Source organism: Magnolia sinica, chromosome 10 (assembly GCF_029962835.1).
Source record: "Magnolia sinica isolate HGM2019 chromosome 10, MsV1, whole genome shotgun sequence".
Classification (NCBI taxonomy): domain Eukaryota; kingdom Viridiplantae; phylum Streptophyta; class Magnoliopsida; order Magnoliales; family Magnoliaceae; genus Magnolia; species Magnolia sinica.
The window spans coordinates 25,621,072-25,693,160 of record NC_080582.1 but is presented as its reverse complement, the minus strand read 5'-3'; positions in this window follow the sequence as shown (position 1 = coordinate 25,693,160).

The following is a 72,089-nucleotide window of genomic DNA, read 5'->3' as shown; positions in this document are numbered from 1 at the left end:
ATAGGAACCAAATGTCATACATCATTTTGAACAAACTGATTGAGCTCTTCTTGCATAGCTATATTCCATTTTTCATCAGTAAGGACTTCTTTTACGTTAGCCGGTTCTATCTAAGATGTAAAGCACACTAATTGCACATATCTTCTAATTGTTTATGAATGCGCACACCAGTGAGAGGGTTTCCAAGGATTTGATCAGTTGGATGATCTTTAACTGATCGTAGTTCAGTGTCATTATTTTGACTGGATGAAGAGTCTGGTATATCAATTAATGAGACTTTATCATCTTCTGAACTAGTGGTAGATGTATTCAGATAATCATCTATGACAACATTAATGGATTCCTGAATTACACCAGTCCTCTTGTTAAGAACCCGATATGCTCGACTATTTAGAGTATACCCTAAAAATATCCCTTCATCACTTTCAGTGTCAAATTTACCCAGATTTTCTCGGTCACGCAAGATGTAGTACTTGCTGCCGAAAACTCGAAAGTATTTGACAATAGGCTTCTTATTAAACCATATTTCATAAGCAGTTTTACTATTTGATCTTCTAGTATAAACACGGTTAATTATATAACAAGCAGTGTTTATGGCTTCAACCCAAAGATTTTTAAGAAGCTTCATACTATTTAGTATCGCATTTGCCATTTCTTGAAGCACTCTATTTTTTTTCCACTACACCATTTTGTTGTGGTGTTTTGGGCGCAGAATATTCATGTGATATTCCCTGGTCATTGCAAAATTTCTCAAAACCGCTATTTGACTTAGAACCATGATCACTTCGGATCTTAGTGACATGTGATTCTTTTTCAGTTTAGATACGTTTTAGTACCTTTTTTACTTTGTCGAGAGTTTCTGATTTCTCTCTTAAGAAGACTACCCAAGTACACCTAGTAAAGTCATCTACAATGTCCATAATATACTTCTTGTCACCTCGACTCTCTGTTCTAGTTGGTCTAATGAGATCCATGTGGAGAAGTTCGAATAGTTTAAATGTGGCATTGGAGTTCACTTTTTTGTGAGCACTCTTGGTTTTTATCAAGCTAGCACTCGCCACATATTTTATTCACTTTCTTTGCTTTGGGTAAACCTTTTACCAATTCATTTTAACTCAATCTATACAAGTTGCGGTAGTGTACATGTCCTAGGCGCTTATGCTATAATTCGGTTTCATCAGTTTGGACCATGTAACACGATATCTTAGATGATCTTGAATCACTAACTATGTAGTAGTTTTTAGAAGTCCTGTGACCAGTTAATATTACAGAACCATTCTTATTAAAAATTTCACATCCTTGGTTGGTAAATTTTACACTATGATTTCAAAAAGGCCGTGCTAAGAGCCCAAGGGGGGGAGGGAATAGGACTATGCCAAATTAAAAAATTAATAGCGAAATTTAAACAAATAATTAGAGATAGCGGATAAAAAATTCCATTATGCTGGAATGAATAACAACCTCAAATGTACAAGTATTGAGAGGTTGATACAGAAGTTGTTCTAAGGACAACCTTACACCAAAAACCAAAGGTTTATGGTAGGACAACCTAATTCCTAGAATGATCTGTGTATCAAAAACTCAAACTGATATAGAGGAATAAAGAAATAAATAGCAAAGGAAATAACTAACCTATTACAACATTCTCACACTTGCATAAAAGAAATTACAACATTCTCCACAAATGCATAAAGAGAAATTACGACATCTACAAAATAAAATAAACAATCAATCACCACAAGAACAAAAGTTATAGTGGTTCGCTTGTGTGTACACCAATTGTTTAGAAAAATAGCCACACAACTACTCCACTACTAATATCTTAACACAGTGGATATTAACGTTCACTATGAAATAGGTTTTCCAAGGTTCACCTAAAACCCTCACAATTGTGTCTTTCAAGTGGGCTTACACAATTCACAAACCCCACACTCTGAGTTTTCTGGATCACCTCAGATAAACCAAACATAGATTTTAGTGGCACAATCTCAAAAACCAAAACAAAAATTTACAAAAAAGTAAATAAACTTATCTGGATATTCTCCTTTGATGCAGCCTGGTAGAACCAAATCGGAGTAGAAGTTCAACATAGAAGTTCAATGTCCACACTCACTTATGAAATGGTTCGAGGTTCTAAATGATTTTTAAATTAAATCAAGTTGGGCTAGCTCGATTTGATTTTGATTCCAAGAAATGGAAAATTTTCAATCCCTTCTTCAAATATGATTGGAATGTAGAAACTCAAAATCAAAAACAAAGAAAGCTAATTAAAGAGAATATGAAATGAACACTAAATAGCTTAAGAATATCACTAACTTATCTCTCAGAGTGGCATATTGATTTTGCTTAAATTGAATACCAAACTCTGAATTTCGTGCTCTATTTATAAGTGCAGAAATCACATCTTCAACTAGTCTTGAGGTCGGTTCGACTCGTCGAAGGACCAACAAACTTTTAAAACTTTTGGCGTGATAAGATAAAGTCGTTCCATGACTGGTCGAAGGGTCTTCTCGATCGGTCGAGTGGCCTCCACGACCGGTCGAAGCCTGTCATGACTAGTTGTGTGGAACTCAAATTAGTTACTGGATTTTGAGTCGAGCCTGCAGGACTAGTCGAGCACTGTTCACACGACCGGTCAAGTAGTCTCCAGGACTAGTTGAGGAAATAACAAGAATTCCTAAAAATTAGTAACAAACTTAGGACTGGTCGAGGAATTCTTGGACTGGTCGAGCCAGTGTTAGGACTAATCAAACTTAGTCTAAGATTAGTCGAAAAACTGACTATGCACTTATAAAATAACCCAATTAAATTATGTATTCAAAATGATCTATCCTATGGTCAATCTAGGGTCATTCATACCTTGTAAGCAATATATGAACATTGAATCTTCTTTTGCTTCAGTTGATAGATGTTCTTTGAAGTTCACGAAGCTTGAGATCTTGACATATGATGAAGCTTGATCTTGAGACCATTTGAAGCTTGAAATTGAAGTACTTGTCTTGTATTCCAACTTGAGTTTTGAGTACCAAAGTGAAGACTATTGTCTTACCTTTAGATAAAGCTTTGAAACCTTGAACTTTGAAGTATAAAGGAGTGAACTATGTACTTGAACTTGTATATCTTTTGATCTTGCATTTGAAGTTCTTGAGGTAAAGACCTTTGATCTTATACATGAGATACAATGTCTTGAACTTGTAGATGAGCTACACAAGACACATAATGTGAGACCTATATCCTAGTCTGTACCATTTTGTAGGCTTTTGCGGTCCTTCTGGTCGAATTCCGGCAACCCTTGACTCGTATCTGACGTTTGCGCGTGATCCTAAGACAAGTCCCACATATCAGAGTGAACTCGGCTGGAAATTTATACCCTTACAACCACACCATCGCCGTGGTTCCAATGCCACGACTCGCGCATCGATCCGATACCCGAGTTAGGAGATGTGGGCCCGCGTTCATTCCAAAGAAACGCTGCGCATTATAAATTTTGAGAGAATCTCTACAACATGTCACATCCATCAAGTTAAGTACATCCCCCATACCTCAATGCCACCTCACCCTATCCCAAGTACATGCATTCATTCCTTCTTTTCCATAAGTCAACTCTCTCTCTCTCCCTACTCATCCCTCTTTTACCAAAAATTTCAACAAAACCATACCTCTCCATCCCATTCCTCACAACACCCATCCCATATCAATCCATCACCTTTCTTTCTCTCTCATTCTCTAAGCAATTTCTCAAATTCCATTAGAGTTTCCAACGTTCAAGCTCCCCAAGCTCTCCCAAAAACAAGTGTAGCCCACTTTCCCACTCTCTCATCTCCCATCTCAACCTTCCAATCTCCATCAACCTCCATCAAAGTTAAAGGCAAGGAGCATAGGAGTCTAAGGAGCTAAAGAAGAAGGCTGATAGGTGGGTGATTCGTTGTTGATTTTTAATTTAATGGCCCACTTGTGATGAGACCCAATTTGATTTATGTATTGTAATCATATGAGGGGCCCATAGTGGCAGGGTCCCTCCACTACACTGATCTCTCTCCCTCTTTCTACTTTTGTTTTGGTGATGTTGATAATGAGTGTGTGGCCCGCTTATAATGTATATATTATATCCATACCATCCGTTTTGGGACGTATGGACCCCATCGTGATGAATGGATTAGATCCACCCATCCATTTGAGGACCATGTATAAGTAGGGCCACCTCTATACATATATGTGGTTGGTGGGTCACGAGTACATGAACCCCACCTTGATGAAGGTATTGCACCCATACCTTGGATGTCCAACAGTCTCTGCCATTGGGGAAATCACACATGCAGCCATAAAAGGGAGAAGTTAATATTTTATATATATATATATATATATATATATATATATATATATATATATACACATATATAACGTTGATGTGGGCCACACGTGTGGACCCACCATGATCTCGTGTGCTAGATTAGCACCGTCCAGAGCATCCATGGGTCTCTGGACGGTGGCTTTTTTTTACCTATGGCATGTTATAATATAATATATTATATTATATGATAATATATATATATATATACATACACCTTAATATATGGTGGTGGGCCCTACGTCGGATCCACCTGTACACAACCATCACAGCAGCTAACGCTGCATCTCATGCACCTATAGGCTGTTGTGTGTACACCATCTGAAGTGAGGCCCATCTACTATTGGACCCACCATGATGCATGTATATATCACGTCGTCCATCCATCTGGCATCCCAGCGGCCCCACACTGATGGGTGTTTTCCCATCTAACTGTCCATCCATTTGACTAGTTTCATGGCCCCACTTTGATGGATGTGATCCATCCAAACCGTCCACCTATTTGGGCCACCTCGTCTCATGTCTTGAGACAAAAAATAATAATAAATAATAATAAATAAATAAAAATAAGGTAAATCTAATATCAAGTGGACTACCCTACAGAAACAATGGTGTTGAACGCCCACCCTTGAAACTCCTTTGGGTTACAGAAGTTTTGATTCAATATAATAATTGTTTTCCTTCCTTGTTTAGGTCCTTCCGACCTTATGAACAGTATGGATGGAAAATAAATACTATGGTGGGCCCACTAAAAATTTAACTGTGGAAATCATTATCACCACTGTCATTTGTGGTATGGTCTAGATGATCCTTTGGATATGATTCATTTTTTTGTAATAATGCTCTAAAATGATCTCTAGCAACAAATGAATGGTGTGTTGGATTCAAGCCATTGAATCGGCCCATTCGATTCGGCCCATTTGATCAGCCTATTCGATTCGGCCCATTTGATCGGCCCATTTGATCAGCCCATGTAATGAGGCCCACTTAATGTATATGAGGCCTAGTATTGAGGCCCGTGCGATGAGGCCCAGGTGCAAGGCCCACCTATTATGTATTCAAGGCCCGATGTGATGTATGTTGGCCCATATGACGAGGCCGATGTGACATAAATAAGGCCCATCCTGATTATATGTGAGGCCATGGGCCCACTATATGTTTGACCCTATGTAGGCCACTCATTAGGAGCAATGTTGGTTAAATGTCCACATTGATGGGCAATGATGGTTGGATGTCCACATTGTGACCTTCCCTTAGGCCTTATTAGGCTCATTCTCATAATTCTCTTGTGGGTTAACACAGATAAGTGGGCCCCATTTGCCATAAATGGATGGTTTCGCACTATCAGATTTGATATAACCCCGGCCGAGGGCCAATCCTTATATTATGGTTGATTGGCAGTTCCTCTATAGACCCCACCTTGTTTACATGCTGATTATCGGTGCCGATTATTGATGCTGATTGTCAATGCCGATTATCGAGGCCGATTCCTATTCTGATTGTCGAGGCCAAGTCAGATTGTCGTAGTCGATTATCGAGGCCAATTTCGTTTGATAAGGCTGATTCCGTTTGTCGAGGCCAATTCCTATTCTGATTATCGAGGCTGAGTCAGATTGTCAAGGCCGATTCTGATTTCGATTATAGAGGTCGAGTCAAATTGTCGAAGCCGATTATTGAGGCCGATTCCGTTTGATGAGGCTGATTCCATTTGTCGAGGCTGATTCCGATTATTGAGGTCGATTTCGATTGTCGGAGCTGATTCCGATTATCGAGGCCGATTCCATTTGTCGAGGCCGATTCTGTTTATCGAGGCCGATCATCGAGGTCAATTCTAATTATCGAGGTAGATTCTGATTATCGAGGCCTAATGTAATGTATATAAGGCTCATGGGATGTGGCCCTTTGGGATGTATATTAGGCCCGTGTTAGAGGCCCATTGTGATGTATATGTGGCCCATGTGATGCGGCCCACTTGATGTATATGGGGCCCAATGTGACGTATTTATGGCCATCCATTGAGGCCCACCTTGATGTGATGCATAATGGACCCATGTGAGAGGCCCATTGCGATGTGCTTGGGGCCCATGGGTTGTGGCCCATTGTGATGTATTCGGGGCCCATGGGACGTGGCCCATCCGATGTATATAGGCCCATGTGATGCAACCCATGTGATGTGTATTAGGCCCATGTGACGCGGCCCATTATGATTGTATGAGGCCCATTGTAGTGCATTTGAGGGCCAGGCTATGGAGCCCATTGTGATGTATGTTAGGCCCATGTGAAAGGCCCATCGTGATGTGTATTAAGCTCTTGAGTGAGGCCCATGGTGTTGTATTTTTGGCCCTCTTGTGAGGCCATGGGTCCACTATATGTTAGGCTCTATGTGGGCCATTCCTTGGGGGCAATGTTGGTTAAATGTCCATGTTGTCGAGGTTGATTATTGATGCATGTTACTGATACCGATTATGAGTATGTGACAGCATAGCATCATGATACATGCCCATACGCATCATCTGCATGTTTGTTATGAGATGTGGTTGACCATTGCATATGACATTGGGCAGGTTGTTATGAGACTCCCAGATAGGCGGAGGTTTTCTCATATGAGCGCACGGTATGCGCAGGATTGATGCATGAATGGATTGTATGACTCATGCACTTTGCATTGTGTGTTGTGATTACTGTACGCCCTAGCGACATCAGGGTTATAGCCTCCACAGGCATATCATGGATGGCTAGATGGGACACCAAAAATCTGTTATTAGCATCGGGCTATCATAAATGGCCCTCAGTGAAAATTTCTAAACCCTCTTGGTACCAGAGGATGCCCCAACGTCGAGATCGAGTGGATACATGAACGCCCGAGTGCTAAATACTAGGAGGCCGCGTCTCCCACTGTGTCATGTTTAGTTGGGAGGGAGTGTGGGCTTACCCGCCTGAGGGAGTAGGCATAGCTAGGCTGAGCTTGACCAGCTCCTAAATAGGTTCGCTATCAATGAGCTAGGTAGGCATTGGTATACTAATGGCAAGTGGGTAGTGAGGTCTTTTCCACTCGCTGGGTTACGCGGCCTGCAGGGGCGGTAGCCAGTTTGGAGTGTAATAAACCCTGGTGATGATCCTAGAGAAGAACCGTACTTATATGTAGACTTATCGAGCAAGAGTTGCATACTCATTCATTCACTCACTATCCACTCGGGCTGATGGTGCGTAACTATTTATTACGTGTACCTTCGCAAAGGCCAGGATTTCAGTTGGAGCACGCAACTAACCTTAGATTAGGAGTTTATCACATTGAGTTTGACTATCCAAATTTAGGTATGGAACTAGTTTGGATAGAATTCCCTTGTGAAGGACCCCATAGCCTGTGATACTACGTACTATCATCCCGACTTCACTCCAGCTTAGTCATTTCATTCGCACCGCATATTGCATTGCACCTGCGACATTTAACACTTTGGGTTACTACATTTCTGCATTTATATGGCCTAGATACGGCTGACGGTATTTGTGGACTCATTAGGATTTACATATTGCATTGCATCAATGGCATATGATATTTGGCTTGCTGTCTCCACATTGCACACCTAATATACATTGCTTCATCAGTATATGATATTATTTTTATTATATTTCTGCATTGCATAGCCTGTATAAGGCTAATGGTATTTATGAGCTTGTCAGTATTTTTGCTTATTCTAATTACTTTGATATTGCTTGTCGATATTTCTCAGTAGATGACAAAGTCTTGCTATGTCTTTTCAACGCATATGCTGGATGAGATTGATGATATTTTATGAACTCACTAGTATTTATGTTTACTTTGATATTACATTCTGAGCACGCATATACTACTCACACACTTTCACCACCCTCTAAGCTTTCTATAAGCTTATGCATGATAGATGCGTGCAGGTGGCGTTATGTTGCCACAACGTCGAGCATGGAGCGTGCAGAGGTCTTTTGGAGCTTTGACTTCGATATTTGTATTTCCCTTTTAACATTGTATTCAAATATTTATATTAGTGGATATGTGATGATGATGTTGCCTTTGTGATTTGGGTATACTTGTGGTTATGCTTATTGCGAGTTAAATGTACATTGAAAAATCCTCCTTTTAGGATCCCAGGATCAAAATCTAGCGTATAGAAGTTGGGTGCTGAGAATGGGATACTATGGAGGCTGTCGGCACCGAATTTGGCGATCGAAAATTTTGTGAGCCCAGTTTCTAAGTTTGGGGCGTGAAACATACTCCAAGAGGTTTTGGCACGACAAAATTTAACAATAATAGGAGTTAGAAAACATAGCACTTACAATCTCCCCCTTTGTCAAATTTGTGACAAAACACACTTCATTTAAAATAAGCATCATATGCACAATAAAGAATCATGCATCAATTATCAATATAAACCAGTTACAACCTGGTTAAAGAATCATGCACCAGTTATTAACAGCTCAAAACAATTCGCATCTACTCCCCCAACAATACTCCCCCTTACTTACTTCCCCATACAAAAAATCGGATGGCTACCTATCCACAATCCACAATCCACATGATCCACATGCCACATATCATAAGGCATGATAAAATTCTCCCCCTTTTTGTCACAATATGACAAAGGAAGGAACCACTAAATGATAATGGAAGTAGATAAATAAGGAAGAATAAGAAGTGTAACGAGGAATAAATGAACAAGATATTCAAGATATTAAATCCATACACAAGCATAGTTCAAGCACAATCAACCATGTTCAACCTAGAAGACAAAAGAAATCTAAGTATCTTAAAAGATATTACAAACCACATAAGCAAATACTAATCAGAACCTGAAGAAGGAGCAGGTATAGTAGGATCAAGTTGATGAAGTCCCTTGGCGCCTAAGATATTTGTGCATATATTTGAATTACAAATCATGGGATACATTCATGTTTTCTACCTTCTCCTCAAGCGAGCGCAAACGCGCATCAAAGTCAGATGGCTGATAATCAGGATCATCTGTTGAATCAGATTCGATCTTATAAAAAAATATCATCCATATTAATGTCATCTGGAGGCAAAACACCTTCTTCTTCATTTGCGGCATCAGCTCCAATAACACCCACATTGACTTGGCCAGGGGCCTACTTCAAATTCATCTTGTTAATATTGGAGTTGTTGAATGGTAGGTGATGAATGAGAGATTTTCCTACAGGCATAACCACAAAACTATGTCTGGCCAACACGGTCATAAGATACGCGAAGGCAATGTCACTGTGTCCTGGATGGAGATGGAACTGAATGATGCAATGACAAATCAAGAAAGGAAGACATATAGATGTACCAGAGATGATGGAATGAAGAATACAGACCATGAACGTAGTGAGTTCGATTTTGTTACCAAAACGAGGATAAACGTTTTAAATGAATATCCTGTGAAGGAATCTGTATCTGAGTAACAAAAACTTTAAGGCAAGCGCATTTCCAGTAGTATTCCATTCCACATCTATATTGCATAAATCTCTAGTAAGCATTCGCTTCTCAATTTCAGATGGTTTTGCCACTAGAGTGCTAATGGAAATACCTTCATCATTGACAGGTAAATCCATTAATCCAGAGATAAGGTGATGGTCCACATTAATTGGACCTTCTCTGGTCGAGATAGTGAATGTCAGATTTTCAGTAGAAAAATCAGTAATGCAAGCATACATAGCTTACGCAATGGAGCAGTATGTCGGCTCTCCCCAAAGCAGTATGTTATCCCATCCTATAGACTGAAGGAGAGGAAGGATATCAAACAGAGCTAAATGATCAACACTAATAGGACGTTCAACTATAACATTGCACAACCTAATATCCCGTACATAAGAGGAATCATCTTCGGGTGACCAAAGGTGGCGCACTGTTATAGGAGTTGATCGAGAAGTAGAAGGACCACAAGATCCTTTCTTCTTGGCTCTACCTTCCATTTGCAACAAAGATATCAAGAAAAATGGAGATTGCAAAAGAAGTAGAGAGAGTTTTCACTAGATCAGATTTATAAGAAGAAAACCCCAAAAACTATTATGAATCAAGAAATAAACCACACCAAAGATGAAAAGGGAGTGCAAAGAACTTGATTCTACAAGAAAAATGAAAATCATGCACTAACGTTGAAGAAATAGGAGATGAGTTCGATCGATCGACCTAAGAGCCATTGGAGAAGACACCCAAAATGAGAAAAAAGTGATTTTCCCCCAAATAAAGCACCAAACCTGCGGTGCACGGCTGGTTGAGTATGTACTCGACTGGTCATGCACAGCCAAAAATGTGCATTTTTCATTAAATCTTGAAATTTAAACATTCAAAGTAACATATACATACATTATGATACAGAAATGCATAAATAATCAATTCAAATTGCACATACCAAGATCAAATTTCAATTTAGCAAACCTGCTTTTATCGAGTGATTTTGTGAATATGTCAGCTAGTTGATTCTCGGTCAGAATATATTCCAAAGAAATTGTCTTTTCTTCCACTAATTCACAAATGTAGTGATATCTAATGTCAATGTGCTTGGTTCATGAATGCTGGATTGGATTTTTAAATATATTAATTGCACTGAAATTATCACAATATAAAACCATAGAATCTTGTGCAATTTCGTAATCGCTTAACATTTTTTTCATCCATACAAGCTGAGTACATGCATTACCTGCCGCAATGTATTCAGCCTCAGCAGTTGAGAGCGATACGGAACTTTGTTTCTTACTTTGTTAAGAAACTAAACAGTTCTCTACATAGAAACAACCACCACTAGTTGATTTTCGGTCATCAATGTTACCAGCCCAATCAGCATCCGTGTAACCAGCTAATTGCACACTAGTATCATGTGGATACCAGAGACCAAGATTAGCTGAATTAGTGACATATCGCAAAATGCGCTTAACAACAATTAAATGTGACTCTTTAGGATCATATTGATATCTAGCACAAATTCATACGCAAAATACAATATCAGCTTAACTCGCAGTTAAATAAAGTAAACTTCCTATCATACAATGATATAGCTTAGGATCCACACTCTTACCTATAGAGTCTTTTATGAGTTTTAAAGTAGTACTTGTAGGAGTATCAAAATTTTTCTCACTTTTAAATCTAAACTTTTTAACTAAGTTCAGAGCATACTTGGTTTGAGAAATAAAGAAACCATCAGGTTACTGTTTTACTTGCAACCCGAGGAAATAATTCAATTCCCCAACCATGCTCATTTCGAACTTAGACTTCATAAGATCTGCAAACTCAACAGTCATGTTAACACAAGTAGATCCATAGATAATATCATTAACATAGATTTGCACTATTAAAATGTGATCATTATGTTTCTTTACAAAAAATGTCTTATCAACACTTCCCATTATAAAGTTATGACTTAGTAAAAACTTAGTCAACTTTTTGTACCATGCCCTGGGAGCTTATTTTAAACCGTAAAGGGCCTTTTTTAGGTGGCATACATGATCAGCATTCTTAGGGTATTCAAAACTCATTGGTTATTCAACATACACTTCTTTATATAAATCGCCATTTAAGAAAGCACTCTTTACATCCATTTGGTATATTTTGAACTTTCTAAAGCATACAATGGATATAAATAGTCTGATTGATTCAAGACGAGCTACTGGGGCAAAGTTTTATCATAATCGATGCCTTCAATTTGAGTGTACCCTTGTATAACCAGCCTAGCCTTGTTTCTAATAATATTACCAAGTTCATCAGACTTATTTTTGAAAATCTATTTTGTTCCAATAATGTGTTATCTTTTGGTCTAGAAACTAAGTAGCAAAAGTCATTTCTAACAAATTGATTAAGCTCTTCTTGCATCGCAACTATCCAGTTTTCATCAGCAAGAGCTTATTTTACGTTAGCTACTTCTATATGAGATGTAAAGCACACATAATTACACATATCTTCTAACTGTTTACAAGTGCGCACACCAGTGAGAGGGTTTCTAAGAATCTGATTAGTTGGATGGTCTTTAACAGTCCTCAGTTCAGAGTTATTTTGACTTGATGAAGTATATGGTTTATCAATTAGAAGGACTTCATCATTTTCTGAACTTGAGGCAGGTGTATTCAAGTGATCGTCAATAACCACATTAATGGACTCTTGAATTACACCGGTCCTCTTATTAAGAACCTGATATGCTCAACTATTCAGAGCATACCCTAAAAATATCCCTTTATCACTTTTGGTGTCAAACTTACCCAGATTTTCTCGGTCATGTAAAATGTAGCACTTGCTACCAAAAACTCAAAAGTATTTGATAGTAGGCTTTTTATCAAACCATATTTCATAAGCCATTTTACCATTTGATTTTCTAGTATAAACACAATTAATTATATAACAAGCAGTATTTACGGCTTCGTCCCAAAGATTTTTAGGGAGCTTCATACTATTTAACATTACATTTGTCATTTCTTGAAGCACTCTATTTTTTCTTTCTACTATACCATTTTGTTGTAAGGTTTTGGGCACAGAGAATTTATGTGATATTCCCTGATCACTGCAAAACTTCTCAAAACTACTATTCTCAAATTCTGATCCATGATCACTACGGATCTTACAGACTTGAGAACCTTTTTCTATTTGGATACATTTAAGTACCATTTTTACTTCATCGAAAGTTTCTGATTTATCCCTTAAGAAGACTACCCATGTATATCTGGTAAAGTCATCAACAATTACTAGTATGTACTTCTTGCCTCCTCAACTCCCCGTTCTAGTTGGTCCAATAAGATCCATGTGGAGAAGTTCGAGTGGTTTAGATGTGGATTGGAGTTCACCTTTTTGTAAATACTCCTGGTTTGTTTGCCAATCTGGCATTCACCACATATTTTGTCTATTTTCTGTATTTTGGGTAAGCCTCTTACTAACTCTCTTTTGCTCAATCTATACAAGTTGCGGTAGTGAACATGTCCAATGCGTTTATGCCAAAACTCGGTTTCATCGGTATGGACCATGTAGCACGATAGAATAGATGAGCTTGAATCACTCACAATGTAATAGTTTTCAGACGCTCTGCGACCAATTAATATTACAGAACTATTTTTATTTAGAATTTTGCACCCTTGGTTAGTAAATTTTACACTATGATTATTATCGCATATTTGAGAGATGCATAATAAGTTGTGTTTTAACCCTTTTACATATAAAACATTCTTAAATAAAGGAAGGTTAAAAAGTTGAACCGTACCTTAGCCAATAATTCTGCAGTTGCTACCATCACCAAATGTGACTGAACCATCAGTCATATCTTTAAGATTAGTGAACAGAATTTTGTCACCAGTCATGTGTCTGGAGCATCCACTGTTTAGGTACCACTTTGAATGGCTAGAAGTTTTGAAAGCAGTGTGGGCAACCAAGCAAGTAACCTTAAGAACCCATTTCATTACAGTCTTGGGTTTAGGAGTATAGTTGGTCTTCTTATGTTTGAAGTTGTTATAAGACCGACCCATTGAGTTAGATTTTTAGAGCTCCTTAAGTAAGTCAACAATTTTCTCAGCTAAAGGATTACGATTCTGATTTTTATAGTTAATATGATTGCTTTTAGGTTTTAAGGTTTAAAAAGTCTTAGCATTTTGAGAATAGTTTTGATTCAGACTTTTCCCTCTTGAGTTTGAAGAGACCCCTTTCACAAATTTAGGTCGAGTATTCTTATGTTTGGGAGGAATACTTTTATCGTAGCCCAATCCAGATCAATTGCCACATTTTTTGGATCCGGATAAGAGTTTTTCTAATTTTGGATCACCTTGAGCATACCTCCATGTGTCTTTTAAACTCAAAAGTAAAGAGACTTCAAGTTTTAGCTTTTCGTTTTCAAATTTTAAGTTTTCAACTTGGGAGGTTTTTCATTCTAAGTCACACTTAGTTTTTTCAAAATAGTCTGAAATATGAGATTTTTCTAAAACAAGATTATCAAAATTTTCTTTAAGTTTGAAAACTTTTCTTTATGAAGTTTTAGTTTTACAGCAATTTTACAACTTTCCTTCTATAGGGCATTATAAGCATCTTGAAGATCTTCTTCAATTTCATGATCACTATTCAGATTTTCTTCACTAGTTAAATCATCATTATCTAAAAAAGTGAACTTGGCTAAAGTCATAAGGGCTTCAACTTCATTACCTGACTCGGTTTCAGAATCTTCTTATTTAGAAGAGGCTTCAGAGCTGGAAGATTCATCCCAAGTAGCCAACATACCTTTCCTTTTAAGTTTGTCCTTTTTAGGACACTTATTTGCTAAATGCCCATATTTATGGCAGTTGTAACATTGACTGTCTTTTAAAGATTTCTAGTTTTTAGATTTAGATCTTTTTTTTTCATTAGGTTTTTATAAATCAACCCTCTTTTTACTTTTGAAAAATCTTATAAAACTTTTTAGCTAAAAGGGTCATATCATCTTCAGAATTTTCTAAATTAGAATTACTATTTTCTTGAGAAATACTTTTAGAAGATTTAATGGCGATGGATTTACCTTTAGGAGCTTTAAAGTTTAACTCATAGGTCTGTAATGAGCCAACTAATTCTTCTACCCTCCTATTATCCATATCACGAAGTTCCTAGATCGCAGTCACCTTTGAATTGAACCGTTCAGACAGTGAGCATAGTATCTTTGCACAGAATTTAATTTCTGGGATTTTATCACCGAGACCCCACATAGAGTTATCAATGTCATTTAATCCTGTATAGAAGTACATGAAAGTTTCACTTTCTTCCATACGTATTTCCTCAAATTTGGTTGTGAGGATTTTTGGTTGTGAGGATTTGGACTTTAGATTTCTTGACAATTGTTGTTCCCTCGTGTGTCATTTCTTAAATATCTTAGGCTTGCTTTACAGTATCACAAGATATAATTCTCTTGAATTCATCTAGTTATAGTGTACAAGTGATTGCATTTAGAGCCTTTGCATTGGCACTACTCTCACTTTTCTGAAGAGTGGTCCAAGAAAAATAAGGAGTGACATTCATAGATTTGGATCTGTCGATACCAGTTACTTCAGTGGTAGGAGGGGTCCAATTGGTCACTGTGGCTTGCAACACGCTTTCATCCATGGATTTTTAAAAAATCCTCATTCTGGCTTTCAAATAGGCATAATTGGAGCTATCAAATGGTTGAGGCTTAGTGACTGAAAGGCTATCAAAAATTGACATCTCAAATAACTTAAATTGATTAGCTCAGGAAATAAATCCAAAAAGAATAATTAAAAGAGAGTTATTAGGTGATACCACTTGAAAAGGCTTTGCTAAGACTCCGAGAGGGGGAGGGGGTGAATAAGACTATGCAAAATTAAAAAATTAACAACGAAATTTAAACAAATAATTAGAGATAGCGCATAAACAATTCCACAATGCTGAAATAAATAACAACCTCAAATGTACAAGTATTGAGAAGTTGATACAGAAGTTGTTCTAAGAACAACCTTACACAAAAAATCAAAGGTTTATGGTAGGAAAACCTGATTCCTAGAATGGTCTGTGTATTAAAAACTCAAACTGATATAGAAGAATAAAGAAATAAATAGCAAAGAAAATAACTAAGCTATTACAACATTCTCACACTTGCATAGAAGAAATTACAACATTCTCTACAAATGCATAAAGGGAAATTATAACATCCACAAAATGAAATAAATAATCAATCACCATAAGACCAGAAGTTATAGTGGTTCGCTTGTGTGTACACCAACTGTTTAGAAAAACAGCCACACAACTACTCCACTCCTAATATCCTCACATAGTAGATCTTAGCATTCACTATGAAATGGGATTTTCAAGGTTCACCTAAAACCCTCACAATTGTGTCTTTCAAGTGGGCCTACACAATTCAAAAACCCCACACTCTGAGTTTTCTGGATCACCTCAGATAAAGCAAATAGAGATTTTCCTGGCACAATCTCAAAAACCAAAACAGAAATTTACAGAAAAGTAAATAAACTTATCTGGATATTCTCCTTTGATGCAGCTCGGTAGAACCAAATCGGAGTAGAAGTTCAATGTCCACACTCACTTATAAAATAGTTCTAAATGATTTTTAAATTAAATTAAGTTGGGCTAGCTCGATTTGATTTTGATTCCAAGAAATGGAAAATTTTCAATCCCTTCTTCAAATATGATTGGAATGTAGAAACTCAAAATCAAATATAAAGAAAGTTAATTAAAGAGAATACGAAATGAACATTAAATAGCTTAAGAATATTACTAACTTATCTCTTAGAGTGGCATATTGATTTTACTTGAATTGAATACCAAACTCTAAATTTCGTGCCCTATTTATAAGTGCAGAAATCACATCTTCGACTGGTCCTGAGGTTGGCTCGACTGGTCGAAGGACCAACTAACTTTTAAAAATTTAGGCACGATAAGATAAGGCTGTTCCACGATTGGTCGAAGGGCCTACTCGACCGGTCGAGTGGCCTCCATGACCAGTCGAGTCCTATCCACGACTGGTCGTGTGGAACTCAAATTAGTTGTTGGACTTTGAGTCGAGCCTGTAAGACTGGTCGAGCCTGTAAGACTAGTCGAGCACTGTTCACACGACTGGTCGAGCAGTATCCAAGACTGGTCGAGGAAATAACAAGAATTTCCAAAAATCAGTAACAAACTTAGGACTGGTCGAGCTAGTGTTAGGACTAATCGAACTTCGTCTAAGACTAGTCGAAAAACAGAGTATGCACTCATAAAATGACCCAATTAAATTATGTATTCAAAATGGCCTATCCTATGGTCAATTTAGGGTCATTCATGCCTTGTAAGCAATATATGAACATTGAATCTTCTTTTGCTTCAGTTGATAGATGTTCTTTGAAGTTCACGAAGCTTGAGATCTTGACATATGATGAATCTTGATCTTGAGACCATTTGAAGCTTGAAATTGAAGTACTTGTCTTGTATTCCAAATTGAGTTTTGAGTACCAAAGTGAAGACTATTGTCTTGCCTTTAAGATAAAGCTTTGAAACCTTGAACTTTGAAGTTTGAAGGAGTGAACTATGTACTTGAACTTGTATATCTCTTGATTTTGCATTTGAAGTTCTTGAGGTAAAGACCTTTGATCTTATACATGAGATGCAATGTCTTGAACTTGTAGATGAGCTACATAAGATACAGATTCCAAGAGGTTTTGGCACTACAAAATTTGACAATAATAGGAGCTAGAAAACATAGCACTTACATGATTATTATCGCATATTTGAGAGATGCTTAATAGATTATGTTTTAAACCTTCTACATATAAAACATTTTCAAATAGAGGGAGGTTAAAGAGTTGAACCGTACCTTGGTCAACAATTTTGCAGTTGCTACCGTCACCGAATGTGACTGAACCATCAGTCATGTCTTTGAGATTGGTGAACAAATCTTTGTCACCTGTCATATGTTTAAAGCATCTACTGTCTAGGTACCACTTTGATTGACTTGAAGCCTTGAAAGCAGTGTGAGCAACCAAACAACCTTAGGAACCCATTTCATTACAGTTTTGGGTTTAGGAGCATAATTGGTCTTCTTATGTTTCCAGTTGTTATAAGTCATACCCACTAAGTTAGTTTTAGAAGCTCCTTAAGTAGATCCATAATTTTTTCAGCCAAAGAGTTATGATTCTAATTTTTATAGTTGATATGATTACTTTTTAGGTTTAGTAGTCTGAAAAGTTTTAGCAATTTGAGAATTATTTTTGATTCAGACTTTTCCCTTTTGAGTTTGAAAACTCCCCTCTAACAAATTTAGGTGGAGTATTCTTATATTTGCGATGAGTACTTTTATCATAGCCCAATTTAGATCGATCGCTACATTTTTTAGATCCGGATAAAACTTTTTCTAATTTAGGATCACCTTGGGCATACCTTCATATTTCCTTCAAACTCAAAAGTGAAAAGACTTCTAGTTTTATCTTTTCATTTTCAAATTTTAAGTTTTCAACTTGGGATGTTTTTAAATCTAAGTCGCACTTAGTTTTTTCAAAGCAATCTGAAAAGTGTGATTTTTCTAAGATTAGATTATCAAAAATCACTTTTAGTTTAGAAAAGTTTTCTTTCTGAAGTTTTAACTTTACAGCAATTTTACAACTTTCCATATATAGGGGAGCATAAACATCTTAAAGGTCTTCTTCATTTTCATGGTCACTACTCAGATTTTCTTCACTGGTTAAATCATCATTATCTGAGAAAGTGAACTTGACTAGAGTCATTAGGGCTTTAACATCATTAGCTGACTCGGTTTCAGAATCTTCTGACTCAGAAGAGACTTTAGAACAAGAAGATTAATTCGTCCCATGTAGCCAACATACCTTTCTTTTTAGACTTGTCCTTCTTAGGACATTTGTTTGCTAGATGCCCATATTCATGGCAGTTGAAGCATTGGCTGTCTTTAAGTGATTTCTAAGTTTTAGATTTACCCTTTTTCTTCTCAGAAGGTTTTTGAAAATCAACTCTCTTTTTGCTTTTGAAAATTTTATAAAACTTATTTGCTAAAAGTGTCATATCATCCTTTGAGTTTTCGTAATCAGAATTATCAGAATCATGAGAAATACTTTTAGAAGATTTTAGGGCTATGGATTTACCTTTAGGAGCCTTAAAATTTAACTCGTACGTTTGTAAAGAACCAAAAAGTTCTTCAACCTTCATATTATCCGTATCTCGAAGTTCCTGAATGGCAGTGACTTTTGAATTGAACCTTTCAGGCAATGAGTGCAGTATCTTTGTATAGACTTTACTTTCTGGGATGTTATCTCTAAGACACCACATTGAGTTGACTATGTCATTTAACTTAGTATAGAAGTCCATGAATGTTTCATTTTCTTCCATACGTATTTCCTCAAACCTAGTGGTGAGGATTTACAGTTTAGATTTCTTGACAGTAGTCGTACCCTCCTGTGTCATTTCTAAGATATCCCAAGCTTGTTTTACAGTATCACAAAATATAATCCTTTTGAATTCATCTGGTGATAGTGTGCAAGTAATTGCATTTAAAGCCTTGGCATTGGCACTGCCCTCATTTTTCTGAAGAGTGGTCCAAGTATTATAAGGTGCAACCTTAAGAGTTTTAATACCATCAATGCCTATAACTTCAATGGTAAGTGGATTCCATCTAGTTACTGTGGATTGCCACACATTTTCATCGATAGATTTCAAGAAAATTCTCATTCTGGCTTTCCAATAGGCATATTTGGAGCCATCAAATGGTGGTGGCCTAACAATTGAAAGGCTATCAAAATTTGACATGATATAAGCTCAGATTGGTTAGCTTAGGAAATAAATCCAAATAAATGAGCTATTAGTCGCTGATACCACTTTAAAAGGCTGAGCTAAAAGTCCTATAGGAGGGGGAATAGGACTATGATAAATAAAAATTTAAATGTGGAATAAAGAAAGAACTAGAACAAGATAGAACTCAACAATCTCAATTAGCAAAAATAAATAGTAACCTCAAATGCACAAGTATTGAGAGGTTGATATAGATGTTGTTCTAAGGACAACCTCACACCAAAAACGAATGGCTTATGGTAGGACAACCTGATTTCTAGAACGGTCTGTGTATCAAAATCCCAAACCGATACAAAGGAAAAAAATAATAAAACAGAAATAAATTTCTACTGTTATTACAACATTCACCACATGTGCAGAAAGAAAATTACAATCATTCACCACAAATGCACAAAAATAAACATTCACCACAACTCTCGCAATTATAGTGGTTGGTTCGCTTGTGTGTACACCAATTGTTAGAAAACAGCCACACAACTACTCCACTCCCAATATCCTCACCCACGGGATATCGACTTTCACTATGAAATAGGTTTCCCAAGGTTCACCCAAAACCTTCACAATTGTGTTTTCAAAAAGGGCTACCACAATTAAAAACCCCACACACTGAGATTTTCTGGCTATCTCTGTCAAAACCAAAATGAAAGATTTTCTAGCAATCTTACAAACCAAATACAGAAAATTGAAATGTACTTATCTGAAGATTCTCCTTCTGATGAAGCCTGGTAAAACCAATTCGATGTAGATGTTTGATGTCCAATCTCACATATGAAAGGATTCTTAGGTCTAAAATAATCCTAGGCTAGCTTGATTTGATTTTGATCTCACAAAGGGTAAAATCAATATTCCCTTTTCAAAAGAAATAAAATTGAATAGAGACCTCAAAATCAAATGCAAAAAAGCTATTAAAAGAATCTTAAATACTAACCAATTAGCTTCTAGAATGTGGGGACAAGTTTCTCAGAGTTGTGACTTGAATAGCTTTGAATGAATTGAAAAACTCTGAAAATCGTCCTCAATTTATAGGCAAAAATATTGTTCACTCGACTGGCCTAGTGGTCAGCTCGACTGGTCGAAGGACCAACAACTTTTCAAAATTTCTAGCATGATAAGATAAGATTACCACTCGACTGGTCGAGTGGCTTGCTCGACTAGCCGAGCCCTACACTCGACTGGTCGAGTAGGACTTAAAAATGTTACTGGACTTTGAGTCGAGCCTGCTCGATTGGTCGAGCACTGTTCATTCGACTGGTCAAGCAGTCTCTAGGACTGGTCGAGGGTCCAACAAAAAATTCTGAAAATTCACAACAAACCTTGGACGGGTTGACGGAATTCTTGGACTGGTCGAGCCAATGTCTGGACTAGTCGAACCATGACTAGGACTGGTCGAAAAATGGCCTATAAATTTATCAAATGACTTGTGATATTGTATGACCTATCCTAAGGTCAGTTTAAGGTCAAACAAACCTTACTTGTGAGATTGATTCATCATATATCTTTTTCTTGAAGTAGTTAAAGCTTGAAGACTTGATCTAGTACTTGAAATTCTTGTTCTTGAACTTCTTGTTCTTGAAAGTGAACTTTTTGATGTTGTACTTGTACTTCTTGATCTTGTACTTACATGATTTGATCTTGTACTTGAATGTAAACAAGATTGGCAAAGATGACATGAAGTTGATCTTACAATAACCACTAAACAAGATACTGATTCCAAGAAGTTTTGGCAAAATTTGACAAACCTAGGAACTAGATAAGATAGCATTTACAGATTCGAAGTTGTAGATTATTATTATAATAAAATACATGTATTTAATATAGAATGATAATATGTAATGACATTTCTAAATTTTACTAGAATGTTTATGGTTTTATTATATTCTGCTTGCATTATAGTGTAATGGTCTAATCATATTTTAATCATCTCTCTAAGCATAATGACAAATTCTTTCTACCATCAACACTACTTGTATAATGTTTTAGTATATTCTGCTTGCACTATAAAGTTTAATGTGTTTATTATATTGATGTTCATACACTTGTATTGACATTGTTTAAATTTATAAATTTATAGTTCGCGCAGCTTAATCATGGCACCAGGTGGGAGATCACGTCGTTCGCGCATTGGATATATCCCTTCCACCTGTGATATGGCGGAGACAGCATAGACGTCACATGCTACATCACAGGCATTTACGCCCTCGGTTGAGCATAGATCGGGCACTGTATGTAAGTGTAGACATATATTTCTTTTAGTGACTTCTGTTTATGTTTAGACTTACATATTTCTTTTGCGACAGCATCGTCGACTAGCCAACGAGGATGAAATATTTCGTAGGTAAAAGTTTAATCCACATTTTTACCTACGAAATATTTCATAAGTAAAAGTTTAATCCACATTTTTTACCTGCGAAATATTTCGTAGGTAAAAGTTTCACCCACATTTTTCACCTACGAAATATTTCGTAGGTAAACATTTTTACCTAAGAAATATTTCATCGGTATAAGCTGTGTTTACCGACAAAATATATTTTTTTCTCCTACCAAAAGTAACACCTTTTGCCGACAATTTTTTTCGTCAGTAATTGTTTTACTATTGCCGACGAAGTAATATTTTGTCGGTAAAAGCCTTTGGCCATGATGTTATCGCGACGATCTTTCCGACGACACATTTCGTCTGTAATAATTATTACCGATGAAAAATGATGAAATAACAACGAATTATATCATCGGTAAAAGTACAATTTCCTGTAGTGTGACTATATCAAATATGCCTAAAATGGAGCAGTTCCATTTTCTTTTATAACAAAGCCATTAGGCCTATCACTAGTTCATTATTTAACTTGTACACATGTACATAATTTAATGGTATGTGCCATGTTATAAAATTCCTCATTCTAGATCCCAAATTTCTCATTTAAGAATAACATTTTCATAAAGGTTAAAGAGACTATTGTATGTGTTTTTCATCATCTACTAATTGGTGGTAACTCATCTACAATGGAAAATATATACTCCAATCCATACCATTTAAACCACGAGTCCTGTTAGGAATAGAACGTCACCCAAAAATTCACTGGATTTGAATTACTGATTATTTACCTTTTAGCCGTCCATTTTATTCTTACTAATTGAATAAGCTACGATAGTTTGTTTAGTGTTTTTATGGGCTATCATCCATCCATAAAGAAAGACCTCACAATCATAATGGTGCAGATTAATATACACTCCAGCCACATGTTCGTTAGAGGATCACGATAAACACACACCTTCATTAGTCCCTTATGATTACCATATAATAAGAGAGGTGGTGCCTATTCAAAATTCATATTTTTGTTCGACCCCTTAATTTCTCCCTTATCATGGTTTTCTATCTCAAATCAATCTATGACATGCTATTATATTTGGGCTTAATCAAATCTCCAATGTTTGAATTTTACTAATCCTTAGGATTGATCTCTTTGACTTTCTCATGCCAATAGGATGTAAATCAAGATATCGTACATTTGATATTACTCTTATTATTATTATCATTATTTAATCCCCATGCCTTAAGAAGAAAATAAATAATAATAATTGATAAGCAAATATGTAATTGATTGATGTATAATTAAAATAAAATGCAGAATATAATGAAAGTGTTATTAACCTTTCGTGATTAATGAAATTGCGATTGAAACTTCTAATTGAAGTACGAAACTACGTCCAAGTGTCCTAGAGGGAGGTGAATAAGACTTTTAAAAATATTTCTATTGAAAACTTAAATTGCCAAACTTAAACTATTTACTGATCAAATTGATCAATTCAATTTAACTCTACGGCTTCCAAGCCATAGAGAGTCCAACAACATACACTATGAAGGATATGCAAATAAGCAACTATCCTATAGAGATAGTTATATGAGTGAGTGGAATGTGATTCTTATCAATCCTAAACATTCATTATAATCATGCATTATAATTAAGCATTTAAATCACATAAACATAATTAACAAATGCATAAAGATAATTCCAAATATGATCATATATAATGGTTCAACTATGTGCCTACTCTACTCCCGGCGGACACACTCAATCCATGAGTGTACCAGATTTTACTATCCAATGATTTTAAATCAGATTAACCATGAACCTTTACAACTTACATAAGGTTGAACTAAGAAACTTACACAAGGTAACCTTAGGTGCCTACACAAGACAATTTTATGCATACACAAGGCAATGCCTACATAAGGTAATATGTCCTACACAAGAACACTTTTAAGAGCCTACACAAGGCAATAGGTCATACACAAGGACACTTCTCAGAGCTTACACAAGGAAACTTATATGCCTATACAAGGCAGTAGGTCCTACACAAGGACACTACACGTATCTCTTGTTGGAGGCTTACGAAAGGTTTTAGTGAGTTTAAAAACTCAAATTCTGAATCTCAATCCTACACAACGACTCTTAGACTTACTTGTAAGTGAGTGAGCCCCGTTTCAACATATGTTGTTGAAGATCTTCCTAGTGGTGAAGAGTCTTCAGCTCCCTTGAACCGTGACCGCTTGTAGATGCTCCAATCAAGGTACCGAAGTTGTTGGGTTTAGGGTATGGTTATTCTACTCTAATTAATTATATGCATTTAAGATCTAGAGAAGATTCTTATGAGTAAAGCCTTTACAGATCCTAACACAATAATTTTCTATTAAAGAGTGTTGTTGGATGATCAATGAAGGTCGGGGTTCATTCTTTAATCCAAGCTATGAATATATCAATAAATACCTTTAAGCCATGGATTGATAAAATCTTATAGGAAAGAGGAATTGAAGTAAAGGAAATAACTCAGGTAATAAATCTCTCAAAGTTCTCTTTAATACTCACTCAAATATCTAGGAAGCAACCCAAGTGTTTATATAGAGTCAAATCCCAACAATAAAAAAAGGCAAAAATTTATCGTTGTGGATGCCATCGAAGACCCTTCGATAGCATCAAAGTTTCCTTTGATGTCATCAAAGCTTCTTCAATTGCATTGACTCTCCAAATTATAATTTTAAAATAAGTGCAGGACATTCTGTCTGATTCCATCAAACATCCTTCGATAACATCGAAGGGCCCTTCGATGTCATCGAGAGATGGCTCGATGACATCAAATTTTTCTTTTGAAAATATCACTTGGTTGTTGGACATATTTAGTAGATTTTCCTATAAAAACACTTTATACAATTTGGTCCATATTTCGATGTCTTCGAATAGCTTTTCGATGTCGAGAATATATGATTTACCTTATAAGCTTGCTGGACAGACTGGTCCTCTTTTCGATGCTATCGAACTGTGTTCAACACCATCGACTAACTTACTTAAATGCCATTGAAAGTGATTCGATTGCATTGAGTATACTTAGAGTATTTCAAAGCTTTATGAAGATATTAAGTCTTATATCGATGTCATTGAAATGCATTCGATGCCATCGAAACTTAAGTTTCGATTACATCGAACTGTCTTCGATTTCATCAAATATATTTAGGTTTTTCACAATTCATTACTGGACTACAGGCCTCTGTTTCAATGCCATTGAACACTTGAACAGGTGTTCAATGCCATCGAAGCTACTCGATTGCACTTCGATTACAATCGACAGAACGTGAAATATTCCTATTTTGCTTCTATCTCTATAGGCTTTAAACAAACTCTGATCTAAGCTTACCAAGGTTTTTATAAAGATGATTTTGAGGAAGTTTAGATGTATTCCAAGTGGGTCTTTTACCTGATAGGGTTTAGTTTGGGAAGTGAAGCTTAATATACTTGTAAAGCGCACTCGAACTTCTTCAACTTGATAAGTCTTGGTCTTGTAATCTTCATATGGGGCTTACTTTACATACAGACTCAACATTCACGTATTTTGACAAACAAGGGCACTTTCAATTGTATCACTCCTTACTTGAAATCCACATTTCCTGCATTAAGTGGAAACACCATGCAGGAATGTGTACTCGCCCTTGTAGGTTGTAAGTAATGGTTTACACGATATGGGACTTCCATAAAGACGAGGATGAATGGTCCACATTTAGCAATCCACCAAACCACTAGTGGAGTGGATGAACCTAATCACCCATCTAATTTTATAGTATAGATGGCTTTCGATTACAATCTATGGCTTATATCGTTTAAATGACAAGATAAATGGACAAATATTAATTTCTCAATTTTCCTTATATACTTTCGTTATTGAATAGGGAGGGAATGGAGTTTAGATGAGACCAAAACTTATCCAGTCTTATCTTGATCTTCTCATTTAAATATTTATTTAAAGTTTTATTTGTAATTCAACTTAAGAGTAAATAAAGAAAAAAATATTAACAACAACAACAAAAAAAAAAAAAAAAAAAAAAGGCTAAATCTTGTGAGAACCACCCACTAGCCCACAAGTGAGCCCCACGGGTCTATGTCCAACAACAGGTTCGAATGCAGGAAATGTGGCCACACACCACTAATCACGGTGGTGCGTTGACGCCACCAAGTTTCACGTACCCCACCATGATGTAGGTGTTATCACCGCTCCCTCTCTCCATTTCCGAAGATCATTTTAACCTGTGCCCTAAAACGTGGTAGATTTTACATCCAAATCTCAAGCGTGAACTACACCACAAAAAGCTCTACCTTTTAAAACTTCCTGCAGCCACATAAGTTTTGGATCAACATGATATTTGTGTTTTCCCTTTGTACACATCTACGGGGTCTTAGAGACAGGTTGGATGTTAAATAAACATCATGGCAGCCCCTAGGATAGTTTTAACGGTAGGTGTCATTGACCCACTACTTTCTATGGAGTGGTTCACTTGAGCTTTCGATCTGCATCATTTTTTGGTTAATGTTATAAAATGATCTCGCAAATTGGATCAACGGTGCTGATATAACACATACATCATGGTAGGCCTACAGAACTTGGTAACAACAACACACCACGGGCAAACAACCACGCAATCCAATTCTGGTTATGGACGATGGGTCGTAGCCAAGTCGCGCTCCGGCGTCATCGATGGAGATCCATTCACACCAATCTGGTGATACACATTTTGGATTTTACAACGCGTTTTGGCATGGTCGGAAGAGGGAATAAGTGTGAACGCGGTCGAGGGATGGTCTTTCTTTTCGTTGGGTCATTTCGTTTTTTTTTTGTTATTTTCCTAGCCGACTTTTAGGAGCATTTATATAAACATATTACTTTTTTAAATATTTAACAGTAATGTGTCCAACATCTGGAAAAGAGAGTGAGAAAAGTTGGCCTTTCGTTTTAATGATTCTAGCTCAATTGAAAGAGTAGGTGCGGAAGAGTCAATGGCTACATTTTTATAAGTGTACGGTGGATGTCATCCATCAATTATGCAAGATTATTTTAGACTCTAAGCCCAACAATAAGACATATCTGAATCGCATTCAACAGTACACATTAATATCACCAATATTTCATTTGATTCCGGACAACTGAGTTTGGAATCTGCTTCAATAATTGCCTCATTGCCTAACATGTACATGAAAAATGGATGGACGGCGTGGATAAAATAGATACATTATGGTGGGCCCACATATCACCGACCAGTAACCACTCCCAGCAAGGGCAGCTTCCACCGTTTCAATCGGAAACGGATTGGCTACTCCCCCTTCCACCAGCCATTCCGTGGCCCCCACCATGATGTATGTGTTTCATCCATTCCGTCCATCTATTTTTATAAATCATTTTATGATATGAGACGAAAAATTAGATATATCTCAGTCTCAAGTCGACCACCTTACAAGAAACAGTGTTGAATGAACATCGAACATTAAAAACTTTTTGGGGGCCATAAAAGGTTTTGGATCAAGTTGATATTTGTTTTTTCCCCTTCATCTGGGTATGTATGACCTAATCAACAGATTGGATGTCAAATAAACAATACAATGGGCCTCATGAGGATTTTAATGATGGATATCCAATCACTATTGTTTTCCTGTGGTGTAGTGCACCTGAGATTTATATCCTTCTGATTTTTGGAATCAAGCCCCGAAATGATCTGTAAAAATAGATGAACGGAATGGATAGAACACATACCTCATGGTGGATCCCAAGAGCATAGACCACCAGACACCGGGCTGGTGGCGGGGGGAGTAGCCAATCCGATTCCGCTTCAGTCGACGTCATGGAAACGTATCGGGTTGTGAGCTCATTCAGGAAAAGATAGGTGGACATTCAAGACGGTGGAGATGGAAACGTATCGGGTTGGGAGCTCATTCAGGAAAAGATAGGCCACCGTTTGTCCCCCTTTCTGCCGAAAGGTCTAGAAGCGGATTGCGTGGCCGACCTCCTGATGTGTTTCGTGGGCCCGACCATAGAATACGAGCTCAAAAAACGAGGAAAATCCAAAGATTAAGTGTATCAGATCACAGAAAACAGTGGGGGCAATGGCTCCCAAGGTTGAAACCTTTCTAGGCTCACCATGATATTTATTTGTCATCCAACCCATTCAAATTCAAATTGTCACACAAAACAGGACGAAGGAGAAAGAAAAAAAACAACAGATTGATGCGAAACTTCTGTGACCCCAAAATGTTTTCAATGCTGGACGTTTAATCTCAACTGCTTTCTGTGGTGTAGTCCTTGAGCTTTAGATCTGTCTTATTTTTTGGTGAACCATAAAACGATATTGCCAAATGGACTGACGGTTTGGATGTTACGCCATACATCATGATGAGGCTACACAACTTGGTGACGTCAAGACACTACGGTGGTGCGTCCACGCAATCTGCTTCCGCAAGATCTGCCTTTGCTGTGGACCATGCTCGGTAGGGGTGGGAAACGGATTGGCTACTCCCCCGGTCACCAGCCCAGTGGCTGGTGGTCGGTGCACTGTGAGCCCTACCATGATGTATGTGTTTCATCCATTCCGTTCATCTATTTTTAGAGATCATTTTAGGGCTTTAAGCCAAAAATGAGATAGATATCAATCTCAGGTGGATCACACCACAGGAAAACAATATTAATTGGATATCCACCATTAAAATCCTCCTAAGGCCCGCTGTACTGTTTATTTGACATCCAATCTGTTAATTAGGTCATACAGACCCAGATGAAGGGTAAAGACAAAGATCTGCTTGATACAAAATTTTTATGCCCCTAATAAGTTTTTATTGGTTTACGTTCATTCAACATAGTTTTCAATAACGTGGTCCAATTGAGATTGGGATATACCTTTTTTTTTTTTTTTTAATACTATAAAATGATGCAAAAAAATAGATGAACGGCGTGGATGAAACACATACATCGTGATGGGCCAACAGAGCACCGACCATCAGCCATTGGCCGGTGGCAAGGGAGTAGCCAATCCGTTTCCGTAGGAGTGCGGCTTCCGTGGATCCCCGGATCCACTGAGGTGGTTGGGATTCCTGACCGTGGTGCCCACTGTAACTTTTGTGCCTTATATCCACACCGTTCATCCACTTTAAAAGTTATTTTAGGCACAATCCCCAAAATAAAGCAGATCCAAATTTCAAATGGACAACGATACAAGAAACAATGGTAATCTATCGTTAAAAACTTCTCATGGACTCCAAAAGTTTTGGATCAAGCTTATATTTGTGTGGTCTCTTCATCCAAGGCCTTGTGATGTTATCAATAGGTTTTATGGTAAATAAATATTCCAGTGGCCAGGAAGATTTGAATGATAAGGATTCAATCACTACCGGTCCACTTAAGATTTTGGTCCGCTTCATTTTTGGAATCACGTGTTAAAATGATCTTTAAAGATGGATAGTCGTTGTGGATGTAAGGCACATGCATCACAGTGTTAGGGATCTCTTTATCTCGGAGGATTGGTGGTAGGGCTGTACATCGAGCCGAGTTGGGTCGAGGTGGGCCAAGCTTGGCTTGGCTTGCCTGTACTCTTCTCGAGTTCGAGCTCAAGCTTGGCCTCAAGCTTACTATTGAAGCTTGACTTGTTTTCCAAAACTTCCGAGTCAAGCTCGAGGCAAGCTTACCTCGAGTCGAGTCGAGCTTGCTCCCAATCTGACCCAACTCGCAACCCGCACTGACTTAACCCAGCAACCCGACCTAACTGACCCAACCCCTAAATCAAATATTTAATTAATAATACACACACACACACACACACACATATAATATTAGATAAAACCATAGATGGTACTTTGTTGTTGATATTGAGAGAGAGAGAGAGAGAGAGAGAGAGAGAGAGAGAGAGAGAGGCTCGAGCGCGACAGGTTAGGTAAGGAAGGGAAATGGTATGAGAGAGACAGACGAGTACAATAGGGTTTATGTTTTAATTTTTTTTAATTTTTAAATATTATATTCGAGTCGAGCCAAGCCAATTTCAAGTCGACTCGAGTTAAACTCCCCTATGTTTCAATTTGGTTTGTTTTTAAAATGAGCTAGGCCATATAAAGTTTAGCTCACTTTGATTTGATCGAGCCAAGCTGAGAGAGCTTTTCGAGCTAGCTTGGCTCGTGTACAACCCTAATTGGAGGTTGAGACCCCTTACTCTGGGGCTTAAAGTGATGTATGTGTCTTAAATATGCACCGTCCAACTATTTTGACAGCTCATTTGAGGTTATGATCCCAAAAACGGAGCTGACCCAAATCTTAGGTAGACCACATTATAGAAAACAGTTGTTATTGAATCCCCATCATTAAAAACTTCTTGGATTCCATTGGAATGTTTATTTTCCATCCAACTGATTAATAAGGTCACAAAGTCCTAGATGAAGAGACCATATAAATATCATCTTAATTCAAAGCTTTGGTTGCCCATAAAAGGTTTTTAATGGTCAATTTCCACACACCTAGATCCATAACTCAATTGGCAGACTGAGTGGAGATACCTCGTTTCAACACTTCAGGTCTTGGTATCAAAAAGAGTCAATTTCCACTGTTCCATGTACTAGGTCCGTATGAAATTAACCATTAAATACGGATGGGCAAGGTAATGTAGTCACATGCATCATAATGGCCCCACAGTCAGGGGTCCCACCGGCGATCCAAACTTTACAAGAGGTGGAAAAACAGATGTACCCACGGTGATGTTTAATGGTAGGCATTTAATCAACATTGTGTGGTCTACTTGAGATTTGGATCTATCCCATTTTTGCACTCATATATTAAAATGATCTCAAAAATTAGATGGACAACATGGATTAAACACATACACCATGATGGCCACGGAGCCTTTACCACTAGTCATTGGCAAGTGGCTGGGTCACCAGCCCATCCATTTCTGGGTTCCTCAGGAACAAACGAGGTGCCCCCACTATCAGCCGGTGCTGCGTTTGCACATCAACCAGCATCAATAATGACCAAGTCTAGGGGTGCGGGCTCCTTGGTAAAAAAAGGTTGTTAGACATTTAACCCATCTCCCGATGCTAGCGTAATCGTAGGTTGGGCTCACCATGATGTTTGCGGAAATAATCCGGATACAAGCAGAGATTTCCAAATTGTTGCAACGCGATTGTTCCGCGTTAAATACTGGTGCATTAAACTTAGTTAGTGATGATGCGGCTTAATCACATTGCATCAAGCAGTAAATGACTACCTATAGTTGTGCGGGTGTTATTCAATATCTGGTTGTATTTGTGCTAGCTTCACTTCAAAACGGACAAATATGATCACAGGCATCAAGACGGGCAAACACAAAGTGTATCATTGATATATGATGAGATTGGTTGCCAATTCAGCCACTTGCTAAATGTGTAAATAGGATCAAGCGATATTCAAAGGGTATGATTCGCCCTCTGATGATGGGTTGCACATTTACCTTATGTACAAAAGGATTTTTCAATACAGATAAAATGAATATAAGAAAATGATTGTTACAGTCAATCGCAACGCCGCGACTCATGCACCGACCCGATACCCGTGCTAGAAGATGTCGACTGCGTTTATTCCGAAGAAACGCGCGCGTTGCGAATCTCGAGGGAATCTCTACAACAAGTCTCATCATTCAACCATAAATGCATCCCTTATCCAAGTACAACCACCCCACTCCTCCTTTTCCCATAAGTCAAACCTCTCTCTCCCTCACCATTCCTCTTTTTCCCATTTTCAACCATACCACTTTTACAAATTTTCAACCCAACCCATCACCCATCACACCTCACCCATCCATATTACTCCCATCATCTCACTCTCTCTCTCATTTCTTCTCTCTCATTTACTCAAACAAGCTCCCAAGCAACCCAAACTCTCACACGTCCAAGCTTCCCTCTCCCTCCCAAGTGTGGTCCACCTTCTTATCTTCCATCTACACCCTCTCATCTCCCATTTCAACCATTCATCCTTCATCAACCTCTATTAAAAGTGAATGTAAGGAGCTAAGGAGTCCAAGGGAGCAAGGAGAAGGCCAATAAGGTGGGTGCTCTACCGTCGATTGCATTTGAGGGTCCACTTGTAGGTGGGACCCACAATGATGTATGTAATGTAATGAGGGGCCCATAGTGGCAGGGTCCCTCTATCTTACCGGTTTTCTCTTTCTCTCCCTCTATCTTTTTTTTGATGTGATGTCTTGTGGCCACCACGGTGCAAGACAATCTTGACCGTCCGATCGTGAGGCCCACCTTTCAGCGGGTCCATCGAATGGCCAAGATGAAGGAAAAATACAAATATCAGCTTAATGTAAATCAGGTGGGCCACGTTCACGTGGGACCCACCTTGATGTGTAGGATACGATCATGTGAGACCCACCACAATGATGTGTATCAGGCTGTCCAGCGTCCAGAGACACTGGACGCCTGGGTAACATGGAGTGCATACTAACATGGGTGTGTACTGACAAGCTAACTAAAAAAAATAATTTAACTTTTAGGGTGGGCTGCCCCTACAGGCCCCACCTTGATACATGAATTCAATCCACGCCATCCATTCCATTCCTCTCATGTTTTTAGGCGTTGAGCAGAAATTTGAGACTAATCCGATTCTCAGGCGGGCCATACCATAGGGATTAGTAGTGTATACCATTAAAACACACCTTGAAGCTTCTATTCGCCCAAAACAGGCTGCATATTGGACTCATTTGGTCGGTCTTGGACCGTGGAATCCAATGGTTGCAGTGGATTCATCTGATGCAGAAAAATAGATTTTTTTAAAAAAAACACAAAGCATAGGCAGCAGCAGGCGCTGCTGCCACTGTTAGAGACGCCAGCGGGCGGGCGGACAGGCTAGATCCACATCCAGTCGTGGGCCCCACCATGATGTGTGTTTTGTTCATCCACGTCGTCCATTCGTTGGCCCCCCTCCCTGGCTATGGGCCACCCAAAAATCAGCCACATCCAAAGCTCAGGTGGCCCACTACAGAGGAAACAGTGGGATTAAACATTTGCCATTGAAACCTTTTTGGGCCACAGAAGTTCTGGATAAAAAATGAAATTTGTTTTTTTCCACTTCACCTTGGTCCCTGTGACCTCATGAACGGTTTAGATGGCAGATAAACAACACGGTAGGCCCCAGGTTTGGGTGGCCTCATCAACAGTATGGATGGCAAATAAATATCACCGTGGGCCCTGGTCCACGTGACCTTGCGAACAGGTTGGAGGCAAATAAATATTAGTGTGGGCCCTGCCTCACTGGTGGGCCCAAGGTCCACGTGACCTCATGAATAAGTTGTATGGTAAATAAATATTATGTGGGCCCTACCCCCTGGTCCACGTGGCCTTGTGAATGGTTGGATGTAAATAAACATTATGGTGGGCCCCGGTGCACATGACCTTATGAACCAGGTTGTATGGTAAACAAATATCACTGGGGCCCAGGTGGGTGGAAAATAAATATTACAAAGGCCCTACCTTGGTCCACGTGGCCTTATGAATTGGGTGGAAAATAAACATTATGGTAGGCCCCACATGGGACCCACCTATGTATGTATTGTAATCCACACCCTCCATTAGTGTGGGCTCCATCATGATGCATGTGTTTCATCCAACTGTCCAATCATTTTGGAGATAATTTAAGGCCCATTGTTGAGGCCCATCTTGATGTATTGGTGGTCCTTGTTGAGGCCTACCTTGACTTGTATAAGGCCCATATTATGAGGCCCATTGTGAAGTATGTAAGGCTCGTGTGATTAGGCCCAGCTTGATGTATTTGTGGCCTGCCCACTAAGGCCCACTTGAGATATATGAGCCCATGGTTTGAGGCCCATTTGATGTATTTGGGCCCTTGGGTCGAGGCCCAACAAGATCTATATAAGGCCCATTACAACGTGATTCTACCATGGTTCATGTGTTGACTATTGTAGTGGGCTATGCCTTGGGAACAATGTTGGTTTGACGTCCACATTGAATGGATAATGTTGGTTAAATGTCCGCATTATAACTCTCCCTAAGGCCCACTGATAGGCCCATACTTGTAGTAAGTAGGCCGTCTAGGCCCATCTCCGTTATACACAGAGCCCATCTCTTTATACATGTTTAGTATAGATCCATGATTCATGATCATTCGCATCATATGTATGCCTGATGTGAGGAGTGACCGATCATAGCATATGCCTTTGAGCGAACTGTTTATGGGCTCCCTGATAGGTGAAGTTACCCCATATAAGTGCATGGTACATGCAGGACTGTTGCATAACTAATAGTGTGACTCATGCACTTGCATTTGTGTGATTGTAGTTACTGTATGCCCTAGCGACATCAGGGTCATAGCCTCCACAGACACATCGTGGATGGCAGGATTGGATACCGAAAATATTTGGTTCTAGCATACGGGCGCCATAGATGTCCTTGGGTGAAAATTCCTAAACCCGATGGTACCAGAAGATGACTCCAACGTCGAGACCGAGTGGATACACGAGCGCGCGAGGGCCGTATACCAGTAGGTCGCGTCTCCCACTGTGTCGTGGTCGGTTGGAAAGGGGTGTGACCTTACCCGCCTGAGTGAGGGGGTAATTTCTAGGTTGAGTTTGACCAGCTTGAGAAATCGGTCCGCTATCGACGAGCCAGGCCCGATATTGGCAGGCGGATAGTGAGGTCTCTTCCACCCTCCCAGTTGTGCGTCTGGATAGGGGCGGTAAGCTGGCGTAAAGTGTACTTGACCCCGGTGATTATTCATACTGAGAACTGCACTGGTTTGATGCTCTAGTGAGGAGCTGCATTGATATGTTGATGAGGATTGACATGCTTGACTTGCATTCTGTATCACATGGCCTTGATGTGGCCGATCGCATTCATGTTTTGCACCGCATAGCCTTGGTATGGCTGATTGCATACATGTGTTCATCAGCATGATCCCGCATTTCTCTGACCTTACATCCTGAGCACGCTCATATTACGCACACACTTACACCACCCTCTAAGCTTTCTATAAGCTTATGCACGATTGATGCGTGCAGGTGACGCCAGGCTGCAGCCGTAGTATAGCAGCAGTAGGAGTGTGCGGTCGAGCCTTTGGAGTTTTGTTATTCGCATTATCTTGTATTTCCCTTCAGATGCATTGTACTCAAAAGTTTTTTATCATAGTGGATTTTGTGATGGTGTTCTTGTGGTTATTGTTCGTGGGTTATGCTTTTGGTTATGCTCATTATGAATCAAATTGATATTAGAAATCTTCCTTATAGGATCACAGGATCGGAACCTGGTTAATGTGTGCCGGGAGCCGAGAATGGGGTTCTACGGAGGCTGTCGGTGCTGGATTCGGCGATCAGAAATTTTGTGAGCCTGGTTTTCGAGTTCGGGACGTGACAAAAGTTGGTATCAGAGCATAACTTGGGAATAACCAAGAACAACATCACATGTTTGCTATGAGTTTAGGACGATTAGGCTCCGAGTGTAATTCTCAAGGGTGATTGGCGTTATTGTTCTTTCCTATAGGACATTCCGCCCAGGAGAGTGACCCGAGCGCACCCTGCTCCACCACCCGAGGCTCCAGCTTTACCACTTGCGCCTCCCGTTCCACCTCTAGAGATCCCTGCTCCCCTACCTGAGGATGTCGTTCCTTCACCCGAGGCCGGTGCAGACCCGACCGTGCCTGGTGAGTGCCTCGTAGCTACAGAGATGTTGCAGCGGTGATCGCCGCAGGTGGCAGCGCCTAGTTGTTTCTCCAGCCCTGCCGAGCAGAGCGCGCGAGCGCCTTCTTCGTGAGTTCGCATACTTGTTCTTCCACGTTTCCTGTGGCGAGCGATCCGACAAAGCTGAGAGATGGCGCTCCGATGTGGAGAAGATTTTCGATACCATGTCATGTACAACCAAGCAAAGCAAGTCCGGTTGGCGTGTTTCTTTTTCGGGCGAGGCCGAGCGCCGCCGACTCGTTACCCATGTTGCGGGACTCGATTACGTCTGGACATGGGATGATTTTATAGACCGATTCGAGGAGCAGTACTTCCCTGACCATATTCGTCGTCAGAGGGCACTAGAGTTCGAGACTTTGGTGTAGGGGGACATGACCGTGGCATAGTACGCCGCCCATTTCGTGGCGCTATTGAGGTTTGCACCATATATGGTTGATGATAAGGGGCGAAAGGCTTGCCATTTCGAGAACGGCTTACGTTACGGTCTTCGAGGCCATGTCATTGGGCATGAGCTCCCGACTTTCCAGGTAGTAGTGCGGAGGGCTCAGATTTATGAGATTGAGTGGGCTGGCACGCAGGCCGACAGAGATCAGAGGAGGGGTCAGAAGAGGCAGGCCTCCAAGATCTCACGTAAGCATCAATGACCACGAGGTATAGGAGCCACCTACTACCTGCCAGGCACCAGACTGCACCGTCGGCACCCCCAGCGACACCACCATAGAGACAGCTTCTGATATCTGCTATGGATACGGTGGGATAGGACACCGTAGGTGGGAGTGTCCTCGACCTCGGCAGCAGCAGCCCACAACAGCCTCCACAGCAGCCGAGAGTACCGCAGCAGCAGCGAAGCAGATTCCACCACCGAGGCCCCCTTAACAAGAAGACCACCTCCGAGACCCCAAGCAGAGAGGCGAGCTTCAAACGCCACGACATCAACAACAAGACCACCAGGGACCTCAAAGGGGACAAGCACCTCCCCCACGGCTCAGGCTAGATTTTACATGGCTCAATAGGACCCGTCAGTCATCTGGAGGAGTCATCGAGGGTATACTTCCTGTCTCTTCATGCATCGCCCAAGTACTATTTGATTCTCGGTGCTTCTCACTCATTCATGTTCGAGGATTTCGCCGATCGACTGGATTGCCGATAGAGTCTGCTCGAGTGGGGTTGACCGTATCGATGCCCTTAGGGAGGAAGACTACAGCATTAGGCCGCTTCTGTTCATCTTGCCCCTGTTAATGGGAGAGATTTTCTTGCCCGCCGACTTGTACGTGCTGCCGATGTTAGATGTTGACGTTATCTTAGGCATGGATTGGCTTGCCGAGTACCACGCCATCTTGGACTACTCCGTGAGGACAGTCACGTTCTGAATACCAAGCTTGCTGCAGTTTCAGTTCGTTGTAGAGCCCTGAGGAGAGCCGTTGTCTTGCTTGATGTCCTGCGCCGTTAAGGAGCCTGTTGCCACTTGTATTGATCAGTGGCCAATTATCTGTGATTTTCTCGACGTGTTCCAGGAGATTCTGGGATTGTTGTCGCGCCGTCATATTGAGTTCCAGATCGATCTTGTGCCTAGTACTGCGCGTATTTCGAAGGCCCTGTACCGTATGGTACTGATGGAGTTGCGTGAGCTGCAGCGACAGTTGGACGAGTTGCGTGAGTTGAGATTCTTCTGTCCGAGCAGTTCTCTGTGGGGAGCGCCGGTACTCTTCATCAGGAAGAAGGATGACTCGTTGAGGCTCTACGTGGATTATCGTGAGCTTAACCGGGTCACGATCAAGAATAAGTACCCGCTCTCGAGGATCGATGATTTGTTTGATCAGCTGCAAGGTGCACAGTTCTTCTCGAAGATTGACCTGCATTCTAGTTATCATCAAATTTAAGTCCGAGAGGACGACATCCTAAAGATGGCTTTTAGGACACATTATGGTCATTTTATGTTTCAGGTCATGTCCTTTGGACTGACCAATGCACCCTCGGTCTTCATGCATTTTATGAACGAGGTCTTCCGTCGATATCTGGATCAGTTTGTTGTGGTCTTCATCGACGACATTCTGATATATTTGAGGACCCGTGAGGATTATATACAATATCTGGAGATCACATTGTAGACCCTCCGTGCCCACCAGCTGTATGCAAAGCTGGAGAAGTGAGAGTTTTGGTAGGAGGAGGTGAATTTCCTCGGTCACGTGGTAACGAGGGAGGGTGTCTAGGTGGACCCGTCGAAGGTTGAGGTAGTGCGTCAGTGGGGCTAGCCCACGACTGTGTCTGAGATCCGCAGTTTCCTTAGTTTAGTGGGAGACTATCGGTGTTTCATTGAGGGCTTCTCCCGTATCGCAGCCCCGTTGACCAGGTTGACTCGGAAGGGTGCAGAGTTTATTTAGAGTGATGCCTGTGGGCGAGCATTTGTGGAGTTGAAGGACTGTCTGACATCCGCTCCTGTCCTCACTCTTTCCTCTGGGAGTGATGGATTTGTTGTATTTACTGATGCTTCGCGTATTGGATTGGGTGTTGTCCTAATGCAGCATGAGAGACCTGTGGCTTATGCATCTCATCAGCTCAAGGTCCATGAGCTGAACTACCCCACACATGATTTAGAGCTGGCAGCAGTCGTCTTCGCACTGAAGGTATGGAGACACTATCTCTATGGGGTTAGGTTCAAGCTCTTCTCCGACCACAAGAGCTTGAAGTATCTATTCTCTCAGTCCGAGCTGAACATGAGCAGAGACGCTGGATGGAGCTCCTGAAGCACTATGATTTCGATCTCCAGTACCACCCAGCCAAGGCAAACGTGGTGGCGGATGCCCTCGGCCGTTAGCCACGATGCTTGGTCGCATATATGATGATTCAAGAGTTGAGGATGCTCGAGGATATAGCAGAGTACGACTTCGATTTTGGTCTGCAGTCTTCTATTGTTCAACTATCGAGCCTGTCGATTCAACCCTCTCTTGTCACAAGGGTAATCGAGGCTCAGCAGACAGGTGAGTCATTACAGGATTATCAAGTAGAGGCAACATCTGAGAGTCAGACAGATTGGCATATTGGTACTGATGGTGGACTTTGCTTCAGAGGCCGATTGTGTGTCCCGAATATTCCCAAGTTGCGCAGAGATCTTATGGCCGAGGCACATCGATCGCGGTTTTCTATCCACCCTAACTCGACGAAGATATACCGTGATATGAGGCGACAATATTTTTAGCGGGATGAAGCGCCAGATCGCGGTTTGTGGCCGAGTGTGACACATGCCCGGCGTGTCAAGGCCGATCATCGGAGACCCCCTGGTCTATCTATGCTTGTATAAGCCCCCATTAAAAAGTATCAGATTTTATTATGGGTTTGCCGAGGACTCGGCGCGGTCATGACGCCATCTGGGTTATCATTGATCGTCTTACGAAGTCGGCACATTTCTTGCGATTCGTGCGACTTGGCTTTGGATCGGCTTGTGAGGTTATTCATTGAGGAGATTGTGAGGCGCACGGCGTTCCAATCTTGATCGTTTCGACCGAGACCCGAGGTTCACATCTCAGGGCTTTCAGAGAGCTATGAGCACCGATTTGCAGCGCACCTCGTATCATCCGTAGACTGATGGCCAGACCGAGAGGGTCAACCAGATCCTTGAGGATATGCTTCGGGCCAGCGTGATTGACTTCGGTGGTAGCTGGGATGAGCATCTGCAATTGGTTGAGTTTGCATACAACAATAGCTATCAGGCGACCATTGGCATGGCTTCTTTTGAGGCATTGTATGGCAGACCATGCAGATCTCCGAGTTGTTGGACTGAGGTTGTAGAGCGGCGTCTCCTAGATCCCGAGCTTGTACAAGAAACATCAGAGGTTATTGATATCGTCAGGCAGAGGATGCGCACAGCTCAGAGACGCCAGAATAGTTTTGCTGATCGCCGGCGTCGTCCCTTACAGTTTGATGTAGGGGACCACGTGTATCTCAAGGTCTTGCCCATGAAGGGCGTTGTTCAATTTGGAGCGAAGGGCAAGCTTGCCCCGAGATTCATTGGACCTTTCGAGATCACTGAGCTCATTGGCGCTGTGGCCTATTGGCTTACCTTATCATCTCAGTTGTCTGGCGTCCACAACGTTTTCCACGTCTCTATGTTGAGGAAGTGTGGGTCAGACATAGTTCCTGTTATCGATTGGCAGCCGTTGGAGGTTCGTGAGGACGCTTCTTATATTGAGCAGCCAGTACGTATCCTTGATCGGAAGGAGCAGGTCCTCCGAACCAAGGTCATTCCCTTGGTGAAGGTTCAGTGGGGTCACCATTCTGTCGATGAGGCGTCATGGGAGCGCGAGGCTGAGATTCGAGAGCGCTATCCCCATCTCTTTGATGATTGATTGTGTATTGTATCCTGTAGGCTGTCTTCGATTTGATATGACGATGCCTTGATTCCTCTTCTATTATGATTTATGTTTTCTTGCGCTGATTGTGTAAATTTTGAGGATAAAATTTTTATTTAGAGGGGAGAGTTGTAAGACCCGTGCCCTAGTCCGTACCGTTCCGTATGCTTCCGCGATCCTACTGGTCAAATTTCGACAACCTTCGTACCGTATCTGACAATTACGCGTGATCCTAAGCCGAGTCTCGCTTACCGAAGTCGGCTCAAACCGAAACTTATTTCATAGCGACCGCGCCGTCGCCGCGGTTCCAACGCCGCGACGTACGCACCGACCCGATACCCTGGTTAGAAGATGTCGGTCTGCGTTTATTTCGAAGAAACACCGCGCGTTGCGAATCTCGAGAGAATCTCTACAATAAGTCCCATCAATCAACCATAAATGCATCCCTTATCTAAGTACAACCACCCCACTCCTTTTCCCATAAGTCAAACCTTTCTCGCTCTCACCATTCCTCTTTTTCTCATTTTCAACCACAACCATACCACTTTTACAAATTTTCAACCCAACCCATCACCCATCACACCTCACCCATCCATATCACTCCCGTCATCTCTCTCTCTCTCTCTCTCTCTCTCTCTCATTTCTCAAAGCTCCCAAGCAACTCAAGCTCACACGTCTAAGCTTCCCTCTCCCTCCCAAGTGTGGTCCACCTTCTCATCCTCCATCTACACCCTCTCATCTCCCATCTCAACCATCCAAACTCCATCTCCTCCGTTGAAATCGAAGCTAAGGAGCATTGGAGTCTACGGGACCAAGAAGAAGGAAGATAAGGTGGGTGATCTTTGAGTTTTCACCATTGATTTCCGGATTTGGAGGCCCACTTGTTGGTGGGACTCATTTTTATGTATGTAATGTAATGAGGGGCCCATAGTGGCAGGGTCTCTCTATCTTATCGGTTTTCTCTCTCTCTCTATCTCTTTCTTTGGTGTGATGTCTTGTGGCCACCACGGTGCAAGACAATCTTGACCGTCCGATCATGAGGCCCACCTTTCAGCGAGTCCATCGGATGGCCGAGATGAAGGAAAAACACAAATATCAGCTTAATGTAGATCAGGTGGGCCACGTTCACGTGGGACCCACCTTGATGTGTGGGACATGAGCATGTGGGACCCACCACAATGATGTGTATCAGGCTGTCCAGTGTCTAGAGACACTGGATGCCTGGGTAACATGGAGTGCATATTAACATGGGTGTGTACTGACAAGCTAACAAATTTTTTTTTAACTTGTAGGGTGGGCTGGCCCTGCAGGCCCCACCTTGATACATGAATCCAATCCATGCCGTTCATTCCATTCCTCTCATGTTTTTAGGCGTTGAGCAGAAATTTGAGACTAATCCGATTCTCAGGCGGGCCATATCCTAGGGATTAGTAGTGTATACCATTAAAACACACCTTGAAGCTTCTATTCGCCCAAAACAGGCCCCATATTGGACTCATTTGGTTGGTCTTTGACCGTGGAATCCAATGGTTGGAGTGGATTCATCTGATGCGGGCCCCACATAGAAGATTTTACAGAAAAATATGTTTAAAAAAAATAAAACAAAGCTTAGGCAGCAGCTGCTGCCACTGTCAGCGATGCCAGTGGGCGGGCGGATGGGCTGGATCCACGTCCAGCCGTGGGCCCCACTATTATGTGTGTTTTGCACATCCTCGCCGTCCATTCTTTGCCCGCCCTCCCTGTCTGTGGGCCACCCAAAAATCAGCCACACCCAAAGCTCAGATGGCCCACTTCAGAGGAAACAGTGGGATTAAACATTTGCCATTGAAACCTTTTTGAGCCATAGAAGTTCTAGATCAAAATGAAATTTGTTTTTCCACTTTACCTGGGTCCCTATGACCTCATGAACGGTTTAGATGGCAGATAAATATCACGGTGGGCCCCAGGTTTGGGTGACCTCATCAACAGTTTGGATGGCAAATGAACATCACCATGGGCCCTGGTACACGTGACCTTATAAACAGATTGGCTACCGTGGGCCTGGTCCACGTGACCTTATAAACAGATTGGATGACATAAATATCACGGTGGGCCCAAGGTCCACGTGACCTCATGAACAGTTGTATGGTAAATAAATATTTCGGTGGGCCCTACCCGGTCCACGTGGCCTTGTGAACAGTTGGATGTAAATAAACGTTATGGTGGGCCTTGGTGCACATGACCTTATGAACAGTTGTATGGCAAGTAAATATTACAGTGGGCCCAGGTGGGTGGAAAATAAATATTACAGTGGGCCCTACCTTGGTCCACGTGGCCTTATGAACAGTTGGGTGGAAAATAAACATTATGGAAGGCCCCACATAGGACCCACTTATGTATGTATTGTAAACCACACCCTCTATTAGAGTGGGCTCCATCATGATGCATGTGTTTCATCCAACTGTCCAATCATTTTGGAGATAATTTAAGGCCCATTGTTGAGGCCCATCTTGATGTATTGGTGGTCCTTGTTGAGGCCTACCTTGACTTGTATAAGGCCCATATTATGAGGCCCATTGTGAAGTATGTAAGGCTCGTGTGATTAGGCCCAGCTTGATGTATTTGTGGCCTGCCCACTAAGGCCCACTTGAGATATATGAGCCCATGGTTTGAGGCCCATTTGATGTATTTGGGCCCTTGGGTCGAGGCCCAACAAGATCTATATAAGGCCCATTACAACGTGATTCTACCATGGTTCATGTGTTGACTATTGTAGTGGGCTATGCCTTGGGAACAATGTTGGTTTGACGTCCACATTGAATGGATAATGTTGGTTAAATGTCCGCATTATAACTCTCCCTAAGGCCCACTGATAGGCCCATACTTGTAGTAAGTAGGCCGTCTAGGCCCATCTCCGTTATACACAGAGCCCATCTCTTTGATCCATGATTCATGATCATTCGCATCATATGTATGCCTGATGTGAGGAGTGACCGATCATAGCATATGCCTTCGGGCGGACTGTTTATGGGCTCCCTGATAGGCGGAGTTGCCCCATATAAGTGCATGGTACACGCAGGACTGTTGCATGACTGATAGTGTGACTCATGCACTTGTATTTGTGTGATTGTAGTTACTGTATGCCCTAGCGACATCAGGGCCATAGCCTCCACAGACACATCGTGGATGGCAGGATTGGATACCGAAAATATTTGGTTCTAGCATACGGGCGCCATAGATGTCCCTGGGTGAAAATCCCTAAACCCAATGGTACCAGAGGATGACTCCAACATCGAGACTGAGTGGATACTTGAGCGTACGAGGGCCTAATACCAGGAGGCCACATTTCCCACTATGTTGTAGTTGGTTGGAAAGGGGTGTGGCCTTACCCGCCCGAGGGTAGGGGGCAATGCTAGGCTGAGTATGACCAGCTCATGAATGGGTCCGCTATCAATGTGCCAGATAGGTATTTACAGATTATTGGACAGGTAAATAGTGAGGTTTCTTAGGCTCACTTGGATTGTGCGCCTGAGAAAGGGGCAGTGTCATTTGGAGTGTACTAAACTCCGGTGATTATCTAAAGTGAAAACTGTACTGATATTTGATGCTTTAGTGATGAGCCGCATTGATATGTGGATGAGAATTGGCATGCTTGAGTTGCATCTCGCATCGCATGGTCTTGATATGACCAATAGCATTCATGTCTTGCACTGCATAGCCTTGGTATAGTTGATTGCAATCATATACTTGTCAGCACGATTCCACATTACCTTGACATTGCATTCTGAGCACGCTCATATTGCGCACACACTTACACCACCCTCTAAGCTTTCTATAAGCTTATGCACGATTGATGCGTGCAGGTGACGCCAAGTCACAGCCGTAGCATAGCAGCAGCAGGAGTGTGCGGTCGAGCCTTTGGAGTTTTGTTATTCGCATTATCTTGTATTTCCCTTCAGACGCATTGTACTTAAAGTTTTTGATCATAGTGGATTTTGTGATGTTGTTCTTGTTCTTATTGTTCGTGGGTTATGCTTTTGGTTATGCTCATTACGAATCAAATGATTTTAGAAATCCTCCTTGTGGGATCCCAGGATTGGAACCTGGTAAATGAGTACCGGGAGCCGAGAATGGGGTTCTAGGGAGGCTGTCGGTGTATGATTGATATATGATGAGATTGGTTGCCTATTCAGCCACTTGCTAAATGTGTAAATAGGATCGGGCAATATTCAAAGGGTGTGGTTCATCCTCTAATGATGGGTTGCACATTTACCTTTCGTACAAAAGGACTTTTTGATACAGATAAAATGAAAATAAGAAAAGGATTGTTACAGTCAATCATGAAAAGCAGGTGCAAAACACTTTTTCAAAGTGATGAATTGAATCCAGCGTGCGAGTGTAGACTCAAATTATAACTATATTTACCAGCTACTTGATTGTTGCTACGGATTACACTATGAAATATAAACAACAGGTTGAAAGTAAATGATTACACTAAGAAATATAATTTGCTTGACGGAAAACTAAAGCATTACACCATGGAATGTAAATTCACTAGTAATTGAAAGGATAATTTAAAAAATAATGTTTGGTTTGTTTGGATTGACATGAGATAAAATTTTCCTCTTACATTCCTCTTCTATTTATAACTTTAATCCGTTCATCTATATCCTTCCCACGTTTTAACAGTTGCTATAATCGTTCAACACTACTGCCTTCTAGATGTTTCCCACATTCTAACAGTTGTTAGTAGAGGTGTACACAAACTGGGCTAGCCCAGTTAGCTCGCTCGACTCGGCCTGACCCGAAACTGAGTTCGGGTCAAGACGAGCCAATTTTCCTAGCCCGAAACTGAGTTCAGGCTGAGTTCGGATATGCCCCAGTTCGGCCTGACTCGTTCCGAAACCCGACTCGACCCGACCCAACTCGGCTCGACCCGACTCAACCCGCCTTTAGGTATATATACCTGTTAAATAAATAAATAAATAAACCTATCCCTTTCCACTTTCCCCTTTTGCTGAAAACGCCCGACCCTACCGTCCCCACCAAACCCTCTCCTCCCCTGCTCGCTCTCTCCCTGCCCAACCCCACCAAATCTCTCTCTCTCTCTCTCTCTCTCTCAATCTCTCTCCTCCCTCTCGGCTCTCCACCTCTCTAATCTCTCTCTCTCTCTCTCTCTCTCTCTCTCTCTCTCTCTCTCTCTCTCTCTCGTTTGAGAGGTGTGGAGGCGTCAGTGAGGATAGGAGTCTCTCCACTACCATTCCAACCTATAAAGCTAGCCACGGTCCTCTCTCTGCTCCTCCATCCGTGCAACCACTAGAGGCCATCCACCTCTCTCTACTCGTCTGTCCGTGCAACCACCAAAGGTCGTCCGCCTTTCTCTGCTCGTTCGTCCGTGCAACCACTAGAGTACCAATCCAAGGTGAAGCCCAATTAATGAATGATTTATCTTTTTCCTTTTTTTCTTAAATCTTTTTATTTATCTGTCATAGAGATTATCCAGAGGTCATCACAAATGCTAACATGCAGATCTCGTCCTCAAAGATCTATGCAAATCGCTGCTCACAATAGATTTGACAAAATCATGGCCATTTATTTGATTTTCATCTATTAAAAGAACAAATCCATGAGATGGCATAGTATTAACTATATGCACGTGGTTTTCTCTTGCACAGTTCCATGACATGGTGCACATAGAAATCTAGCATGAGAAATGTTTTATGCAATGCAGCTTGCATCATGGAACTTCTATGCAACTCCCTCCTCACAGTAAATGTGGCAATCATGAGTCATGAATCATGATAAGGACTGTTGATAAGGTGGGCCACCACTTAGATGTCTATAGGCCAACAAATTGTTTAGTTTTGTTGGTTGAAGGTTGATTGTTACTCTGACCATTCCTTTGCAGGCCACTGATTGGATGGCTAACATGGTCTAATCTCCATTTTTGTGATATGGCATGTACAGATGTAGGCCCACCAGATCAACACTCCCATTCACTACACGTTTTGCAATGTGTATCATTTGAGGGGAGCTGCCTAGCACTTCTATGGTGCAACATGTGTATTAGCATTCTTCATCCTGTAGATAACAGTCCCAACTAGAAATTAAGATTTTTATTTTTATTTTTATTTTTTTGTGAATCTAAAATCTGATGGGCCAAACATAGGAGCATTTGGGATGGGAAGGACCATCACTAAAACCTTTCTGATTGCGTGTGGGGACCACCATGTTTTGTATCTACCATCCAATCTATTAGAAGATGTACCCATCAAGAAAATGGAACCCCAAAATTTAGACCAAACTCTCCTAAACAGGAAGATAACTAGCTGAACTCATCATCATCTAAGCCTTATCCCAACGACTTGGGTTCGGCTACATGAATCCTTTCCTGCCACTCCACTCTATCAAAGGCCATAACTTCAATTAGACCATAGGTCATCAAGTCTTTAGACAATAGGCTTTAACTATGAAGATAAAACTAGGCTTGTCCATCCACTTGCCAAACAGATGAATGATTAAAAAATTTCATTTATTAGATTTTTAGTGCAAGGCCATCACATTATAGTTAGTTTTGTTTATGAATCTTGTGACTAGTGGATGTTAGGCCGAACTCACCCGATTGCGGCCAAGCTGGGTTCGGGCTGGAGATGTTGGCCCCGTGACCGGGTCGAGCCTGGTGCGGCTGCTGAACGGGCCTGGCCGGGTTGAGCGCAGTTTGACTCGGCCCGACCCGTGTACACCCCTAGTTGTTAGTAACAGTTTAATACTACACAATCTTTTGGAAACTTTCTTGCCACCTGTCTTAATAACCACTATAGTCTCAATAACCACTATAGGCATCCTTGTTGACTCGATCGTATTTTAGTCGGCCACTCGATCGAGCTCTTTGATGACCATCTACCACATGATCGAACTCCTAGACGACCATCGGTCACTTGGTTTGCCTTCTGGATGACTATCAACCACTTGGTCAACCTCCTGGATGGCCATCAGCCTCTTGACCAACCTCATGGATGACTATCGGCTATTTGCTTAGCATCTTGGATGGCTATCGGCCTCATGGTCGATTGCTTGGTTTGCTTTTGAACTCCTACTAACTGCTACTGATCTTGTTATTTTGTCAGTTGTGATTCCGCAAAAAGCACTCTAAGCATCCTTACAGATCTTTAACCTACAATATCTTTTCATTGCTATAACACATGTCCTTTCCAATTGGGTTCCCAAGAACGGTCAAGAATACGGTACAACATTGCCCTTTCCAATTGGTTAAAGTCTCATACACACATAAAATATAATTTTAATATTAACATAGTACTACATGCATGCCATTGATCTCCTATTTATTAATATATAGTTCATAATATACAGTCTCATATTATACATATATATGAATTTGGAAATTGTACAATATCCTATTTAAAATCACATTGTTACATAATATAAAATTTTATTCAAATATCTAATAATTTTTTGTATACATGTTTATAAAAATATTCAACACTACATTAATATTCATAATTCAGTTATATATTGTAAAATTATTATTCATTATGTTTAGTTAATATAATATTATTTTCATACACTTCTATATGATAGTAATTTATCAAGACACATCTATAATTTTTCTGATCTATATTTGTGTAAAATATAATAAATAAAATAAATATACTTATTAAATATTATATGACTACTGAATGGTTTGATTCATCTATCGAAGTGGTTGAGATCCTAAAATAGACGTTTCTGAACTACTTTGAAAATCAATCGAATAGATGGCTTTATATATGAATGAAGACTGTACCTATTAGTCGAGATGGACAGGTTGTAGGTCACTCGATGATGATGTGTAAGGTGAGTCACGTGTACTGTCATACACGTGAAAACTAATTTAGATCTTTATGGTAACACTCGAATACTGGAAAGTACGAGGTGTTACACATAGTAAGTATTTTTTTAGAAAACATCATATTCAGGCTTCTGGCCTGGTTGACCATCCATGTATTAATGGTCTCGGCCTGAATTCGTAACTACTTGGATTGAGCTTGTAACTTCCCTTCTATATACCAATTCGCCATTTTCATATCACATAGCCAAGTCATCGTTATCTCGAAAAGACCTGTTGGCCATCTCACTTTCTCATTACTTCCATACCGACTCATGTTATGGCGTTCCACCAAGATGTGCCAAAAACTGTTTAATGGTTGTTTTTTACACTAAGTTCGTGGGCGTGCCAGAATTGAAATTGCAACTTCAATTCAAATCAAACAACAATGACCCCAAGTAGTTTTTTTTTTTAGGGCTCCATCGGGCTTGCTAAAAAATATTTGTGCGTTGCTTATTTAGTTTCGGGTTGTACGTGTGTGGGGATGCCAAAATTGAAATTATGGCTTCAATTCAAACCAAACAACTATAACCCTAAGTACCAAGATAGGTAGACACATAGTGTATAACCAAGATTTGATGAGATTGGTTACCTATCCAGCCACTCGCTCAATGTGTAAACAAGATCAAGCGATATTCAGGGAGTGAGGTTCATCCTCTGATGATGGGTTGCACCATCGCCTTCTGTACAAAAGGACTTTTCGATTCAGTCGGTCGCGAAGAGCAACTGCAAAACACCTTTTCAAGTGATGAACTGAATCTAGCGTGCAAGCCTTAATTCAAATTACAACTAAATTTACCAGTTACTTAATTACCGCTACGGATTACACTACATAATGTAACCAACAGGCTGAAAGTAAAAGATTACACCAAGAAATGTAATTTGCTTGACAGGAAAAGTAAAGTATTACACTACGGAATGTAAATTCACTGGTAATTGAAATGATAATTTGCTTGTTTTGTTTGGGTTGGTAGGAGACGAAACTTTCCGCTTACATTCCTCTTCTATTTATAACTTTAATCCGGCTATTTGGATCATTCCCACGTTTTAACGTTTGTTATACCCGTTCAACACTACTGCCTTCTGGATGCTTCCCACGTTTTAACAGTTGTCAACCGTTTAGCACCACACACTTTTTGGAGACTTTCTTACCACCTGTCCCAGTAACTACTCTAGGCCTCTTCCTGACTCGATCTCATTTTGCTCGATTACTCAATTGAGCTCCTATATGACCATTTTTTGCTTGATTGAGCTCCTGGACAACCATCGACCACTTGGCTTGCCTTCTAAATAACTATCGGCCACTTGGTCGATCTCTTAGATGGTCATCGGCCGCTTGACCGACCTCTTGGATGACTATAGACTGCTTGCTCGATCTCCTAGATGGCCATCGACTGCTTGACCAACCTCTCGAATAACTATCGGTTGCTCGCTAGACCTCCTGGATGGCTATTAGCCGCTTAGTCGATTGTTTAGTTTGCTTTTGAATTTCTCTCAACTGTTCTTTGTCAACTATGATTCTATAAAAAGCACTCCAAGTATATTTGGAGATCTTTACCATGCAATATCTTTACATTATTATAATACATGTACTTTTCAATTAGTTTCCCAATAAATGAATATGATAGCAACTGAGGATCCAAACTCTTACTAGAGATATGCCACGTACATCGGTTGTCTCATCTCACTATAGAAGTTAACAAAAAAAAAAAGGGTAGATGGGAAGGTCAACTGGGCCACACGACACGAAACATGAGGGATTGAATGCCGACCATTGAAAAATTCACAACACGATAAATGTATTATATCCACCCCGTCCATCTATTTTGCCAGATCATTTTAAGGGATGGGCTAAAAAATGAGGTAGAAATAAAGTTAAAGTGGACACATCATAGAAAGCAGTGGGACAATGACACTTACAATTGAAACTTGCCGAGTACCACCGTGATAATTTATGGCCATCCAACCTGTTCATAAGGTCACACATATCTAAAAGGAGGAGAAAAGAAAAATATTAACTCAGTCCAAAACTTATGTAACTCCCAAAAAGTTTTAAATGATAGGCGTTCCATATCATTGCTTCACGTAGTGTGGTCCATTTAAGATATGTCCTACCTAAGTTTTTGGTTCATGCCCTAAAATAATCTCAAAAATAATCTCATAAAATAGATGAACAGGGTCGATGTAACACATTCATCATGATGAGCCCTATAGAACTTTAGCACGTGACCTGACGGGTTGGAACCGGGTTAATTTTAACCAATCTGACCTTTTAGAAATTACATTCTTCAATGGGCGTACGATGCGGGCGTTTTGTTGAGTAATGAGGCAAAAGCTATGTGAGCTAGTTTAACTATTTTAAAAGCGGATGTGTTTTGGTTAGTAACCCTAAAGGCAAGCTGCAGAAGAGAAAAAATATATATTCTTTTCTCATGGTATTTTAAGCCAATGCTAATTGCATTGCCGCGACCACAAGAGAAGCCTGAAATAAATCCACTAGATTCATCAGTTTCTAAAGATCAAAATATAAAAAGAGTGGAAAAATCAAGCATCTCCAAAACTGTGCCACACCACATGAAACATCAAGGATTGAAAGGCAAGCATTGGAAAATACATGGGCCCAAAGAAGTGTTATATTGGAATGATATTTGTACCTACAGTTTATGGGAGAACTTATAAGCAGGTTGGATGACAAATAGCTAACAACGTGGTCCCTATGAAGGTTTCAACGGTGGACATTGCTATCCCCACTGTTTATTGTGGTGTGGTCCCTTTGAGATTTGGATATGGAAAAAACACAAACATCAGCTTCATCTAAAACTCGTGGCCTTCAATAAGGTTTCAACAGTATGCTCGTTAGATTCCCACTATTCACATAGTGTGGTTTACTTGAGTTTTGTTTATGCTTTGATTTTAGGCTCTTGCCCTAAAATTAGGTGGCAAGCCAGATGGTCGGTGTGGATGAAACATTATCCATCACAGGGAGCCTCATAAAGTCTTGACACCATGTAACTAATGGATAGAGTGAATCTGGCTAATTTTTGGTCGATTGACTAACATCTAAAATCATACCCAATGGATGAAGTGGATTTACCGTGACTTAATGTGAAATTGCAAAGGACCTTGTATGATTTGAGTATAGAGATCAAATAAACTAAATATACATCGGGTACCTAATTAGGACGCCATTGCTATAGGCTTGATGTTGTAGTCTTCCGCACTTTACACCCTTAAATAAGCACTAGGATGGAAATTAAAGCTTATGTTGTATGTAGGCTTGAAGACCCAACCTTATTTATATATCTTAGAGAGTTGAGGAGTTTGGAACCCATCGAAACTCCTCTCCCCAAGGTACCATATGAATTTGGTAATCTTAGTTCAAATAGAACATTGTGTGTGCAACACATTTATAGCACATCATCCTTTACACTATTTTAAATGAATCACAACTTAGTGGAGTCCACCGGTACTCTGATCACACTATCCACCCCCTAAGGTAATACAAATCGTTGATCAATAAGGCTCACATTATAGAATTCTTATATTCTCTCACTTGCACCACATTAATCAATGTTAATGATTAATCTTTGAAAAACTTTTTGAAAAACATGTTTTAATTTTGAAGAAAGCATCCAAATCGTTAACTAATGTAATTGTTGGATAATACGAGCAGCGCTATTACAATTTGGTCCATTAAGACCACTAGTACTGGATCGCGGTAGACATCACAATATTTAATCTAAGCAAACTAAGACTAAGCGAGATAAAAAATACTACTAGTCTTGACGACGTAGATTAGAAACTAAGAAGTGTTGTATAAGGATTACACCTATAGTGTGATTATATTTGTCTATATTTAAAAGGTCCGGGAGCTTTCAAATGTCTCCAATGAGACACGCCTTTAGTCCTCTTACTTTGAACCAATTTCACATATATATAGAGAAGCAGAAATTAATTTTATATTAGAATCATTAAAAGTTTATCAAATGAGATATCTTCAACATCTATGAAATAAAACACGGCCAACTCCCACTAACTGAATATATCTATGGGATCAATGATTCCCATGGGTATTACATGCTCCTAAAATGGTATGATGCGAAACCCTTTAATGAGCTGATATGCAATCATTTGCTTAGTGTCGATTAATTCCACAAACACTAGATGATTTTGAAATATTTCCTTCACAATAAGATACTTGATGTCGATATACTTCGACATTGATGAATGCTTGTTGTTACCAGAGAAGAAAATCACAACTGAATTATCGCAAAATATTTTTAATGGTTTCAAATATGCTTTAGTATCCGCAAACCTGAGAAGAAACGTTGTAACCACAATGCCAGATTGGATGCCTCATGACAAGCAATAAACTCAACTTCCATGGTGGATGAGGTTGTGGTCGACTCTTTCGCGCATTTCTAAGACAGCCCCATTAACCATTATAAAGATATTACCTGAGGTGGACTTTTTTATATCAATGCAGCCAGCATAATTTGCGCTGAGTATCCAACCAACTCTAAATGATCATACTTTCTGTATTTGAGTTTGAAGTCCTTTGTTTTTTGTAGGTAGCACAACACTTTCTTTGCAGCTATCTAATGTTACATTCCTAGATTATATAGATATTTGTCCAACATTCTAATTGTAAAGGAAATATCCAATCGCATGCAGATTTAAGCATATATGATGCTTCCTATTACTGACGCGTATGAAAAATCCTTCATTCGATTATTTTTCAAATCATTCTTACGACACTGGAAGTGGCCGAATTTATCACCCTTTACAATTGGTAATTGTCCAGGAGCATAGTTTTGCATGTTATACCTTTTGAGTACCCTACCAATAAAGGCTCTCTGTGACAAGCTAAGCAGTCTACGTAATCCGTTACATCGTATCTCAATGTCGATCACATAAGAGGCATCACCAAGATAATTCATCTCAAACCTTTGAGATGAGAATTTCTTGGTATCACTCAACATTCTTGTGTCACTATTAGCCAACAAAATATCATCAACATACAAAACCAATATGGTGAACTTACTCTTACTGATTTTAATGTATAAAATTCATCTTCAGTTTTTTCTACAAAAAATATAAAAGAAAATCACTTTATAAAACTTCAAATACCATTGTCGTGATGCCTGTTTCAACCTATAGATGAATTTTTTTAGTTCACAAATCATATATTCTAAGCCATTTGCTACAAAACTTCCAGGCTGCAACATATATATGTTCTCGTTTACATCCCCATTGAGAAATTCAGCATTACATCCATTCAATGTACCTCCAAATCCATATGAGCCAAAAGAGCCATTATGATCCTATGAGTCTTTCATAGATACTGTTAGTGCACTCATTTTTGCACCCTGGTTTGTCAATCACGTAAATCGTTGTGTCATAAAGTCGGTTGAGCCCTTAGAATGTGAAGACCGAAGACACAGTGGAGCGGAAGCATCAAGGCGGTAAGAACAGGTAAACAGGTGGCCTTGCTGATCTTAACCCTTGTCCCAAAACAACTCCTTAACCTAGATGATTTGGACCCAAATAGCAAAGCCCACTTAGATCATCTATTCAAGCCATTATAAGTTCATATTTTCCATCATTCTAGAGTTGGCTTAAGGAAGAATGAAGTTGTTGAAGATTTAAAGGACAAAAAACTTAAGCAGGAAAATCTGTCCAATTTAGGTAGCAGAATGTGCCATCGAAGATGCCACCGAAAGTGACAATTTTCATCCAGTAACTTCAAGATTTAATTCGGTGCCACCAAAAAACTGCCGTTTTATATCCGTTGGGACCTTTTCTTTATAAATATAGGACTCAGAAGTTTGTGGAATTTATGAATTAAGGCATTTTAGAGACTCTAGTGCATCCCAAGCCTAATCTATAGCCTATAACTCTTTTCCATTGAGATTCATGTCCTCTTCCTTGTGATTCATCACTTAATAAGCATTCCATGCTTCTATTAAGGAAGAACTTGATCTCATGCCTTTTCTAGAGTATTGAGACTAACCTTATAGATATATCTATAGTCTCTATGATACTCTAGAGTGTCCATTGGTTGAATTACCTAAGATAAACAACTTTCCATTACTTCTAGGAGATTCAACACACTCTCATCACCTTGGTCATCTTAAAGAAGAATCAAATGCAAGGACATTAATCGTGGAGCTGAAGCCTTGGTGAAACAGTGGCAACATGATCGGGGGAGCATTGGGGAGTTGATTGAAGCATAAGAGAGCGGAGATCAAGAAACCTAAGAGGTGCTATAAAAAGGGACTCAATCTGACAAGTAAGTGTCATTATTAAGAATCTAAATGTTAGAATCCTTCCTTATGAAGGATTGGGGCTAAGAGTTTGCTATTCACAAACTCGACTAGGTTCATGATTAAGATATTGGCCTGTGTGACCTAAATTGTTAAGTTAAGGAGTAGAACCATTTCTCTTGAGTAGAGCAAAACTCTTATGTTCAAGATTAGGACCTTATCCTATGTGGCCTAAATTATTAGGTTCGGGAGTAAGACCCTTGCTCTTGAGTAGAGCATAAATCTTAGGTTCGGGATTATGACCTTGGCCTATGTGGCCTAAATTATTGGGTCCGAGAGTAGGACCCTTGATCTTGAGTAGAGCATAAATCTTAGTTTTAGGATTAGGACCTTGGCCTGTGTGGCCTAAATTGTTGGGTTCGGGAGTAGGACCCTTCCTCTTGTAAAGAGCATAAATCTTAGGTTCGGGATTAGGACTTTGGCCTATGTGGCTTAAATTGTCAGATTCGGGATCAGGACCTTTGCTCAGGTGTAGGGGATAAATTGTAGAGTCCTTATATATGACAGTAAAAGTTTGAAGTGAACCTGATTTGAAACCTCCGATAGTGAAATCCGGTACACTCATGGGTTGAGTCTGTCCACCGGGAGTGGAGTAGGCACGTAGTCGAACCACTATATATGATCGTGTTCGGGATTGCTATTTACAAATTTATTTAATTATACTTATGTGTCTTAAATGTTTAAATATGATGCATAATTAGATGAATGTTTAGGTTTGACTGAAATCACATCCCACACACACATATACACTATCTTATATAGGGTAGTTACTTAACTTGCATATCTAGTGTAGTCTATGTGATTGAACCCTCTATTGGCTTGAAAGCCTTTAGAGTTATATTGCCTTTCTTAATTTAAGTTGCAAATTAGTTTAAAGTTAGGCAATCAGAATTTTAAACTGACATAATTTTTAATTGGTCCTAATCACCCCCCACTCCCCTCTAAGATTTAGTCTACATTTTATAGCTTCGCCACATTCCGTACTTAGACGCATTGCGGCTCATTACTACAATTTCAAATACTGGTGAGAATATCTCCCTAAAATCAATGCCTTTACGTTGGTTAAACCTTTGTCAATAAGTCTGACTTTATATCTTTTGATATTACCTTTGGAGTTTATTTGATTTTGAATACCTATTTACAACCAATCGACTTTATTCCTTAGGGTCACTTTATTGTCGTTCATGGATTTTAACTCATCTTTCATAGCATCAATTCAACGAGAATGGTTAGCACTTTGTTTGGCTTGCGTAAATGATTCAGTATTATTTTTCACTCTTTTGTAAAACTTGTGCTCATGTAGATATACAATGTAATCGTTTAGAATCGCATGCCTCCTTTCTCTTTCAAATCTTTTCAATTGCTCACCCTCTTGAGTGTGATTTTGATTTCCTTCATTAGTGGGTTGTATAGGATGTTCATCGTGATGATCTGTAGTGATTATAAGCGCTCAACTACAGGATTTATACCAATGTGGTCCAGAATGACTGTGACCGGAGTCACGGTCCTTTCTTCCTTGAATACAAAATTCCAAATGTTCGCACTCTTACTATTTTCAGTATCTTCAATGAATTTAACATTCTCAATCTCAATTATCCTTATGGAGCGAGAAGGACAATATAATCGATAACCTTTTTACCTTTCCAAGTATCTTATAAATAAACAATTTATGGTTTTGGGTTCGACCTTTCTTTCTGTAAGTTATAAACTTTAGCCTCAGTAGAACATTCTCAAACATATATATATATATATATATATATATATATATATATATATATATATATATATATATATATATATATATATATATATATATATATATCAAAGACAAATATAGGATTAGGTGGACCACATTATAGAAAACAATGGGTTTGAACGTTCACCATTAAACCCTTGGGATATAAACTGCTGTTTTGATCGCATCACCCTATAGAGATTCTTTTAATGTCGAATTACTTATCATGCTACGCACCATATCCATAAGGGTGTGATTGCATCTTTTAACCACTTTATTATTCTCAGAAGTCCCAAGTATGGTATACTGGGTGACAATGCCATAATCTTTTAGGTATCTAGCGAAGGGTCCTTGATTGCGACGTGATTTTTCATATTTGTCATAGTATTCACTGCCACGGTCAAACCTGACAATCTTAATCTTCTTATCAAATTGATTTTCAACTTCAGCCTTATATATATTTTTTAAAGGCATCTAGGGCATCTGATTTTTCATTGATAAGAAAAAGGTACCCAAAATGAAAGTAGTCATCTATAAAGGTAATAAAATATTTATATTCACTCTAGGATGCTGAAGGGAATGGCCCCACAAATGTCCGTGTGTATTGCGTCTAAGATTTCTACACTCCTTGTTGTACCATTCTTTCTGGTTCTAGTTTGTTTACCTTTAATACAATTAACATACATTTTATAATTGCTTATGCCTCACATTATAGATGTGTGAGGCATTTAAGTCTAATTGGTATAGGTTATTCACCATAGAGCCAATGCTACAATAATTGAATCAAAGTAAATACCTAATCTTTGTTTTTAATTTGACAAAAAAATAAAACCTAATTTATCAAAACAAAAAATAAAGATCATATTAGGCCTTATAGAAGGCACACAAAATGTATCTATTATATCTAATAAATGACCTAACCGTAACCTAATCTTACAGACTCCGACTGCTTGTACATCAACTTTAATGCAATTCCCTACATATACTGAACGTTTTACATTAATTGGTGGCATACTCTGTAACAAGTCATATATAAAAGTACATATGTGAATAGTTGTTCCGAATCTATCCACCAAGAATCTACCGACACATCAGTTACATTGGATTTAAAATATACCATGATAGTATTATTACATATCTTTATGAGTCACTGTTTGTATTTTATGCAACCTTTCTTCTGATGGCCCGACTTCTTGGAGAAGAAGCAATTATTGTTATTATCTCGCTCGTTGCTCGATCCATTCCTAGGTTGATTTTCATGATTTTCAGCCAGAGGACCTGAGAATACTTTATTAGAACATTGTTTCCTTTTTATCTTCCCATTATGTCCATGTCCATGTCCTGAGGTTATTAGATTAACATTTTGTGCCCTGCTTAATGTCTTGATCATATCTTCCTCTTGGACACACTAAGAACTCAGTTCATCTAACGTCCATTTAACTTTTAGAGTATTATAGTTCACTAGGAATGCATTGTATTGGGTGGGGGGTAAGTTGTTCATGACTAAGTGAACCAGTTGGTCATATTTAATTTCCAGGCACAAAGAGCGAATCTTAGAAACCACTTCGATTTACTCTACAATATATTTATGAATGTTTCCTTTTCTGTTATAGGATGGATGAGTTAATTTATTCAGTAAGAAACCCACTTCCACCTTATCCAATTTCTTAAATCAGTTTTCCATTTGGGTCGAGAAAACTTTGGCCTTATCTACATTAGGCATGACACCCGTCATTGCCTCAGAAATCAAGTGCTTTATGATTTTAACACATATATTATTGGATATGGACCATGCCTCGTAATGATTTACCTTTAACTCGGTGGCATTTTCAAATGGTATTGAAGGTTTTGGTTTTTCCAAGGCAAGGTCTAACTGCAAGCAACCCAGGATAATTTCTATTGATTCCTTCCATTGAACATAATTTAACCCAATTAGGGCAGGAACATGATGCGTTTGAGTTGGAATTGTAACTGATTACAGCATATACTCAAATTAATAGATTGTTTACTTAAAATAATTCATGAATTAAAACTAAATATCAGGCAAAATTTATCAATTCAATTAATTGAGGCCTTCAATTAAACTGTCCAGGATAATGATGGGCCCAATCATTCCATCTTGAAGAAAATTGGTCACATCATCATCACTCCTCCTGTGGGAGGTAGTCATAACATGAAGCTAAGCGATGCCAAGTATGTAAATCTGAGACACTCAACACCTACAGGTAAGATGAGTCTTTCAGTTTTACATTACTAGCACCTTTACTCCACCTTGTATATGCCCCTGCCAAATTTCGTCACCATTTTCATTGGACATAAACGCAACTGCATGTAATCCATTTGACCGAATCTCAATATTACAAGTCTGAATTCATGAAAATTTTCACTGATTGAGGTCACTATGGTGGCTAACACAACTAAATTCAATCCATGTATTTGGACTTAGGATTGCGATTTTAATCCTGCCGTCAACGGATCATGAATCAAATAGTTTGATTTGGCCTAGTAAGTAGTTGGAATTAACCATTAAAAATTAAAAATTCATATAGTAAAATAGGCGGTTAGATTTCACTTTTTATTTCAACATTCCTTGTCAGCTTCTGAAGAATGGGTAATGGGCTCATAACTAGGCCTGATTAAGGCTATATCTGAATGATCTGTACATCATTCATAAGATTCGCAATCTAGACAAAATGTTCACAAGATGGATGATTAATCTATTTAAATGGACAATTAGGTTATCCTTTATGATCCTCATAGATAAACAACCATGATCTGATTAAAGGGTCCATATAATTCAATTTGGACCCTAAATTGTCCATCTAACGAACAATCCGAATTAAAGGCGGTCATATGTATAGAATGAATAGTTTTGATCTGAACCTTCTGGACAGGGAGCATCTGAAACCAATAACTTACAATCCTGTCTAAAGAAAAAAAGAAAAACGAGTGTTGTGCCCAGATGTGGGCCCTTAAGATAGGATCAGCCAAACTTGGGCATGACCCTCATGTACTCACAGGAGCTAAAAAAAAGAAGAAAAAAACTATCAACCTTAAATCAATGCAAAACCCCAAAAAGAAAAACCCATGACACTCAAGCAGCAAAGGGCTGGAACCCTAGCCCTCAAAGATGCGGCTGCCCTCAACTGAATCAATGATCAAACATTGGATTTGACGGTAGGATTGACAGCATCACCATGAAAGTTGAGTTCATTACTTGTATAAAGCATCTAATCAAGCATTATGTTTATAACGTTTCTTCTCAAGTTTGTGGGTATTGGAGCATATCCTGAAACCATTGAGAATCTATTTTGATAACTCAACTATGATTTTTTTACTCTACTAATAACAAGTATTCATTAAGGTTGAGGCATATCAACATCAAATATCTTGTTGTAAAGGAAAGAATCCAAAATCATCTAGTGTTTGTAGAGATCATTAGTACTAAGCAGATGATCGCAGATCTGTTCACTGAAGGGTTCCATTTTAAGAGATGATTGGAGCAGATGATTGAAGCATATCCATGGGAATCGTTGATTGGAGCATATCCATGGAAATCGTTGATCCCACAGATATATTCAATTAGTAAGAGTTAAGCATGTTTTATTTTCATAGACATTGAAGAAATCTCATTGATAAAGTTTTGATGATTCTGATATAAATTTAATTTCTATTTCTCTTTATATATGTGCAATTTATTTTGAGTAAGCAGAACTAAAGTCGTGTCTCATTAGAGACATTTGAAAGCTCATTGACCTTTTAAGGATAGACACATATCATTACACTACATGTGTAATCCTTATACCACACTTTTTAGTTCTTGTTCTATGTCGTTAAGACTAGTAATATTTGTGACCGCGCTTTGTCTTACTTCACTTAGATTAAATGTTGTAATGGTTGCTGCGATCTGATACTAGTGGACTTGATGGACCAGATTGTAATAGTGTTGTCTTTATTATCCAACAATTATATTAGTTAACTATTTAGATGTTTCTTCAAAGTAAAACATATTTTCAAAGATTAATCATTGACATTGATCAATGTAGTTAAAGTGGAAGAACGTAAGAGTTCTATAAGGTGGGCCATATTGATTAATGGTTTGGATTGCCCGTAGGGTTGGATAGTGTAATCGGGAGTAACAGTGGACCCCACTCAGTTGTGATTCATCTAAAATCATATGAGGGGTGGTGCGCTACAATTGTGTCACACAGTGTTTTAGTTGGACTAGGATTACCAAATTTGTGTGGAGCCTTAGAGAAAGGAGTTTTAATGGGTTTCAAAATCCTCAACCCTCTAAACTATATAAATAGGGCTAGATCCCCAAGCCTGCATACAACTGAAGCTTCTATTCCCATCCTGGTGCTTCTATAAGGGTGTAAAGTGCAGAAGGCTATGGCATCAAGCTTAAAGTGATACCAAGACTTTGGAAGAAGTTTTGGAATTAAACTACAACTAAAACTCCCTAAAATTTGTAACTTACTATAAATAGTAAATTACTTAATATAAATAGTAAATTTACTATTTATAGAAAGTGTCCTATATGGTTTAACCAAGTTATTCTACTAATTTTTCTAAACACTTTTCATGTTGGACACAACTCCTAAAGCTCAAAAGATGAAGAGTTATAATCTAACTAAAACTTACTATAAATAATAAAAATTGATTTTCGATTGTCGATCTGATGAAATCTCAAAAATTCGGCATGGGTAACCTGGTTGAGCTGGGTTGGTTGACCAAAGTAGCTCGTCCTACCCCAAAATCGTATATGGTACGTCAAGTAACTCACTCCGATTTGCAAGATACACCTATTGTAGGGTTTTGATGGTCTAAATCACCTCTGCCTCTGATCGGGCCTTCTTTGGTCCATCTTGGACATGAAAGTGTCTGCGATCCTCTCTACATCAATCCCATCCACTTTAAAAGAACTTGTCTTCAAGTTCTCATCCTACTTCGTTTCATGATACTGGTCAGTTGCGCCCCGTAACGATACCTAGATCAAAAGTTATAATCAATTTATAGTTTACCTTCTTTTGGTCCAACCATGATAGGAATATGTAAGTGCTATAATGATTAAAGCACACTTTATTTGTCAAATTTCATTTAGTCAAAACAACTTGTTAAGTGATCTTCAAGTTTGGTTCAACATCAAAGTTCAAGCTTGGTTCAAGATCTAGTAAAAGATCAAGCTCAAGATCAACTGATGTTCTAATAGAAGATCAAACTCGAAAGATAAGATGAAGTCAAGATCAACTGATGTTCTATTAAAAGATCAAGCTCCATAGAAAAGTTGAAGTCTCTAATCAAGTTAAAGATAAAGAAGTTCAGTCAATTCAGATATTATAAACCCTAGAAAGACCTTAGGTTTAGGTGCTTTCAAAAACTATTTAATTTGAATTTTTATACTTGTGATTGCTTGTAATTCGACCAGCTTAAGGTTTGGTTTGACTAGTCTAAGTTTTCTTGACCACTCCTAGTACAAATCGAAGTAAAACTAAAATTCTGTTGCAAATTCGACCAATCGAATGTTGTTTGACTAGTCGAAGGAGGATCTTCGACCAGCCCTAGGGTTTTCGACTCGAAGTCCAGCAACTAAATCGGTTCGAATTTTGGCATCTTCAGCCAGTTGAAGACAACCTTCGACCAGTTGAACTGGGCCTTCGACCAATCAAAGATTGGTTAATTCTTATCCCACTCAAATATGAAAATCCATTGAAACAGAATCCGGTGCTAGGGCTAGTCGAAGACTGTCTTAAGTCAGTCGAAGATTCAACTTCTTTGCCTATAAATTGAGGTTTTCTCTCAATCCAGAATATCAATTATTATTATCAAAATTCTTCTACAAGAGAGAGAGAGAGAGAGGCTCTAGTTATTAGCAAGCTATTGAACTGTATTTATAAATTAATTTTATACCTTTTTTGTTTAATTCCCTTAATCTCAGACTCTGTCATTCCGATTCTAAAGATAGTGAATACTACTCCTCTTTTTTAAATTTAAGAGAATTAACTTAAGTAGTCTTTGGTTTAATCTTAATTAAAATCAATAGAACCCTGGACCTTTTCTATATGACTGAACATTGAACATTCGACATTCCAAAAAAGCGGTTCTTCGGCTACAACTTCTTTTACAGTGAAGATAAGTCTACCTTCAATTCTTATTTTGGTTTTTCTAATATAGCCAAAAAATCTCAATGTAGGTTTTGTCTGAGATGGCCTGAAAATCTAGGTAAGGGTTTTTGTTTGTGATTACCTGGTAAAATCATAACTGTATTAGGTTTTAAGGTGACCCTGAGAAAACCTTATTTATAGTGAAAGCCAAGATTACATGGAGAGTAATTTTGTGAGTGGAGTAGGTGTGACTGTTTTAAAATAGTTGTTGACACACCGAACCACTATAATTCTCTGTGTTTGTCGTGAATGTTTTTATCTTTTATGTGGTGAATAGTTGTATTTACATTTTAATTGAAGTGGTGAATGATTATAATATTTAATTTTATTTACTCTTACAAAGTTTGAAATTTTGATTTTAAAAGTATTCGTAAAATAAGGTTGTCCTGCCTAAACATTTTAGGTGAAGGTTGTCCTACGAATCAATTGAAATCAACATTTCAATACTTAGGTAATTGAGATCTCTGATTTATTTATTATTTAACACTTTATTCGATTATTTAGTACAGTCATATTCACTCCTACCCCCCCTCTAGGACTTCTTTAACTCTCCTTTTTAGAATGTGTCTGTGTCACGTCCTACATCAGACCCCTCCACTTGGAAAAAAACTCGTCTTCGAGTGATTCAATGAACTTCGCTGATGGTACTTAAATAATTTTTAGTGCCAATATTTATTAGCCTCTTCCTTATACTTTGCATTAGGCTCTTGAGCTGAAAGAATACATGTGCTCACGCTCTCCTTGACTTGACTCTTGCTCTCCTTAACTTGACTAGTATAGATCAGTTCATTCACTTGTGCTTGCAAGATTTGACATTCTTTCAAACTCACCCGATGGTTAGGATGGTTCGGTAAGCTAGCCCCAGGGACAAGACATATGTGATGTTTGATGTCCCTTATAGGGGGTGATCCATCGGGTAAATTTTCAGGTCAAACTTCTTTAAATTCGTTCAGGCATGTCCATAAATTTAGAAGAATGTCTAAGGGCTTCGATTCCTTACCCTTTACCACTATGACATATACCTCGCCGGTTTCCTTAGATTCTTCCATGAAATTATGAATGGTCAAGAGGGAGCTCCCCTCCACTTTAGAAGCTTTGAAGTGTTTCTCTGGTGTCATAGGGGTAAGGATTATCTTTCGACTATCCTTAACGAAGACAAAAATTATCTCGTTCGCAGTGGGTCGTAACACGGTCTAACTGTTATGGTCGACCAAATAACATATGGCATGTTTTCATGTCGACTATGTCACAAAGTATCTGATCCTTATAAGTTTTACCAATTGAAAATGAGATAATACATTGTTCAGATACCTTGGCCTCGTTCACCCTTTTAATCGAACCAATTAAGTAGGGAGAATGATGTTTTATCGTAAGTAGTTGCAACTTGTATATCATCACTTTTGAGATGATGTTCTCACTACTACTACTGTCTATGATCAAATCACAGATTTTGCCATTGACGGTACATCGCGTATGGAATATATTATGTCACTGTAGATGTAACTCCTTCCGTGGGGTGTACAGTAATTGCCTCACGACCAAATATTCGCCACGATCCTCAGTCGTCCATTCTTCACCACCAGCTCCTTCCTTAGTGGTTTGTTCATCTTCATTAAAGCTAGAGTCTTCTTCTGCCGCATCTCTTTCAATGCCCCCATTCGTTAATGGTCAATTGAGTTGCGGGGTGTTGAGGGCAAGTGTTTGATAAGTGGCTTGGTTGGCCACATCGATAACAATTGTTCGGCCTTGGCCGACCGTAAGGATTTGGAATCCTACTAAGGCCCACTATTGTGGGCGATATACGTTGAGGCCTAGATGAGCTGCTCTAAATGATTGCAGAAGGTTAAGGATGTCCTCCTACTACTTGTTTTCCTCGTGTCAGTACTGAATCTTGCGTGGGACCTGCATCGAGGGCTAAGTTGAAGGGTAAGGCTGAATACAGGAACTCTTGCAAACTGTGTTTCTGCTCTACTTTCCAGCTGAACTGCTTCATTGTGATCTTGACCTGGTACATCTGAACTTGGTCCTGAATTGTCGATAGTAACTTACTTATAAATTGTGCTACCTTCTGCGATTTGATTTCTGATAGATCGTTTCGTGTTGTCAACCACTGAAATTCTTCGGTGCAATTTGTGATGGTTCGATTCCCCTGTCGACAATTTTAGCATTGTTGGAACAATACCCGCTCGTCATCACTAAGGAGGAATCGTGATCGAAGAAGGTGTTTCATCCATAGTCATGATGAGATGGGCGCCTTGTTCTATCAGGCACATGAGAGTTGTACTTACTCTCACCATGTAGAAGCACCAGATTTTAATTTAAACATTACTAATTTCACATTTTTGTACTTTGGCATATCCATGTAATCAAAATATCTTTTTACTTCAGCTAGCCAGTCGAGAAAATCTTCTATGCGTAATAAACCATTAAAACTAGGAAGTTTAGCCTTACCTCGATAGTCTCTTTCAGTATAATCTAAATGATCGCCTCTATGGATTGGTCGTCAAGCAAAACCTTCATTAACATCCTCATCGCTAGAACTTGAATTATTTGGTGTAGCCCTACGATTCACCACTGGTAGTGCTCTACGAAAATTAGGTTTATGCCGTGCAGCAACCACGGGCGGTTGAGCATCACCTTGGGCTTAGTGCAGAATTAGCGTATCCGCAAGATGGTCGAGGGTTGCCTGATGGTCACCTGACTCTCCCAGTGGAAAGCTTCCATTCTTTCCAAAAGATAACGAATCCATGAATTACCGTTCATAGGATTTTGGTCCGTACCTTCGTTATTTTCCCTCGGTCTAAGGGGAATCCTCGCTTTGATACCAATTGACGCAAGGATAGACGTGATGAGGTCGATCAATGTCTTCCTCAAGGGGATAACTGCTCCGAATCCACGGAGCTTCTCTAGACTCCTCATAGAGATACCTAGAATCCACGAGGAAAATAAGAAAACAGAAATAAATTCTACAAATTCAAAAATTGATTGATAGACGATAAAAACAAATTTACAACCCTTTAAATAGTGATACCAAACCTAGGAAAAAGTCTCAGAATCAAACTCCAAGTCTAACTACAACTCCTTAAAATTTATGACTTACTAGAAATAATGAACTTTATATATATATATATATATGTTGTTAGACTTGTTGAAGTCTTCAATAATTTGGGCCGCTCAACTCCTACACTTAAAGGATGAAGATTTATAATTAAACTAAAACTTACTATAGGACAACCCGCATGTAAGACCCGTGTCCTAATCCGTCCTCCGCTAGCTTTCGCGGTCCTTCCGGTCAAATTCCAGCAACCTTCGCACCGTATTCGGTATTTGCGTACGATCCTAAGCCAGGTCCCGCGCACCGACGTCGGCTTGATCCGAAAGTTGTATCATAGCGACCGCGTCGTCGCCGCGGTTCCAACGCCGTGACTTGCGCACCGAACCGATACCCAGGTAAGAAGATGCCGATCAGCGTTTATTCCGAAGAAACACCGCGCGTTGCGGATTTCGAGGGAATCTCTACACAATTAGTCCCACTAATTAACCATAAATGCAACCCTACATCAAGTACATCAACCTATCCTCTCCTTTTTTAAAAATCTACCATCTTTCCACCTCACCATTCCTCTTTTTTTATTTTCAACCTCAACCATCCCTCTTCTCCACCAATTTCAAACTAAACCATACCCCTCATCACTTCTTTCTTACAACCATCACTCCACCCATCCCTCCACCCATTATTTCTATCTCTCCCTCTCATTCTCTAGCAACTTTTCCAAATTCCATGAGAAATTTCACACATCCAACACACTCTCTCAACTTCAAGTGTGGCCCACCCTCTCATCTCCAATCTCAACCATTCATCTTTCATCAACCTCCATTAAAAGTGAAGGTAAGGAGCTAAGGAGTCCTAGGGAGCAAGGAGAAGGAAGACAAGGTGGGTGATTTGTCATTATTTTAAATTTTAGGGCCCACTTGTTGGTGGGGCCCATTTTGTTGTATTTGATTTAATCAAGAGGGGCCCATAGTGGCGGGGTCCCTCTGTCTCACCGTATCTCTCTCTCTTTCTTTGTAATGGTGTGGATCCCACCACTATGTGTTACATCTACCCCGTCCATCTACATCAGACGGTGTGGCCCACTCTATTGCAGGTGATGATCCACACCATCCATTGTTTAGATGGCCCAATGTTTTTATATATATATATACATATATATATATGTATATACTTATATGTTATATAAAATATATATAATATAATATGTATCATATATATAATATAATATATATTATATACATATATGATGGTGGGCCACATCTACGTGGGACCCACCATAGCAATGTAATCAGAAGTTTGGTCCCTGGACGTTGGAAGTGAGGTGTGTGCACTGACGTGGATGTGTACTAGCAAACACAAAAAAAAAAGAAGAAGAAAAGGGGTTAGTTGCCTTTTTGGGATGAGCCACCTATGTAGGCCCCACCTTGATGTATGTGCTCAATCCAATCCGTCCATCCTCCTCTCCAGCTCATTTTAGGCGTTGAGCCGAATTTTTAGGGTAATCTGATTCTCAGGTGGGCCATACCATAAGAAATAGCGGTATCACCCTTGAAAACCACCTAGATCCCTGTATTCGCCAAAAACAGGCCGTATATTAGACTCATTTGATCGGTCTTGGACCGTGGAATCCGATGGTTGGAGTGGATCTGGCTGATGTGGGCCCCGTTTGTGGAAAACCACAGAAAATCCCTTTTTCAAAAAAAAAAAAAAAAAGAAGAAAGAAGAGGCAGCACATGCTGCTGCCGTCAGAGCGCCACAGGCGCTGCCTGCGCTCGACGACGGACGGACGGCGGGCTGGGGGTCACGGCCCCAGTTGTGGGCCCCACCTTGATGCCTTTCAACCATCCAAGCCGTGCATTTGATGGGTCCCCATGGACTGACCGTCCATCCCAAAAATCTGCCTCATTCAGAACTCATGTGGGCCATACCATCTAAAATCATGTGAAGACCTGCCTAAATCATATAAAATCGCTTGGTGGGGCCTACCCGAGTTTTGGATGCCTCTGAAACTTGGCATGGACCGTCAGTTAGGTGGGACTCACATGTTGGATGGGCTGGATTGTGAATCACATCTCGGTGGGCCCCAAAACAAAAAAAAATAAAATAAAATTTAAAGCAGCAGCGCGGCCAAGAGGCAGGGACCCACGGCTCCATCCGTGGGCCCCACCATGATGTATATTTTGTATCCACACCGCCCATTTGGTGGGCCACTATTTGACATGGACCCCCCTAAAAAATCAGGCCAATCCAGCGCTCGGGCGGCCCACATCACAAGAAACAGTGTGAATTGAACTCTACCATTGAAACCCTTTCTGGGTCCACAGAAGTTCCAGATCAAGCTGAAAATTGTTGTTCCCCTCCTCCCTGGCCCGTGTGACCTTATGAACGGATCGGATGGAAGATAAACACTATGGTGGGCTCCGCATGGGACCCACAGTGGTGCATGTGTTACATGCCCACCGTCCAGACGGACGGTGGGGCCTACTTGATGTCTGTGTTCGTCCGCACCGTCCTGGACGGTGGGACCCTTCCCTGCTGCACGTGAATGTGCAAGTGTGTGCACGTGTGTATGCATGTGGGTGTGTGTGCATGTGTGTATGCATGTGGGTGTGTGTGCACGTGTGTGAGTGTGTGTGTGGGCATACATACATATCTATATATGTATATACATATATATGTGTATATATATATAATATTATATTATTATTATATATAATATTGTATATATTTACATATATTAATATTATATAATATATATATATATATATATATATATATATGATGGTGGGCCTATATGGGCCCCACCATGATGCATGTGTTGCATCCAAGTTATTCAACCATATGGCCGTTGTTGAGGCCCACCTGGAGGTGTATTTGTGGCCATTATTGAGGCCCACCTTGGTATATACATAAGGCCCATGTGATTCGACCCATTTAACGTATTTAAAGGCCCATGGGTTATGGCCCATTGCAATGTACATAAGGCCCACTGATGCGGCCCACTTGACTTATATAAGGCCCATATGAGATGGCCCATTTGATGTATCTGAGCACTATGGGTCGAGGCCCAATGAGATGTATATTAGTCCATTGCAATGTGTGATTTCCTATGGTTTGTGTAATGGTGCTTTATGGCGGGCTAAGCCTTGGGAACAATGTTGGTTTGACGTCCACATTGTAAGGACAATGTTGGTTAAATGTCCGCCTTGTCACACTCCTTAAGGTCACTGATAGGTTCATACTTATACTCTGCAGGCCGTCTAGGCCCATTTCTGTGATACGCAGAGCCCATCCCTATATGCATGTTTAGTATAGATCCATGATTTATCATCATACGCATCATATGTATGACTGGTATGAGGAGTGATTGATCATAGCATATGCCTTCGAGCAGACTGTTTATGGGCTCCCTGATAGGCGGAGTTGCGCAGGATTATTGCATGTCTGATAGTATGATTCATGCACTTGCATTAGTGTGATTGTGATTACTGTATGCCCTAGTGACATCAGGGTCATTGCCTCCACCGACACATCGTGGGTGGCTGGATTGTATACCGAAAATATTGTTACAAGTATCGGGGCGTCATAGATGTCCCTGAGTGAAAATTCCTAAACCAGATGGTACCAGAGAATGACTCTAACGTCGAGACCGAGTGGATATATGAGCGCACGAGGGCCGAATACCAGGAGGTCGCGTCTCCCACTGTGTTGTAATCGGTTGGAAAGGGGTGTGGCCTTACTCGCCCGAGTGTAGGGGCAATACTAGGCTGAGTTTAACCAGCTCATAAATGGGTCCGCTATCAATATGTCGGATAGGTATTGGTAGACTATTGGTCAGGTGGATAGTGAGGTTTCTTACGCTCACTTAGACTGTGCGGCTAGGAGAGCAGCGGTGCCACTTGGAGTGTACTAAACCTCGGTGATTATCCTGAATGAGAACTATACTGATATATGATGAGGATTGGCATGCTTGAGTTGCATCTCGCATTGCATGGCCGTGTTATGGCCGATAGCATTCATATCTTACACCGCATAGCCTTGGTACGGTTGATTGCATTCATGTGTTCATCACCATGATTTTGCATCACTCTGACCTTATATTTTGAGCACGTCTATTTTGCGCACACACTTTCACCAGCCTCTAAGCTTTCTATAAGCTTATGCACGATTGATGCGTGCAGTTGTCTTCAGGACTCAGTCGCATGCATTGTCTCGTTGTAGTTGGTGAGTGAAGCCGAGCTTCTGGTGTTCTGTTTCTTTTATTACATTGTATTTTCCCCTTTCAGCCGCATGTACTAAAAAGTTTTTGATCATAGTGGATTTTGTGGTGGTGTTCTTGTGCCTATTGTTTGTGGGTTATGCTTTTGTTATGCTCATTATGAATCAGACTAATGATTTAAAAACCCTCCTTGTAGTATCCCAGGATCGGAACCTGGTGAATGGGTGCCGGGGTCCGAGAATGGGGTTCTACGGAGGCTTAAAGGATGAAGATTTATAATTAAACTAAAACTTACTATAGGACAACCCGGCATAGCTGGGTTGGTTGGCAAAAGTAGCTAGTCCTACCTCAAAATGAGTTATGATACGTCGAGTAACTTATTCCTGTTTATGAGATACGCCTATTGTAAGGTTCTGATGGTCTGGATCACCTCCACCTCCGATCAGGTTCTCTCTGGTCCATCTTGGACATGAAAGTGTCTGCGACCCTCTCTACATCAAGTTAGCACCATGAAGTTAATATGCATGGTTCTGGCAACATGGGCAACCAAAATTTGTGGCTCATGATAATAGTTTGAAGTTCTAACCACTTGTTATGGAAGCCGACCATGCAATTGTTCCGTGCCTGTGGTAACACTTGAGTTGGGGTATGGTCATACCAGAATTGGTGAAGGATTTGCAGGAGATAAGATGATAGTGGTTAGCTGTGCTACACATTTTCTAACTCGGCACACGAGTGTGGGATCCCGTCCATGTACTAGGTAGATCTAATCGAAAATCACCACTCAAAAAATCAAGAGAATAGGCTCATCTAGAAAGTTATGGATGTGACTGCTCCTGATCTCTCTTTAACCATCCGTTTTCTTCATGTTCGTGTGGCCCACTTGATGAGTCCAATGGTCTAATTTATGGGCCAGTAAGTGTTGAAATTCTTACCCATGTAATTGATTGGACGGGATCTTACAATCCCTTCCAGGTTGGAACGTCTACCGTGATCCACCAATGCAATATCTAATCCCGCAAGTAGCAGTACCATCCATCTTTAGATTTTCTTTTCGGATCAATCTCAACTAGGGCTGTACATCGAGCTAAGCCGAGCTGAGATGGGTCAAGCTTGGCTTGGCTCATCCATGCTCTCCTCGAATTCAGGCTCGAGCTCAAGCTCAACCTCGAGCTTACCATTGGAGCTTAGCTTGTTTGTCAAACCTTTTGAGTTAAGATGAACTCATGGATCAAGTCAATGCGATGTTACCTTAAGTCGAGTCTACTCTCAACCTGACCAAACCCAACACATAACTTGTAACTGATTCAACCCAGCAACCTAACTCAACTGACCCAACCCCTAAATCATATATATATATATATATATATATAGAGAGAGAGAGAGAGAGAGAGAGAGAGAGAGAGAGAGAGTACTGCATGGAGTTTATATGCAAGCCTTGGTGTAAGCCTTATGATGAGGAGAAAGGTTGGGATTCAGCACATTGAGAGAGTCTTAAAATAAAAAATAAAAAATAAAAAAAATTCTCTACAGCTATATCGAAATAAGCCGTGAAAGTTTTTCAAGCTCGCTTGGCTCATGCACAGCTCCAATCTCCTCCATAAAATTAATTGGTTGGGTGTGGCTGTGGTTACCCATGAAGAGATAGACATTGGGGCATTGACGCCATGGCTGATTGTGATGGCTGACATTCCTAATCGACTGGCCCACGTACAATCCTCTTACAGTGTGTGATGGCTGATGATCTTAATCAACTGTCCCACGTACGATGACTATGGGTTGGCGGATGTGGTGCCAAAGTCAAGCCACCTCTATCGAAAGCAATTTCCTGCCGTCTCGTGCATGGAATCCGAAGTCATGATTTTGGATTTTCTTTACCGCGAGGCCTTTCAAGTCATCTTTTTGAAATTTATTTTTGTAAAAAAAATAAATAATAATAATCATGGTTACTGACTTTTGCCGGACAGTCTCCACCTTTCCAAGATTAGAACTGGCAGAAGATCTGATGTGCCACCGTGATGTGTAGGTTTTATCCACTAATTCCATTTTTCTATATCATTTTCCTGTCTAAATCCAAAAATGAGATAGATCCAAGATTTAAGTGGACCACGCAATGGGAATTAAAATCCCACCGTTGCTTCCTATAGCGTAGCTCACTTGAGCTTTGATCCTGCTTCATGTTTGGATCAAATCTGACCACTTTATCTCAACGCCACGAGTCAATGGTGTTCGGCTTGAATCCACCTGCAATGTGGTTCCAGCTGCTGTAAACTTTATAAGTGCATGTACTACATGACTAAATTCGCCAACACCTTATTTTTTTGGCTTACACTCTAAAATGATTTGAAAAAATAAATGAGTGGTAGATAAAACTGATACATTAGATGTCCTCTCAAAGCCTTTGCCTGTTTCGAGCTCAGCACTGCCTAATCCGCTTTCTCTAAATTATGGTAAGTTGCTTGGTGACAAATAAAAGTACTAAAATACCTTCACCTATTATTTATTTATTTATTCTTTTTTATTTTTATTATTTTAAAATATGGTCCTACGTTGTACGTGACTTCCAACCCTTGGGTGCATCCCACTGCTATAGTCATAGGAAATGGAGGTTAGCTGTAAGTAGGCCTTCCATTAGAGCGGGGCAGAAATCGACCCAATTCGGCGGATCTGACCTTATACGAACTGAATCGAAGGCCTGGATCAGTGCGGTTCGAATAGGATCAGTCAGATCCGACCGTTCATTGGA